The following is a 72,089-nucleotide window of genomic DNA, read 5'->3' as shown; positions in this document are numbered from 1 at the left end:
TTCTTTACCAATCTGGATTCCTTGTATTTCTTTGTTTTGTCTGATTACCGTGGCTAGGACCTCCAGTACTATGTTAAATAACAGTGGGGAGAGTGGGCATCCCTGTCTGGTTCCCGATCTCAGAGGAAATGCTTTCAGCTTCTTGCTGTTCAGTATAATGCTGGGTGTGGGTTTATCATATATGGCCTTTAATATGTTGAGGTACTTGCCCTCTATTCCCATTTTGCTGAGAGTTTTTATCATGAATGAATGTTGAATTATGTCAAATGCTTTTTCAGCATCTATGGAGGTGATCATGTGGTTTTTGTCTTTCTTTTTGTTGATGTGGTGGATGATGTTGATGGATTTTCAAATGTTGTACCATCCTTGCATCCATGGGATGAATCCCACTTGGTCATGGTGTATGATCCTTTTGATATACTGTTGAATTCTGTTTGCTAATATTTTATTGAGTATTTTTGCATCTACATTCATCAGGGATATTGGTCTGTAATTTTCTTTTTTGGTGGGGTCTTTGTCTGGTTTTGGTATTAGGGTGATGTTGGCCTCATAGAATGAGTTTGGGAGTATTCCCTCTTCTTCTATTTTGTGGAACACTTTAAGGAGAATGGGTATTATGTCTTCTCTGTGTGTCTGATAAAATTCCGAGGTAAATCCGTCTGACCCCGGGGTTTTGTCCTTGGGTAGTTTTTTGATTACTGTTTCAATTTCTTTGCTTGTAATTGTTTTGTTTAACTTTTGTGTTTCTTTCTTTGTCATTCTTGTGAGGTTGTATTTTTCTAGGAAGTTGTCCATTTCTTCTAGGTTTTCCAGCTTGTTGACATATAGGTTTTCATAGTAGTCTTTAATAATTCTTTGTATTTCTGTGGACTCTGTCATAATTTTTCCGTTCTCATTTCTGATTCTGTTGATTTGTGTTGATTCTCTTTTTCTCTTAATAAGTTGTGCTAGAGGCTTATCTATTTTGTTTATTTTCTCAAAGAACCAGCTCTTGGTTTCGTTGATTTTTGCTATTGTTTTATTCTTCTCAATTTTGTTTATTTCTTCTCTGATCTTTATTATGTCCCTCCTTCTGCTGACTTTAGGCCTCCTTTGTTCTTCTTTTTCCAGTTTTAATAATTGTGATGTTAGACTATTCATTTTGGATTGTTCTTCCTTCTTCAAGTGTGCCTGGATTGCTATATACTTTCCTCTTAAGACTGCTTTCGCTGCATCCCACAGAAGTTGGGGCTTAGTGCTGTTATTGTCATTTGTTTCTATATATTCCTTGATCTCTATTTTGATCTGTTCATTGATCCATTGATTATTTAGTAGCATGTTGTTAAGCCTCCATGTGTTTGTGAGCCTTTTTGTTTTCTTTGTAGAATTCATTTCTACTTTCATACCTTTGTGGTCTGAAAAATTGGTTGGTAGAATTTCAATATTTTGGAATTTACTGAGGCTCTTTTTGTGAGCTAGTATGTGGTCTATTCTGGAGAATGTTCCATGTGCACTTGAGAAGAATGTATATCCTGTTGCTTTTGGATGCAGAGTTCTATAGATGTCTATTAGGTCCATTAGTGCCTGTGTGTCCTTTCTTATTTTCTGCCCGGTGGATCTATCCTTTGGAGTGAGTGGTGTGTTGAAGTCTCCTAAAATGAATGCACTGCAGTCTATTTCCCTCTTCACTTCTTTTAGTATTTGCTTCACATATGCTGGTGCTCCTGTATTGGGTGCACATATATTTAGAATGGTTATATCCTCTTGTTGGACTGAGCCCTTTATCATTATGTAGTGTCCTTCTTTACCTCTTGTTACTTTCATTGTTTTGAAGTCAATTTTGTCTGATATTAGTACTGCAACCCCTGTTTTCTTCTCACTGTTGTTTGCCTGAAATATGTTTTTCCATCCCTTGACTTTTAGTCTATGTTTATCTTTGGGTTTAAGGTGAGTTTCTTGTAAGCAGCATATAGATGGTTCTTGCTTTTTTATCCATTCTATTACTCTATGTCTTTTGATTGGTGCATTAAGTCCATTTACATTTAGGACGACTATTGAGAGATATGTACTTATTGCCATTGCAGGCTTTAGATTCGTGGTTACCAAAAGTTCAAGGTTAGCTTCTTTAGTATCTTACTGCCTAACTTAGCTTGCTTATTGAGCTGTTATATACACTGTCTGGAGAGTCTTTTCTTCTCTCCCTTCTTATTCCTCCTCCTCCATTCTTCATATGTTGTGTGTTTTGTTCTGTGCTCTTTTTAGGGGTGATCCCATCTAGAGCAGTCCCTGTAGGATGCCCTGTAGAGGTGGTTTGTGGGAGGCAAATTCCCTCAGCTTTTGCTTGTCTGGGAATTGTTTAATCCTACCATCATATTTAAATGATAGTTGTGCAGGATACAGTATCCTTGGTTCAAGGCCCTTCTGTTTCATTGCATTAAATATATCATGCCATTCTCTTCTGGCCTGTAAGGTTTCTGTCGAGAAGTCTGATGTTAGCCTGATGGGTTTTCCTTTATAGGTGACCTTTTTCTCTCTAGCTGCCTTTAAAACTCTTTCCTTGTCCTTGATCCTTGCCATTTTAATTACTATGTGTCTTGGTGTTGTCCTCCTTGGATCCTTTCTGTTGGGGGTTCTGTGTAATTCCATGGTCTGTTCGATTATTTCTTCTCCCAGTTTGGGGAAGTTTTCAGCATTTATTTCTTCAAAGACACTTTCTATCCCTTTTCCTCTTTCTTCCTCTTCTGGTATCCCTATAATACGAATGTTATTCCTTTTGGCTTGTTCACATAGTTCTCTTAGTGTTGTTTCATTCCTGGAGATCCTATTATCTCTCTCTATGTCAGCTTCTATACGTTCCTGTTCTCTGGCTTCTATTCCTTCAATGGCCTCTTGCATCTTATCCATTCTGCTTATAAATCCTTCCAGGGATTGTTTCACTTCTGTGATCTCTTTCCTGACATCTGTGATCTCCTTCCGGACTTCATCCCACTGCTCTTGCATTTTTCTCTGCATCTCATCCCTTTGCTCTTGCATTTTTCTCTGCATCTCATCCCATTGCTCTTGCATTTTTCTCTGCATCTCTGTCAGCATGTTCATGATATTTATTTTGAATTCTTTTTCAAGAGGACTAGTTAGGTCTGTCTCCCTCTCAGGTGTTGTCTCTGTGATCTTTGTCTGCCTGTAGTTTTGCCTCTTCATGGTGATAGGGAGAGTTTGCAGAGCTGGTACAAGAGACCGCTGGAAGAGCTTCCCTTCTTGTTGGTTTGTGGCCTTTTCCTGGGAGAATAGCGACCTCTCGTGGTTTGTGCTGGGCAGCTGTGCGCAGACAGGGCTTCTGCTTCCTGCCCAGTTGCTTTGGGGTTTATCTCCACTGTTGCTGTGGGCTTGGCCTGGCTGGGGGTGTTCCTCCAAAATGGTGGAGCCCCGTTGGAGGGGGAGCGGCTGGGTGGCTATTTATCTCCATAAGGGGCCTCTGTGCTCCCTGCTTCCCATGGGGTTACAGTACCCAGAGATCCCCAGATTCCCTGCCTCTGTTCTAAGTGACCTGTCCTGCCCCTTTACGACTTCCAAAAAGCACTCTCCAAACCAAAACAACAGCAACAATGAGGGAGGGAACAGAAAGAAAAAAATGGGTAAAAACACGCGATTTTTTTTTTTTTTTTTGTCCTCAGGTGCCGGTCCCAGGCACCTGCTCACTGGTCCTGCTCCCCTGTCTCCCTAGCACCAGTGTCCCTGTCCTTTCAAGGCTTCCAAAAAGCCCCCACCCACCGGTCCCGCAGGGAAGGAACGCTCGATATTCTTTGTCCTCAGGCGCTGGTCCCAGGCACCCGCTCACCAGTCCCGCCGCCCTGCCTCCCCAGCACCGGGGTCCCTGTCCCTTTAAGGCTTCCAAAAAGCACTCGCCAAAAAGAGAGAAAAAAAGGGGAAAAACGTGCGATTTCCTCCGTCCTCAGGTGCCCGTCTCAGGCACCCGCCCACCGGTCCGGCAGGGAGAAACGCGGGATACTCTTTGTCCTCAGGCACCGGTCCCAGACACCTGCTCACCGGTCCCGCCACCCTGCCTCCCCATCAACGGGGGCCCTTCCCTTTAAGGCTTCCAAAAAGCACTCACCAAAAAAAAACCACTCGGGTTCCTTTCCACCTGCTGGGAGCCGGGGGGAGGGGCGCTCAGGTCCCGCTGGGCCGGGGCTTATATCTTATCCCCTTTGCAAGGCGCTGGGTTCTTGCAGGTGTGAATGTGGTCTGGATGTTGTCCTGTGTCCTGTGGTCTCTATTTTAGGAAGATTTTTCTTTGTTATATTTCCATAGCTCTATGTGTTTTTGGGAGGAGATTTCCACTGCTCTACTCACGCCGCCATCCTGGCTCCGCCCCTTGTTTCTTTTTATTAAGGTATCATTGATATGCAATCTTATGAAGGCTTCACATGAGCAATTTTGTGGTTTCTATATTCACCCATATTATCAAGTCCAGCCACATATCCCAGTACAGTCACTGTCCATCAGTGTAGTAAGATGCTACAGAGTCACTGTTTTCTCTGTGCTATATTGCCTTCCCCATGCCCCCCTTCATTATGTGTGCTACTCATAATACCCTTTAGTCCCAGTCTCTCTCCCTTCCCACCCACCCTCCCCACCCCCTTTACCGTTGATAACCGTTAGTTCCTTCTTAGATTCTGTGAGACTGTTCCTGTTTTGTTCCTTCAGTTTTTGCTTTGTTGTTATACTCCATAAATGAGTGAAATCATTTGACTTTCTCAGCTTAACTTATTTATTTCACTGAGCATAATACTCTCCAGATCCATCAATGTTGTTGCAAATGGTAGGATTTGTTTTCTTCTTATGGCTGAATAATATTCCATTGTGTATATGTACCACGTTTATCCATTGATCTACTGATAAACACTTAGCTTGCTTCCATGTCTTGGCTATTGTAAATAGTGCCGCTGTAAACATAGGAGTGTATATGTCTTTTTGAATCTGGGGTCTGTTTTCCTTGGGTAAATTTCTAGGAGTGGAATTCATGGGTCAAATGGTATTTCTATTTGTAGTTTTTTGAGGAACCTCCATACTGCTTTTCACAATGGTTGAACTAATTTACATTCCCATGAACAGTGTAGGAGGGTTCCCCTTTCTCCACATCCTCTCCAGCATTTGCTGTTGCTTGTCTTTTGGATGTTGGCCATCCTAACTGGTATGAGGTGATATTTCATTGTGGCTCCACTTTGCATTTCCCTGATAATTAGCAAGTGGAGCATATTTTCATGTGCCTATTGGCCAATTGAGTTTCTTCCTTGGAGAAGTGTCTGTTCAGATCCTCTGCTCATCTATTAATTGGGTTATTTGCTTTTTGAGTTTTGAGGTGTGTGAACTCTATGTATTTTGGATATTAACCCCTTATCAGATATGTCATTTCCCAATATATTCTCTCATGCTGTAGGATGCCTTTTTGTTCTGCTGATGATGTCCTTTGCTGTACATAAGCTTTTTAGTTTGATGTAGTCCCATTTGTACATTTTTGCTTTTGTTTTCCTTACCTGAGGAAATCTGTTCAGGAAAAAGTTGCTCATGTTTCTGTTCAAGAGATTTTTGCCTATGTTTTCTTCTAAGAGTTTTATGGTTTCAAGACTTACATTTTTATCTTTGATCCAATTCAAGTTTGTTTCTGTGAATGGTGTTAGACATTAATCCAGTTTCATTCTCTTACATGTAGTGGTCCAGTTTACCAACACCAATTGTTGCAGAGTCATTTCCTCCTTGTATATCCATGGGTCATTTATCCTATATTTACTGGTCATATATGTGTGGGTTTATATCTTGACTTTCTTTTCTATTTCATGATCTTTGGGTCTCTTCTTGTGCCCGTACTGAACTGTCTTGATTACTGTGGCTTTCTAGTAGAGCTTGAAGTCAGGGAGCATAATCCTCCCAGCTTTATTCTTCCTTCTCAGGATTGCTTGGCTATTTGGGATTTTCTTTGGTTCCATATGAATTTGAGAACTATTTGTTCCAGTTCATTGAAGAATGCTGTTGGTATTTTGATAGGGAGTGCATTGAATCTGTAGATCTTGACAGATTTGGCCATTTTGACAATACTTTTCTGTTTTCACTAATTCTTTCTACTGTTTTATTCTTCTTGATTTTATTATTTCTTCTCTGATCTTTATTATGTTCTCCTTCTACTGACTTTTGTTTCGTTTGTTATTCTTTCCTAGTTTTATTAATTGTGAATTTAGATGGTTCTTTTGGAATTGTTCTTCCTTCTTGAGATAGGCCTGAATAGCTATATATTGTCCTCTTAGAACTGCCTGAATTGCTATGCACCTGTCTTCTTAGAGCTGCCTTCGCTGCATCCCACAGAAGTTGGGGCATTGAGCTGTTGTTTTATTTGTCTACATATATTGCTTGATCTCTGTTTTTATTTGGTCATTGATCCACTGATTTTTTAGGGGCATGTTGTTAAGCCTCCATGTGTTTGTGGGCCTTTTTGTTTTCTTTGCACAATTTATTTCTAGTTTCATACCTTTGTGGTCTGAGGAGTTGCTTGATACAATTTCAATATTTTTGAATTTACTGAGGCTATTTTTGTGGCCTAGTATGTGATCTATTCTAGAAAATGTTCCTTGTGCACTTGAAAAGAATGTGTATCCTGATGCTTTTGGGTGGAGTGCTCTGTAGATGTCTGTTAAGTACATCTCTTCTAATATGTTGTTCAGTCTCTTTGTCTCCTTACTTATTTTCTGACTGGTTGATCTGTGTTTTGCAGTGAGTTGTGTGTTGAAGTTTCCTAAAATGAATGCACTGCATTCTATTTCCCCCTTTAATTCTGTTAGTATTTGTTGCACATATTTGGTTCCTCCTATGTTGGGTGCATAGATATTTATAATGGTTATATCCTCTTGTTGGACTAACCCCTTTATCATTATACAATGTCCTATCATTATATAATGTCTCTTGTTACTTTGTTTTGAAGTCTATTTTATCTGATACAACTATGCAACTCCTACTTTTTCCCATTATTTGCATGAAATATCTTTTTTCATCCCTTCACTTTTAGTCTACGTATGTCTTTGGCTTTGAAGCAAGTCTCTTGTAGGCAGCATATAGATGGGTTTTGCTTTTTCATCTATTCTGTAACTCTACATCTTTTAATTGGTGCATTCATTCCATTTACATTTAGGGTGTTTATCAATAGATATGTACTTATTGCCATTGCAGGCTTTGGATCTGTCATTATCAAAGGTTCGAGGGAAGCTTCTTTACTATTTACCAGTGTAATTTTACTCCCTTATTACACAATCATAAACACAATCTGAAGATTTTTTTCTCCCCCTCTTTTTCTGCCTCCTCCATTCTTTATATGTTAGGTGTCATATTCTGTACTCTTTGTGTATACCTTGACTAATGTTGTGGGTACCTGATTTAATTTTGCATTCAGTTAGGAATTAACTGGTCTCCTTCCTTGACTGTATTATTTTCTTCACTGATGACAGCTACTTAGCCTTAGGAGTACTTCCATCCAGAGCAGTCCCTCTAAAATACACTGTAGTGACCATTTGTGAGAGGTAAATTCCCTCAACTATTGCTTCTCTGGAAATTGTTTAATCCCTCCTACAAATTTACATGGTAATATTTCTGGGTGAAGTGTTCTTGGTTTGAGGCTCTTCGGTTTCATTTCATTAAATATATCATGTATTCCCTTCTTTCCTGTAAGTTTTCTGCTAAAATTCTGATGATACCCTGATGGGTTTTCCTTTGTAGGTGATCTTTTATCTCTCTCTGGCTGCTTTTAATACTCTGTCCTTATCCTTGATCTTTGTCATTTTAATTGTTATATGTTTTGGTGTTGTCTCCCTAGGGTCCCTTGTGTTGGGAGATCTGTGCACCTCTATGGCCTGAGATACTATTTCCTTCCCCAGATTGGGGAAATTTTAGCTATTATTTCTCTAAAAGTACTTTCCCTTTTACTCTCTCTTCTTCTTTTGGTACCCCTGTAATGCAAATATTGTTCCATTTGGAATGGTTACAGAGTTGTTTTATTATTCTTTCATTTCTAGAGATCCCTTTTTCTCTCTCTGCCTCAGCTTCTTTGTATTCCTGTTCTCTAATGTCTGTTCCTCTACCTCTTCTAGTCTGCCTTTAAGTCCCTCTATTTCATGTTTCATTTCAGATCTGTATTTTCAGTTTCTATCTCTTTCTTTAATTTGTCCCTGACATCCTTAATATTTCTCTGTAGCTCCGTTATCATGTTTATGATTTTTATTTTGAAATCTGCATCAAGAATATTGATGAGTTCAGTTTCAGAATGTTTGATGGATTTGGGATTGAACAAGGTTATTCTGCCTTTCTATAAACCCACTGAATGATGACAAATATTAGTTTTGTGTAAGCATCTGTCTAGTGCCCAGAAACACTGTTCTTCAGAGCTGCCCAGCACCTGGAGCAATGGTTGTGGTCACAGGCATGTGGTTCCAGTGCCTACCCTAAAGAGAGAGCTCTTTCCTGCTTCCCAGCTGCAGTGACTGACTCTGCTCTCAGGGCCAGTGAGTCATGCATGCAATGATCAGCCTCTGCATTAAGACCCTAAGCTGTTGTAGGAAGGCCTGCCCTCTTGCTGGCTTGGAGCAATAGTGGGGTCACAGGTGAGCCATGCCAGTGCCTGCTGGGAGGACAGAGCTCTTTCCTGCTTACTGCAGCAGTGCCTGCCTCTGCTATCAGGGCCAGTTACCACACACAGGGAGTAGCCTCTGTGTTAAGCCTGTGTAGTTGCCATAGGTGGGGCTGCACTCTGGCTGGTCTGGGGTGATGGTCGGTGCAGCAGGCTTGCATGCAGTTGCCTGCAGGGAGGAAGGAGTTGCAGGCTGCTTATTGTGGTGGGGTCCTTTGGGGCTGCATTACCTGCCAAGGGGGATGGAGCACCTGAAATTCCTGAAATTCCAAACTTGCTGGGCTAAGTGTACCAGGACAATTTTGTCCACCTGTTAGTTCTCCTGAGCAGCAAGCTCTGTGTACTCCTTGCTCCCTTAGCAGCCCTCTCACTATTGGAAAGTCTTTCAAAGTGCCCACCTTTCTTTTGTCTCAGAGCTGCTCATTGAGGGAACCTATTCTCCACAAGTGGCTGAAATCTTAGTCTTTGACCTTGCTTTTGAACCGCTCTAATTCCATAGCACTATGCAGTGTGAGCTTGTGCTCCCAGAGTATATTTCTAGGGCTGGGTATTTAGCAGTCCTGGGCTTCTACTCCCTTCCTGAACTGTTTCTCTTCCTCCTGCGGGTGAGCTTCAGTGGAAATAGTGCTTGGGTCATGCCAGGTCATGGTTTTGTTACTTTACCCTTTTCCATGATGCAGATTTTCTGTAATGTAGATTTTCTTTTCTCTTTTCCCATATGCAAACTGCCTGATACAATCTTATTTCTGGTCACTCTTTTAGGAATAGTTTTACTTGCTGTATTTTCATACTATATGTGATTTTGGGAGGAGATTTATACCTCACTTCTAATGCCACCATCATTTTTCCTCCACTTGTTCATTTTTTAGTTTGTTTCCCTTGCCCAGGAGGATGTCTACAGAAAAAAATTATTTGTGCTGATATTTGAGAGTCTTGCATATGTTTCCTTCAAAGAGCTTTATCGTTTCATGTCTTATATTTAGTATTTTAATCCATTTCAAGTTTACCTTTCAGTATGGTGTTAGAAAGTGATCCAGTTTTATTCTCCTGCATATAGCTGTCCAGTTTGCCCAACACCATTTATTGAAGAGACCATCTTTTACCTATTGCGTATTCTTGACTCCTGTGTCATATAATAATTGTCTACCTATGCATGACTTTATTTCTGGGCTCTCTGTTTTATTCCAGTAATCTACAAGTCTGTTTTTGTGCCAGTACCATACTATTTAAATCACTGTAGCTTTGTAGTATAGCATGAATTCTGGAATTGAGATACCCCAGCTATGTTCTTCTTTCTCAAGGTTTCTCTGGCTATTGGGGTCTTTCGTGGTTCCATATGAATTTTAGGATTATTTTCTCTAGTTCATTAAAAATTCCATTGGTGTTTCAATAGGGGTTACATTGAAACTGTAAATTGCTTTGGGCAGGATGCCTTTTTAAAAAATAATTCTTATTATCCATGAGCATGAGAGTATACTCTTTAGAGTATAAGACACTCATGAAAGAATTGATTTTGTATTCTGCAACTTTACTGCATTCAGCTCTAATTGTTTTTGTTGAAGTCTTTAGGGTTTTCTACATATGGTATGTCATATGCAACAGTGACAGTTTTAATTCTTACCAATTTGTTTGCCTCTTATCTCTTTTTCTTGTCTGATTTCTGTGACTAGGGATTCCAGGACTATGTTGAATAAAAGTGGTGAGAGTGGGCATCCTTCTCTTGCTCCCGATCTTAGAGGAAAAGCTTCCAGCTTTTACCATTGCATATACTGTTAACTCTAGTTTTGTCATAAATGGCCTTTTTATGTAGAGGTGTTTTCCATCTATACCCACATTGTTGAGAGCTTTTATCATGAATGAATGTTGAATTTTGTCAAATTATTTTCACCTTCTACTGAGGTGATCATATGGTTTTCGGCCTCCCTTTTTTTTCATTTGGTGTAGCACATTGATTTATTAATATTGTACCATCTTGAATCCCTGGAATAAATCCCACTAGGTAGTGGTGGATGATCCTTTTGATGTATTCTTCAATTTGGTCTTCTAATATTTTGTTGAGTTTTGCATTTATGTTCATCATTGATATTGGTCTATAATTTTCTTTTATTATAGTGTTGTTGTCTGGTTTAGCTAGTAGAGTAGTACTAGCCTCAGAGAATGCATTTGGAAGTATTCCCTTCTCTTCTATATTTTAGAGTACCTCAAGAAGGATAGATACTTTTCTTCTTCATGATAGAATTCACCCACAAAGCCACTTGGTCTTGACTTTTGTTTGTTGGGAGTTTTTTTATTACCAGTTCAGTTTCATTACTAGTAGTCTGTTTGTTCATATTTAATGTTTCCTCCTACGTCTGTCTTAGAAAATTGTATGTTTCTAGGAATTTTTCCATTTCTTCCAGGTTATCCAATTTATTGGCATAAAAATTTTTCTAGAGTTCTCTTATGATTCTTTGAATTTCTGTGTTGTCAGTTTTGACTTCTCCTTTGTCATTTTTTATTTATTTGTTTCATCTCTTTTCTCTTGCTAAGTCTGGCTAGTGGTTTGTCTATTTTCCTTATATTCTTAAAGAGCCAGCTTTTAGTTTCATTGATTTTCTTCTATTGTTTTCTCTCTACTATATTTATTTCTCCTCATATCTTTCTTATGTGTTTACTTCTACTAATTTTGAGCTTTGTTGTAAGTTTAGGTTGTTTATTTGAGATTGTTCTTGTTTCTTGAGGTAGGCCTGTACTTCTATAAAATTCCTCCCTCTTAGAACCACTTTTGCTACATCCCACATTTTTTTAATGGTTTTGTTTTTTTCATTTCTCTCCATTTATTGTTTATCTCTTTGATTTGAATATTGATTCATTTATTATTTAGAAGCATGTTGTTTAGCCTCCATGTGTTGGTATTTTTTGTTTTTTTCATATATTAATTTTTAGTTTCATACCAAAATGGTCTGAATATTCTTAATACAATTTCAATCTTCTTAAATTTATGGAGATATTTTTGTCTCCTAATATGTGATCTATTCTGGAGCAGGGTCCATGTGCATTTGAGAAGTATGTTCATTCTTCTATTTTTGGGTGTAGTGTTCTGTATATATCTGTTAGGTCCAATTAGTCTAATATTCTCCTCAATGCCGTTATTTACTTATTGATATATTGTCTGGATGATCTATCCATTGATGTAAGTGGGGTGTTAAAATTTCCTACTGCAATTGTCAATTTTTCTCTCTAGGTATGTTAGTATTTCCTTTATATATTTAGGTACTCCTATGTTGGATGCCTAGATATTAACAATTGTTATAACTTTCTTTTTGACTGATCCCTTCAACATTATGTAATGTCCTTGTTTCTTGTTACTTCCTTTGTTTTGAAGTCTATTTTGTCTAAGTACTACTACTCATGCTTTTTCTTCTCGTGTGTGTGTGTGTGTGTGTGTGTGTGTGTGAGAGAGAGAGAGAGAAACAACTTTTTCCATCCCTTCACTCTCAGTCTATGCATGTCTTAAGATCTGAAATAGACTCCTTTTAGACAGTATACAGTGGGATCTTGTTTCTTTATCCATTCACCCTATGTCTTTTGGTTTGTGCATTTAGTCCCTTTACACTTACATAATTTAAGTAATTACATTTAAGGTAATTATTAATAGGTATCTAATTATTTACATTTTTTAAAGTGTTTTCTGGTTGTTTTGAACTTCCTCTCTGTTCCTTTCTTCTTCTCCTATACTCTTTTCTTGTGATTTGATTTTTTTTTTATTAATTGTTATGCTTGAATTGCTTTCTTTTTGTTTTTTGTGTATCTATTGTAGGATTTAGGTTTGTGGTTACTATGAGGTTCATATATAACTCCCTAAATATGTAACAGTCTATATTAAGTTGATGAATGGCACTTGACTTTGAACACATTCTAAAAGTATTACTTTTTATTCTTCCTCCTTCACATTTTATGTATGTCATAATTTACGATTTTTGTATCTCTTGAATAATTTTGTATGTAGTTGACTTTATTACTTTTGTTTTATAAGCTTTATACTTGCCTTGTAGGATATTGGTCTACTACCTTTACCATAGATTTATTTTAAGTGATGAAACTATTTAGACTTAAGAACATTTCCAGCTAAAGATATCCCTTGAACATATCCTATAGGCTGGTTTAGTGGTGGTGAATTTCTTGAACATTCATTTATCTGGAATACTTTTAATTTCTCCTTTAATTCTGAATGATAACCTTGCTGGGTAGAGTATTTTGGGTTGTAGCTTTTCCTTTTCAGTACTTTGAACATTTCATGCCATTCCCCTTCTGGCCTGGAATGCTTGTGCTGAGAAGTCTGCTGATACACTTATGGAGTTACTCTTGTAGATAACTGTCTGCCTTTCTCTTGCTGCTTTTAGGATTCTTTCTTCATTTTTAATTTTTGACATTTTAATTATTGTGTGCCTTGGTGTTGCCCTCCTTGAGCTCATCTTTTCAGGAGCTCTCTGTGCCTCTGGGACCTGGATGTCTATTTCCTTCTTCAGATTGGGAATGTTTTCAGCTATTAATTGTCCAACAAGACTTTCTACACCTTAGCCTCTGTCTTCCTCTTCTGGGGCCCCTACTATGTGAATGCTGTTTAGTTTGGAGCTATTATTAAGCTCTCTTAGCATATTCTCATTTTTAGAAATTCTTTTTTTCCCCTTCATCAGCTTTGTTGCTCTGCAGTTCTCTGTCTCCCGTCTTGTTGATTCGTTCCTCTGCCTCCTGCAGTCTGCTATTCATTCCCTCTATTGTACTTTTTCATTTCAGTTATTGTATTTTTCAGCTGTGAATGGCTTTTTATATTTTCTGTGTATTTGTTGAAATTCTTTTTGAACACATGAATTGTTTTCCAGATCTCCATTGAGCATCATAATGACCATTATTTTCAATTCTTTATCAGGAAGATGCTCATCTCCATTTCAGTTACATTTTTCCTGTTGTTTAATCTTGTTCTTTTGTTTGTAACATATTCTTCTGCCTCCTCATTTTGTCCAGATCTGTTTTTTCCTCTGTATAATATGGTTCAGCTTTGTCTCCCGGTCTGGAAGGTAGTGGCTTTATCTACAGGAATCCTGTGGTGCTCAGCAGCACGAAGCTCTCTGTCCACCTGAGCCCATTTCTCTGTTGCATCTGAGCCATGGCTCTGCTGCTGGACTGTTGATGGGGCCTGACTTTCTGCCTAGTAGAAAAGGAAGAAGTACATTGGCTCCCACATGTCTGGCTGGTCTTCGCGGTAGTAAGAATCAGCAAGTTACCTGCTAACGTCCCAATAGAAAAGCAAGAAAATGACAAACACTATTTTCTTCCTATCAGTATCCTGGGTCAACCCAAGTAGAATGAACTCAGTCACATTATTATTCAGCTGAATGATTTCATGAACGAAGAAAGCAATAAGTATAGAAAAGATTTTCTGCAAAAAATAAAAGAATTAATTTGTGGTTTTTTATGTAATATTATGGAATTATTGAAGTAAAATTAAGTATTGCTTATTTATAATATTGTAGCTATACTTTCTTAATAATTCACTTCAACACATTTTTCCTCAATTTGTAATGACCATTTCATAGGATCAGTATGAATCTCATATAAGCTTGAGAGTGTGACACTTTCCTACAGCACTCTTCAAATAAAATCTCTTGTTAACTTTTACATGATTATGATTATTTTATGAATGCACAATTAAGAGGTATGGCTCCATTTTATTATTTCCTCTCTTTTTGGTTATATTTAATAAACATTGGATGTCATGTTTGCATTGTGTATCACTCAGCATTTAGGATACGCTGACTGCCCTTGGAGCCTTTTGTTTATGATATAAATATAAAGTAATACAGCACTTTTATTTCCTTAAAGAAAATCTTATCTGTACATATATCTATATATTTCATATTTGATATAAATATTTATACAAGTGTATGTCTTTCATGAAACATATATGCTTCATTTATTCACTGCAGACTCTCTTCCAGATACTGCAGTTTGAACTAAGTAAACCCTTCAAATCATCTGCTACAAACTACAAGTATGTTTATGATATTTATTCCTTCTATATACTGATGAACAGAATGCGTGTTCTTTGGTATTTGATAATATTTCTAATAACTCCATTACTATATCTTTCTCCAACCTGAAAAAACACCACTTAGATCTGAGTTCATGAAATTGTATTTCTAAATTAAACATCAATGGGGGAAGTTTATTACTCAATAGTTCATGTTTCACAATTCAAGTTTTTACCTAACCATCATAAATCTGGGGTAGATTTACTGGGGGCATGAATGTCACCAGGCAGTTGATGTATGACCTGATCTTGGCTGCATTCTCAAAAGAGTTTGTATTGTTTAGCTGTATGAAAACCCCACATTCTTGCAACATAGCAGTGAAGCAGAGAAAGAGGGAGATGAAATTTTAAACAGACAAAGCCCTCTGCCCACCAGTAAATATTAACTGACTTATCATTCAGTTTGTTTTTGTCCTGGTAAAATCAATAATTATTCTACTTTGAAATGTCTCTTCTTTCAGTGAACATTTTTCACATTAGGAAAGAAATATTACTATGGGTCATGTCCAAGAGCAAATATCTTCTCTAGATCTTTCTTATGAAGATGATGATGGCAGTGACAATATATGAAAGTAAAAATAGACATATGATCCACTTAAATGTAATCTGGAAAACTTACTTATGCCATTGTGTTCATCTACAGTACCACCCAACCTTCAATATGGTTTCCTAAAACTTGTGAGCAGCAAAAGCAGGCTACAATAGGCTGAATAAACATAGGATTTCCTTTGTGTGTGTGTATATATATATATATAACTTTTTCCCTCCCTTGGTGATTTTTCTTCTCAATAGAGATGAAATATCCTTCTTGCAGATCAAAACCAATTCTTCAAAAGTGTGTGATAAAATGCTCTGTATTCATGGTATGGTCCTAAATGCAAGAATTGATGTATTTTAAACTTATCAAACAAAAAATTTTTAATGTTTTAAAAACAAATATAAAAGTCCTCTGCAAATTACAGCTCACTGTTATTTTGCTGATGTGGTTCTCATCATGGAGGGAGACATTGGGAGAATGGCTATCCCCAAGGTCATTAACATTTTGCATCATTCTCTTTAAATAGGCCTTACTACTTAGACATAGAGAAAAAAGCATTTGTTATTACCAAAGACACTATGAAATGGCAGATTTCAGCAGGTGAGAGACGGAGCCAGGAACAACAGAGCCTGGACCAGTATGGGCCTTTGAGTTTTGGGTGCCAGGGCTTCTCCTATGCAAAAAACAATTCCTAAAGCATCAGTCTACATTTTGGAATGCTGTACCCACGTAATGAGAAGAGATAGAAAAATAAAGCAAAACTCAAGTCCTGGACAATAGGGGTGAGATTTTTTTCTCCTAAAATTTATATAAGAAGTTTGTTGAAAAACTGAATTCATCAACTTCCTGTGTTTTAAATGCCTATAATATGGTTACAAGACACAGTTTTCAGAAATAAGGTGATGAGATGATGTTATTCATATGATGTTAAGAAAATAAAGTGCATCTATACATGGTCATGAGATAAGGTAACATGACTGTGAAAAAGAAAGTATCAATGATTTCCAAAGAAACTGAGGAATTATCATGTGTGAAATAGTCAGAGTGGAAGAAGGAATTCTTGATTTAAGAAGAGCCCCTCTACGAGTTTATGGTGTGGACAATAGAGGTGCAGTTTCTTCTAGAGAACCAAGCAACATAATTCACAATTGTCAAAAACTGCGATGATTAGGCTCTCTTGAAATGAAGAGCTCACGCAGTGGAGAACAGTAAACTTTTCAAAATTCAGAAATAAAAACAGAGAGAATGAACAAGTAAGAAGCACAGGAGGATGCGCTTGAGGATGAAATGAAGTTATTGTTATTACTACTTGAACACTACTATTTATCATCTGATTTTGTGCTTTATAAGGGAAGGAACACCGGTATTGCTGCTCTCTCAACTCTAACACACAGATCTGGGGAAACCCAGCCCTGCAGTTTCCCAAAAGCTGGAGAGCCAGGCCCAGTGCAGAGCAAAGGGACAGAGGAGAGCACACACCTGGTTCGGCAGGAGGTGCGAGCACTACACTTGACAGACCTGGAGGGGATGTGGCCTCAGATGGACAGAATTCCTAAGAATCACCTATGATACTGTGTAATCCTATGCTGAGCTATAATAATCCAAGGAATTGCATACATCTGTGGCATGGTTTGAAGAATAACCTAGAAACCCCAGATTTTTCAGATCAAAACTATTCCTTATAAATGACCTACTGAATTTCACCACTTAACACTCCTCCATTTAAATTAACTATTGTCTTCTTCCTTAGCCCATTTAAAGTATCTTTCAGGAATGACTTACTCCAGGAATATTTAGTGCATCCTAAGTGGAAGAATTAATATGAAGAAGCAAGATATTAAAACATTAAAACAATGAATGAAGCAATGGTGGGATTAAGGGCAGAGTCCTTCCTATTCTTTTTTCTTTATTTTGTTTGTTTGCTTGCTTGCCTTTTTCATTTTCGTTTCCTTTTTTTAGTTAACAACCAAATGTTTAAAATACTAATTAAAGTATTTCTTGGTTTACACTCAACACTGAGTTTGAATGTGGAGAAAGTAATAGAGATTTCATTTCGCCTCCGTTCTGATCTAACAGGTCCTGATGTATCCCCAGCAGTTTCTCTTAAGTTTATCTTTTTCTTATCTCTTTATCAGGCTCCATTATCTCAGAATCAGATTTGTGTGATTTTCATCCTCTCTCTACTAAATGACACCACCTCCTGACTAAGAGTTTGAACACTCAGGGATTATTCAGAAGGGAAAATGAGGGCACATATGGACTTCTGTGCCAAAAATAGGACAGATATTTCCTAAAAGGTGATTAATTGTTACTATGTTACAAAAAATAGAAGTTGTTTCAAAATTGGGCACAATGCCTTAAACAGAACAGGAACTAGTAAATTTTTAGAACAAACAAGAGAAACCCTCAGTAAAAGGTGAGGGAAGCGAGAATCCTGCTTAACGTGTGACATACAGTTTGCTTTCTCTCTCTGGTCTTTGTTTCCTCATCTCAAGTGAACAAATGGACTATGACACTGAGGGGATGAGGGGGACATGCGCACGTCATTATTTTCAAGTATGCATGCTAAGCGTCTGTAAGCACCCAGTTTCTGTTTTCAGCTATTGTGGGCATGCATGTGTTTTGAGTTAGAAGTAAATGTTGTTGGTCCTTGTTATGTTTTTCTTTCAGATTATCAAACCGTCTCCTGGAACATTGGGCTGCTAATTCTATGGAAAAACTAAACAACGTAACTGAATTCATTTTCTTGGGTCTTTCTCAGAACCCAGTGGCTGAAGAAGTTTGTTCTGTGGTGTTTTCTTTCTTCTACACAATCATTCTCCTGGGAAACCTCCTCATCATTCTGACAGTGCATGCGGGTGACCTTCACAAGTTTCCAATGTATTTCTTTCTCAGCTACTTGTCTTTTGTGGATATTTGTTACTCTTCCATCATAGCTCCTAAGATGATTGTTGACCTACTAGCCAAGAGAAAAACTATCTCTTATGTGGGGTGCATGTTGCAACTCTTTGGGGCCCATTTCTTAGGTTGCACTGAGATCTTCATCCTCACTGTAATGGCTTATGATCGTTATGTGGCTATCTGTAAACCCCTGCACTACACGGCCATCATGGACCGTGACAGATGCACTAAGATGTTGCTGGGGATCTGGGCAGGTGGGTTCCTACACTCTGCTGTCCAGGTGGCTCTGGTAGTCCAGCTGCCCTTCTGTGGGCCCAGAGAGATCGATCACTACTTTTGTGATGTGCACCCTCTGCTGAAACTTGCCTGCGCAGACACATACCTTGTGGGTGCTGTTGTGACAGCCAACAGTGGTACCATCGCCCTGGGGAGCTTTGTTATTCTGCTGATCTCCTACACCATCATCCTGGTGTCCCTGAGAAAGCAGTCAGCAGAAGGCAGGTGCAAAGCTCTCTCCACCTGCGGCTCCCACATCTCTGTGGTTGTAATCTTCTTTGGTCCCTGTACTTTCATGTATATGCGCCCTGATACTACCTTTAAAGAAGATAAGATGGTGGCTGTATTTTACACAATTATCACCCCCATGTTAAATCCCCTGATTTATACACTGAGAAACGCAGAAGTAAAGAATGCAATGAAGAAACTGTGGGACAGGAAGGTTTTCTGTGAGCCTAATGGAAAATAGTTGTAAAAGTAACAATTTAAGCTAGATGCTCTTAAAAGTCCCCATCTGTACAACGAAGGAAGTAATAGCAACCGTGTAGGGTTTCCTTGGAGGAACATACAAAAGAATAACACATTCTACAGAAAGAAGGTATTATGTATCTAATTATAATTATTTATTATAAAACATGTGATAATAATTGATTATACTGGTTCTAATGTGTCATATTCAACTCAGAAATTCAGCATGATCATAGTTGCATTCAATACGTATATACTGAGTGAACAGAAAAAGCATTTAGGGAATATAACTGCTCTTGGAGCTAAAGCATTCTGATGTCAGTCTTCCAAAACACAGTGAAACCTGAGCCCAGTAGGTTGGAATGGCAAGAAGGTGAGTGCAGGATGTGAAAGAGAAAAATCATAGGCTTAAAAAAATAGAAGACCTGTTCTCATCCTCTTGGGAATAGCTTTTCTTTTCTCTAAGACTTATTTTTTCTTTTTAAAAAGAAATGATAAGGAATTAGGAGAAGGATTACCTCTAAAATGCCCACTTTAATTGTAGCATCCCACTAATGTGCTCCTCCTGAGTCTAATCTCTCCTTGTAGTCTGTAGGCAACAGTCCCTGCTAGTGTAAATGACTACTAGAAAAAACTAAAGAAAATGAGTGAGAACAAAGACATCCATGATGAATAGGTCACTCTGAGTCTGTCTACATGGTAATTACAATTACCTGAAATGCATGGTAGGGAAACTATTTTCCCTAATAAGCTTAACTCAATACAGTGAGCCATTTGCTTCTTTTACTAACATGAACCTGATTTCCAGCTGTGGATTCCAGAGACACTCATTCCAAACAAGCAAATATATCTTTCCTATGTGAAATGACACTTAAACTAATGATACATTCATCCTTCACATCCAGCAAGTTGTGCTTTTCTCCCTTTAACAAATAAACACATCCCTGATCATCTCTCTGCCATTTCTTCATGGTGTTCACCACAATCTGATTATTCAAGTTACTGCCTATCCCTGGGTATGTGTTTATGACTATGGAATGTGTCTGTTTATATACACAAATTATGTTAAGGACAGCGCATACTTAGTGCTTTAAAAGAAAGACCTTTGATGTTGATTTTGATGAGGTCACATTAAAGATAAAGGTCAAAGGCAGCAAGACATCTGGACTACAAGTTACGATTAAGAAATCCTTGCCCTGGAATCACACAAATATTTGTTTATTAATCCAGCTTTGAAGCACCCTGGATCTCTATGGGGCTGCACTTGCTCAATCATAAAATGATGACTGTGTCAGTGCTGCTCAAACTTATCTCATCATGAAGGATTTTTGATACACAACAGTGTCTATTATGAAACCTTCTGATCTAGTAGGGCAGCATTAAAAGATATAGAAATCTCTCTGTTTTTAACAGGTTCCTCTGATAATTTTTATACCAGCAGTGGCACATCAGGGAACTCAGATCTGGGAGCACTGGGACCAGATACTTGATGTTCATGGAGTGCAAGGGGCCTATGAGTCCATGAAACCTACAGAGCCCTCCCTCTGATGTACAGCCCCATCTGTTCTGCTACCCGACACAGAGGAAAGGCACCCTGACCTGGCTTTATAAAATAATGGAATAGATGAATGTTACCCACTTGATAATCATTCTCCACAATACACTTTCTTTTATGTCTTTGCATTAAAGTCTTGACTATCAAGGGATATTAGTGATATAGAAGGTCAGCAGTTCCTAAGAAGGTAAATGCTGACAGATTCATTCATCTCAAAGAGCAAGAAGTGGAATATATGAAGTAGTACCCAAGGTTCCTCCAGGGACTGTGTAAACATATTCTTGCTCACAAAGCTCCTCAGAACAATCCCAGTCAGAGCAATAGGGGACCTCCTTCTGGTTCCTTGGCGGGAGGTGACCAAGAATCAGGAGAAGTCAAAATTCACCCAGTTCAGGACATGAATATGGGGTGACTCAGTCAACAGCACCACCTCATGTCACAGGTGTGAGATCACCAAATCGGCTGTCAGCCATGTAGTTTTATCATTTTTCACTTTTACTACCTTACTGTTACAAGATGGAAGATGTGACTTTGATTAGAGCTTCGTGGATGAAAATAAATGGCAACGCTCCTCATTTGTAGATGAATGAATTAACTTAATTCAATGTGGAAACAATGTCTCTATATTCTAACCAATGCTTTTCCTTTTGTCCCTTGAGTGGCAACTACATATTTCATACATGCTACCATGCACTGCTCAATTGAATATATAAAGATAGCTTCCACAATCCTCCATACACCACCTTTTCTCATTTAAGCATATCCAGAAGACTAAAACATTTACCACCTGTCAGAGTCTCCAGAACTTCATCATTTCTATGGGACCTGTGTGCGAACCCCTCAGTTTTACAGTGTCCTGATGTGTCCACTTCTTTCATGGGGACCAGTTGGTTCTGTTTCATTATGAGCTATGATGTAACTTCATCACTTGATTCAGATCATCAAAATACTGTTTATATTTTAGTGTAAAAACTCAATGCACAATGTAGAGAGAGAGAGATGATGCTGAGCTTGCATAACAGTCAATCTTTGGTCAAACACTACAATTTCAGCCAAGACTAAGACAACACTGCCACTTTATACAGGAGAATAATAACAGCTACATGGCATATTTCTGAGCCCACCCTGAGGTCTTGAATTAAGGCCAGTCAAGCCCAATGTATGTAGGCTGACACCAGCTGCCCATGGACACATGAGTGAGAATTAAATGCTTATTGTATGAGCCCCAAGAGGTAAGATGGCTTGTTACATGGCACTATTGATCTGGCTGACCCAAGAACAGCAAGGTCGAGTTGCAGAAGTGTGGATTCTGAGGCATATTCTTTTTTTTTTATGATGTTTTTTTTATTTTCAGTTTTAATTATTTTTATTTTGGTATAATTAATATAAAATCACCTGAGCAATATTATGGTAACTAGATTCCCCCGACCATCAAGTCCACACCACATTCCCCATTACAGTCACTGTCCATCAGCATATTAAGATGCCATAGAATCATTACTTGCCTTCTCTGAACTGTACTGCCTTCCCCTCTGAGGTACGTTCTTAAACTGATAAAACTTCTAATACCTTTAGTGCACGTTACTTGAAATGGAAGAGTGTAAAAGGCCAAGCTAGAGAGAGTGGACATGAGAGACAGCACATAACCTTCATTATGCACACAAAATTCAAAGCATCAATACCTAACTATGCAGCCATCCCGTCTCTCACTATTTTGTCCATGGAGAGCACACAGGAAGGGAGGGGCAGAATGTTACCCATGCCTGGGAGGATTCCCTTAACTTCTCCTTAATTGATAAATTATAAGAAGAGAGTTTACAGAAGATAAATGTGAGGCATGTTCAAAGAGACTTCTGAAAGACTCATCTTCTTTTGGGAGAAACCACATAGTAAACATGACGACACAATGAGAACATTTAATTCATTACCAAAAAATGTGACTTACATACACAGCAGTAACAGCACAATTAGACATCAGCCTAAGCAGCTCTAGACATTCCTGTTCAATTCCATCTTCCAGAAGTGGATAATCCTACCAGAAGGCATCGGCCACCAGGCCAACATCAAACATAACCATTACTTGATCTGTTATTGTCTTTCTTATCTCGTTTTCAGTGTACTTCATTATTTTCCTGCCTCTCCTAAGGTTCTGAGTTCCTTAATCTTCTAGGCAGTACACTATCAGGGTCATTTTGGAAGAGAAAAAATACTGCTGAAACCTTCAACAACCTTGGCTAATTTCTGTAAATGCACTGCCCACCTTAAAACTTGCATTCTTGTCACCAATAATACTCGAAGTGCACACATTTCAATTTCTTAGTGGTGCGGTCAAGGGGATGGAGCACCAGAAAAATATTGGATCTGTGTTTCTCATATGTGAAAAGTTGGTGAAAACTCTCTCTAGGCCTCAGTTCTCACTTATCCTTTTACTTAAGTATTTTTATGCAAATAAGGGAACTCCTCGATGTATCAAAGATGATCCCAGCTTATGAACCAGGTTTTAGTTTGAATGGTGGAAGAAAACCTCAAAATATGCCTTCCATATACAGTACATTGAGTATTAATTAAATGCAGCCAGAATGCCCTTGTCTTCAGCTCTGTGTTTCCATGAGCTCAGGTCCTTTCATAGGGTGGGATCTTTTCTAGGTTACCTATTAACAAAAAACATCAGTTTGTATACTCATGAAGAATTTAAAATGAAGTTATAAGTACAGTCTTTGAATCACATTTATAGGATTTAAGAGGGTGTTCATCATCCAATCTGAAACTTCTAATTCCTGGACTGTACCAGCAATAGGTTACCAGGAATTCTTTAAAACAGTTTCTCTAAGTATAGTGTGGACAGTCTAAAGACATGTGCTGCATTATTTTAGAAGCATGATTTGTTAGTGCAAGTGTTAAAATTGACAACAACAGTTGTAAATTTCTGCATTGCTTTATTTTTTAACTGCAATGGAAACCTCAGGAAAATAGAGGGCTTAGCACCTCTTTTTGTCTATGAGAGATGTCTCAGTCAAGGTATCTGTGTCCTACAGCAGGGAACAATTGCACAACTATGCAGTCTTTACAATGTCCTCTGACAAAATTACTGTAATACCCACTCTGCCTGTGATCATGAAGCACAGAATATTCCAGAATGCCAGACGTAAGTGGTAGAAGGTCAGAGCTGGAAGGGACCTGCAGGTTGTCTGGTCCCCTTCCCTTGGCTACAGGTTCAGGGCAGTAGCATAACGGGAAATGAACGACTGAGAGGGCTTGCTCTTCAAGGCTTGCAACCTTGGATGACAGCACATCACCCCTGCACTGGCTTTATTGTTCACATTGACGATTCTGAGGAAAGAACAGATCCAGCAAAGGGCTGGACCACCAGCAGTTCATTTCCCTTCAAACAGTCTGTGTCGGCACCACACTCTCATGGCATTCTTCATGTCTGTGTTTCTCAGTGTGTAGATGAGAGGGTTGAATATGGGGGCACTCATGGTGTAAAATAGGGAAAACACCTTGTCATTACTGACAGAATCAGCCATGGGAACATAGGTGAAGATGAGGGGCAGGAAGAACATGAACACGACAGTGATGTGAGACCGGCAGGTAGAGAGGGCTTTGCGGTGGCCCTCGGATGAGCGGGTCCTCAGGGTGGACAGGATGATGACGTAGGAAATTACCAAGGCAACAAAAGTCAAAATGGACAGCACCCCCGTTGTGGCGATGATCGCAATAACCAGAAGGCTAGTGTCAGTGCAGGCCAGCTTCAGCAAGGAGAATATGTCACAGAAATAGTGGTCTATCTGATTGGGGCCACAGAAGGGCACCACCGTGATGACCAATACCTGCAGGATTGAGTGGATAAATGCCGCGAGAATGGAGGCCACCACAAGGGATAGCACACCCGTCTGCTCATGCTGGCAGAATAACGGAGGGGTCTACAGATGGCTGCATAGCGGTCGTAGGCCATGGCCAGCAAGATGAAGATCTCCGCAGCACCAAAAAAGTGGGTGTAAAACATCTGGGCCATGCAGCTGTTGTAGGAGATGGTCTTCCTCTGAGCCAGTGAGTCTGTGATGAGTTTGGGGGCCACTGTGGAGGTGAAGCAGACATCCATGAAGGACAGGCAGCTGAGGAAAAAAGTACATGGGCTGCTCACTGAGACGGCTGCCCCTGATGGTGAAAAGAATGAGCAGGTTTCCTGAGAGAATTGCAGTATAGCAAAGTGAGAAAAGCACAAAGCAGGCAACCTCTGCATCCTCATCTCTAGAGAGTCCCAGGAGGATAAATTCTGTGATGTTCTCATGTCCCATTGCTTCTGCGGGCTTGATCATTTAGAAGTGGCCGTTAATATACCTGAAACATCAACATTTTAAAATTATTGTTTTTAAAGTCATTTGTTTATTCAATAAAGATGATTATTGTTTATGATACAATCAGTTAGTGCTAAGGGCACAGCAGTGTACAGAGTATGCACAGTTTCTACCCAGAAATAGAGTACAATTCATTAAAGAAGTCATATAGTCAGAAAAATAGCACAAATAACACCAGTTAATTGGAATTTTGATCAATCTCAAAGCCTCAGACTTACCATGAGCAACAGGATGAAAACTTAAAAGGTTAAACATATATTTCAGGTAATTTTGTGATACAATTTCAGTATTACACCTCGGAGTGACTTTTGATTCTTTGGCTTGTATATAACAGCAGTGCGTTTCTTTGTTCTCCAAGGCCAGGGAGATCACTATTATTCTCAGTCCTTCCAAGTGACTATATCTCAGCTGAATCCTGAAAGTCCCATAATTTCATCAGGCTTCAGTGACCTCGTAATTTTAACTACCAGATGTCTGGGTGAGCATTTTAGAAAGTGGCTTCAGATCCTTTTCATGAACAGTTTTTTTAAAACTAGTGGAGAGAAAGAGCAACAATCAGATTATTGGTGATAGGGTTGCTCCATTGTATGGGCTTCTGGGACATTTATGGTTTCCTGGAATTGATGCTACTTCCCAGTTCACTTTCCAGTCTAATCCAGGAGTTCCCCTTATTTTTGCCCTCTAATCACACTTTCTGGCACTCCTTTTCAGTACTGCATCCTTGGAGTGCAAATTGTACCTTTAGATTCTTTTTCACTTCCTCCGTTTCATCACCTTGCATCTCTTTGAATTGCACCACTTTCTTTCCTTGCCAGGCTTACTACACACTCATGAGCTTGTGTCCTGGAATATTTTACTTTAAAAGAACATGTCTCTTTGGTGCAAAATGTTACACTACATCTCTTACTTTCTTTTGGCAACTTAATAAAAAATGTTTCACAAAACTCAAGGCTCAATTTTGTAAAAAAATAAACCCTATAACCTGATGAAATTTGGCAACCTCTTTTTGAATGGTTATAATAGCCATTGAACAATGACTTTCATTTCATATTCTTTAGAATTTATCTTAGAAAAATGGCCATTTAGCATACATTTAATAGGATTTTAGGGAACTCACGGACTTTTGATATGAGTTCCATCCATGAACCTCAAGTCAACACCTTGTGGTCTAATTTCTTGCAAAATCTCTGGAAATATAAGTGTCACACAAACAAGATGTCAACTGCAATTTCTCTGAGCTTTGTTGTGATTTCTTTAAAATAAAGAGTTAAAGATATTTTTCTCTGTGCATTACCTATTCTTTCCTTAAAATAGAATTCCCTCATTGACTGTAAAATTGTATTAAAATATATAAAAAGATTGAAACAAGTAAAAAGATATACCATGTTTATGCTTAAAGAGGATCAGTATAAAAAAAGATATGTCAATTCTTCGCAAATTAATCAATACATTCAAAGGCAAAACAAATATTCAGACTAAAGTTTTCATGTATTTGAAAAACTGATTCCAAAATTCAGAAACAGTTAATACCCAGAAGAGTTAAGCCAACTATTTAAAAGAAAAAACAAAGAGGACATACAACCATTTTCAGAATTGAAAAGTATATCATGAAGTTTTGGCAATTAAAAAGTTGGTGGTAAAGAAAGATTGCTTGTCTTGAAGACAGACAATAAATAAACATAAATATATTTGAATTTATTCTATGATTAAGCTGAAATTTTAAATTGTGAAATAGTGGAGTTTGTAAGTAACTGGTATTAGGACGTGACATCTGCTTCTGGAGGAAAAGAATACTGCTCACAAAGGCACAAACATTTATATTCCACATGGTTAAAGATACAAGTGTATTAAGCAAAACTAGAAAGAAACTGAAAAATAAGTAGAATGGGTTTATATCTGAAGCCGGAGCATTTTAAAGCAAAGCACAAAAAATTAATTCATAAAAAAACACTTAAAATTACTGTTTCACAAAATTCTATAAGAACAAGTATTTTTAAAGTGAAAATTGGAGTATTTGTAAATCCTGCAAATGAATGATACAGAGATAAGTAACTCAATATTCTAAGAGCAAAATATTTGAGTAAGCAATACACAGGAAGGAAATTACAAATGGTCAAAAGCATATGTAAAAGTACTCAATCTTATTAGAATCAGGACAATAAAAATTAAACAAGAATGAAATACTATTCCCACTCATCAGTGTCATAAAAATAAAATTTGATGTGCAGTCCATATAAAATTGCAGTGAGTGCCATACCAAAACTACCGCAGAAAGCATTCAGAATGATATCACTGCAGATAGACACATTTGAATGTGGGAAATAGAAGTGATCTAAATACCTTCATGGCGATGAAAATGAGGAGTGGTATGATCTTATTATGGAAAAGCAAAACAGAAATTTAAATGTTGGCTCCATAAGCCACATTTACCATGATAAAAAAATCACTAAGATATATTTTTGCGCCAAAAATAATTAAATGCACAAAGATAGTCACAGTATAACTTGCATGTTAAAAAAAATGACACCCATAGAACACCATGTGGTTTCTATGAGAACCTCTGTGCTTGTAAATATAGGAAATGATGAGGAAGGGAAGACTGGCTTTTCAGAAATGAAGGGAGTGATGGTCAAAGGGGATTTTAGGGCTATGCAATATTTTGATTTATTTATACTAAAGAGATTACATTTCAGTATTATTTCCATAACTTAATTAATTAATAAGTTAATTCATAAATTAATAATTATTTTTTAAAAACTCTTTTTATGATATGCTTTAAGAACACAATACACAATGAATGAAATTAAGCAAAATAAAAAGTAAACCATGATCCTTTAGTGAAATTCAGTAAAGTTGACAACTTGGTCTTCACTAGTTACCACACTGTTTCCTCAATTACTACATTTAGAAAAATGTAGACACCTTTATCTGAATTTGGTTTCATATCAACATACAACATCTAGTTATACTTTTACAATCCTGAATAGATTTAAATAAATTCCAAGATGATCTGTTAAATCTAGCAGCTGCTATTACTGAGAACTCAAGTTCATAATTTGCTCTTTTTCACGGTTCCTTGTTTTGAAGAACTAACACTACTAGCTCTTATTTAATTGTAATGGAAGGAAACAATAGATTCATAACAGAGGACACCAAGTAGTCAGGGTGTGCTGCAGCAAGGTTCACAGCCTCTGACGTGCATGGACTCAATAACATGCTACCAGATGTAAAACTTCTGGTTCCCTGAAATCATCATCTCTGCTGCAAAAAGTTCATTAAGGAAATCTACATGGTTCAGCATCCTAAAGGGATGTCAGGACACTAATGTTCACCCTGCCTTACAATAACCTCTAAAAGGGGGTATAAGAGGAAAAAGCAAAAATATAATCTGTCTTTATAATTAGGAAAAATAACATATACTACATCAAGAAAATAATTATTTTATCCTTATATTTTACTTAGGTGATTTTGTAATTTTAATTTTAATAATGTGTTTGAACTAGCTTTGTTAAAGAAATATCAGTTAATTGTTTAATTTGAACTTTTCCAACTGTAGCCTTTACAATTTCCCATTATGTTACTGTTCATTTCAATTGTCAGGGATTATTGCAAAGTATTACAAACCTATGATGCAATCCAGCAAGGCATGGAGTTGCCAGTTCAGATCCGCCTGCCATTCTCTGATACTAGGTCTAGGAAAAAGTCTCTCGAATTCCAGAGGTATGTATATCCTCTTAAGAAAATGAGCAATTATAGTTTTCATGGATTCTTCTGAGCTGCCAAGAACTAATTTTTATAAAATCCAGTGATTTAATAAGTCATTTATCAGCTTATCAAAATCATCAATTAATTTTCCATCCTTTTCTAATCTTCTGCTCATTGCTTGTCTTATGTAATTGATTTTTTCAAACTTTTATAGCTTTTTAATCATTGCTTTTCTATACAAAGTAGAATACAAAAGACTCCACAATTTCTCTTAGCCTCCTGAACTAGCATCTAGCAATCCCAAGTTTGAGACCAGGATTTCAAGGTAGCATTCTCATATTCCATTTTCCTATGGAACAGACCTCTTAAAGTTGTTTTATAAACTATTAAAATGACAAATTGTGACATCAATTGAAGTCGTAAAACTTCTAAGAGAAACAGTCATCAAGCAGATGTATTTTTAGAATACATATTCATGGAAAAAATAATTACCTTGGAAAGCAAATAGGTAAAGATAAATGATTATACAGCTATTCAAGCAATGACTTTACATAGGCTCAGCATGCAAAAATAAAAAAGGAAAAAAGAAAAAGATGGAGAAAGGAAAATAAAATAGGAAGAACTCACATATTTAGTATCAATCAATTCCAGTCAGTATTTGAAGGGATATCCTTGTCTTCTTGTACTCATGACAATAAATGAAAAATAAAATAAATGACAGAATTCTCATGCTTTGTTTCTAGCTTTCAAATTATATGTAAAATAAATAGGTCATAAAATCTTACTTTAAGCATAATCCGAATGGGAACAGGGATTATATCACTAAACTGAAGGGTAAAAGTCAAAGGCACCTGAGCTTTCCTTGCTTGTCTCTTTTCCCTTCACTGCACTCGTGAGCAGCGGGGGCCAGTTCCCACAACGCACAGCGTTCCGGTCCTTGGAGAAGCTGCACTGAGTCAGGAAGAATATATAAAGGCACTGGAGGGACTGGTGCAATGCCTGTGGAAATCCCTCTGCTAATTCCTGGTCAAGGCTAGTAAAAATAAACTCTGGAGGTTTTAATTTACTCCTGCTTTGGCCTTTCAACTGTGCTTTTAAAAATATATTCTTTTACATTGCTTCAAATATATGATGTTAAATATCAAATGTAGATTTTATGGTCAGTGACCAAAAAGTTTTACAAGAATCCTTATTACTTTCTACACAGGGAATAAACCATAACACATTCATTATATGTATTAAGAGTCTTTCTCTGCTTCCATTACCAAAGCTGATTATTTATTAATATTGAAGGTATACGGCTTCTTCTTACATAACTAAGGCCAAATTTAAATGTTTCCATTTCCACAACGACTATCTTCATTATGTTATCTTTCCTGCAACCTAATTCTATACCCCAGGTCACACATTGCATTCCCAATACCTAATTTAGCCAGGTCATTTGATTTCCCTTTCATAGGCAGTCTGAGGTTCTTTTGTTTTGCTTTTTGGGAGTTTTGTGTGTGCTTTAAAAATAGTGGGGTTCTTATCTTTTCAATAGACTATTAACTCAGTGATATCAAGGTAAAATCTTTCTTGTCTTGTATCTAATAATTTCAGTTTTAATAGCAATAATTGAAAACAGTTACTACAATATGCTAGTATTTGTGGTAAGGACTTTAAAAAGATTTTTAAATCATGTGCATATAATGACCCTATAAGATGATACTATTAATATATCCACTAAGACACAAAGCAGGAATTCACAAGACTAGCCAGCTGGCAACTAATGCATTAGAATTTGACACTGGGTAAGACGCTTTACTAACCCTTCAATGACTGTGAACAGTACTACCACACTTACCACATAGTAAGCATCTAATAAATATTTCTGGATTTTCAATATAAAATGACACAATAAGATAATGTTCTGAATATTTCAAAATCACATTGAATTTTGAATCATGGACTTTTAGTCCCTGAGAGAGATCACCAGGTGACAGGCAGCAAGGAAACTGGGGCGTCCGGCCCCTGATCACAAGGGACTGCATTCTGCCAATAGCCTGAATGCACCCGGAAGCAAATCTTCCCCAGAATTGCAGGTAAAAGCCCAGCCCAACAGATCCTTGATTTTGGCCTTATCAGTGACAGAAACCAGTCACTCAATCTCCTGGCAAGAAGCACTGTGAGATAGTAAATGGTTGTTGTCTAGGTTGTTAACTCTGTTATGATTCAGTGTGCAGCACAAGAAATCTAGAGCAAACACAATAACCAGTCAGTGTCTAGGTTTACTATCAAGAAGTTTAATTTATTATCTACATCTAGTTCAGTTTAAACTTCTCTTCTAGATTTACTATCAAATTGCCTAAGCTGTAGCAAAAAATACTAGATTAAAGATGATAGATTCTGTGATAGTTTTCTTTGAAATAGATAAGAGCATATAGAACAACAGATTGTTTCCCCTGTGTAGTCTAGGCCCACACAGACACATGTGCACAAATAACTCAAGTATATCAAATACAATGGGATGGTAAAAATACAGTAGCAGGTTGACACTGGGCCTCAAATAAGCTTCCCATATATGTAAAAATTGGATGTTACCAAAGGTATAAAAACAAATAAACAGCAAGTCAAATGATTTAACAGAAAAAAGACATACCAGTTATATTTATCATTAAGTTAATATGTTATCTGTCACAACAGCATAATACATTTGTGTTTTGCAGCGATCATAGAGATTAGTAAAATAGAGACTCAACAGAGACTATTGTCTGTGCATTAGTCACTTCTTTGATGGGTGGCACTAATGTCTGCAATATCTTTCAGGATGAGTATTGCTTCTGAAGTACTACCTATGTGCTGATCAGGTGCTTCGGTCCTTCTTACACACTGGTACTATCCCCGCCCCCCGCCACCCCCACAGAACGATAAACAATAGTAATCCTGACAGCTTGGGAGCACATTAAAGATCAGGAAAATCATGTGAGTTAAACTGAAACTAAACTGAGCGGAGTCCACTAACCTATTAGGTGGACTGTCAGCTGTACTTGGGCCATATCTCTATCAGGTGGCCTCCATAATCTCTTTAAGAAGACAAAACCATAATAACATTTTGGGTCCTTAAGTGTCATTGTTAGCTCTGACCCCGTATGTGATGACCCTTGTAAAGTCATGGTGTCCTTCTTTCTCCAATTAAGATTTCATTTTTAAAATTTGGAAAGAAATAGTATCATGACCCTCATTCCGAATAACAAAACCTTTTCTCTAGGTATTTCTTGTCAAGTTGATATTGAAAGTGACACTGCATGCAAGTAAAAGCACAAGCTGAAATGGGATGCATTTAAACATAATCTGAAAGACTCACTTACCCTATTGTCTTTCTTCTCAGTCTCACCCATGCCTCCAATACATTGTCTTGCAAGTTGTGAGTTGACCAAAATTCAGCCCATGATAGACTCCAAGGACACAAAATTACCCTTATATATTTTTTCCCTCCCTTAGTAAATTTTTACCTCTTCAACAGAGTTGAAATGTCTCGTCTTCCTCTACATAAAAAACAAGTCCTTGAAAAATGCCTGATGAACATACTGACATTTTAGTACCAAAGATAAAAAAGTGTTTTTGGACTTTTTGATCTTGGACAAAGATCTGAGATGGTAAGAGGAGTGAGTCTTGGTATCTTAATCATCAGCATGAGCTTATTCTCTCCTTTACTCATTTCAGTGAGTGCTCTGTCACACAGTGTCAGCACTTGGAAACATGGCAGGCACTGGAAGCAAGAGGTTGTGGAAGTCTCTGATTCCCTCGAGTCTATGGTTTGGGCTTCCTCCTTGAAAGTGCAGGCTTTGGTTTGGATGCTACTAATTTTATTAGCCTGTCCACTTTTAAGACAAAGATATTTCTTTTTCACTTCTGGACCTATATAGTTAAAATAAATCAAGGATACTAAGAGCATATGATTTAGTTAAGTTATTTATTATTGTGGATGTTTATCAAATATTCAATCAATCGTTTCATGATGACATTGAAGGCCTACACCCCAATCTGTGCTGCATTTCTATCCATTCATATTTGAAACAATCCAGGCTATTTTATTTAATATTTATTGATTTATTTGAAAAATATTGTCTTGGGCCTCAAGTCCATTTCAGGAATTTTTTTTTCTATGTTAAACAGGAGGATTTTAAATCTGCTTTGTAGCCTCTAATTTTCATGACCTAGAAAAGGTAGAATACTGTCAAACCAATAAATATTTACTGAAATCTGTGTATAAACAGGGTGTGTTTTGATTGTAATGGGAACATACAAAGATTAGTAAGTAGGTCAGATGGGAGCTCTGCAATGGACATGATGTAGTAGCCAAGGATTAACATAAGTAAGTAGGTGTAGAGTATTCAAACTCCTCTCCACCCTCCTGTTTTCCTGAAATGCCTCCTGATTTACTGCTTCACCTTTCTGTGTACTTTAGGGCCCAACTGCTGATAAACTTCCCCTACAAGACCTTCAGTGATAGCCTGTGAAAAGGAAAATATATTCTCCTGCTCCCTGAGGCCTTTCTTACTGACTTTTTTATATTAGATAGTATTGATTATAACAAAAAATGTGCTTAATTTTGATTCCTTCCTGGATTTAACATATTGGAAAGCTCTATTCACAATTCTCATTCTCCACAGTTGCAACACAATGTTCCTCTATTCCTTCTTGCAATGATGGCTTTTCATACACCTGGTGCTCATTAAAAATTTTTTAAGTTCACAATATCATTTTTCCCTAACATATATATTCTTTCTATTTATTTCCTATATTAACAGTAAATCTTTAAAAGTTTGGGTCTTTTTGTTGTTGTTGTTAGTATCTCAGAGTGTTGGTGAACAGTTTAATCAAAAAAGATATGAACATATTTTAGAAAATTAACTTGTATTATTTTGTAATGATGCCTCTCTGGGTGAAAAGATGGAGAGAATCTGTCACTTACCTTTTAGAAGACAGAATTACTGTCAAGTCTTACAGTAATTTGATAGCTGTCTTCAGCACAGTAATTGTGATAGCTGTCTTCTCACAGAACATTGAAAAAATTGTTATCTGTTTTATAGGAGAAATATCTTATGAAATAGTGATGTAACTTTTTAGAATCCTATAAATTATTCTCTGAAGTTTTCTTTACTTTGTGTCAGAAACATCTCATATATAATAAGCTTAAAATTTGATTTCTTTTTAGCCTATGAGGACAGCAAGGTAACCCTCCTCATATTCACTAATCATATGCAAACAAGGATTTGAAGTTCTTAGGTGCTTCAGAACTGACCGGCAGTATTGGGTTAAAAAAGATCAATTGTGGGAATGGTGGTAAAGTAAAGAAGGAATAAAAATAGTGTCACTCATAAAAGCAGAAGAAGGTCATTGGAAACACCTCTGCTCCCTTCTGGAGCCCTAAGATGTTCCTTCCTGTGTTTCTTAACAGAAACCTTGATGAATAGCAGATGTGGGAAGATATATTCAAAGTACTGAATGAAAGACAATAATAATAAAAAATTCAGTACTCAGAAAAAAGTGTTTTTTAAACATGAAGAGGCTATAAAGACATTCCACACAAACAGAAACTGAGGTAGATCATCCCCTCCAGAACTGCTTCACAACTAATGCAAAAGTGGGTCCTTCAAACTGAATGGAAAGGACAATAAACAACAACATGAACATTTGTGAAAATACAAAACTTACTTTATATAATTATATATAAAGACAATTACAGAATAATGTATTACATTAATGGTAGTATGGAAATCTTAGTCTTAATATAAACATTAAAAGACAAATGTTTTAAGAAGGAGTATAACTAGAAAAGCTGACTAATTGAAACACAGTATGAATAGATGTAAAGTGTAACATCAATAACATGAAGTGTTTGACGGGAGAAGTAGAAGTATATATGTGATTGATGTTATGATGTTAGCGGACTATGATACCAAAAGTGGTTTTAGGCAAGCCTCGTAGTAACCACATATTAAAAACAACCATAGATGATTGTGTCATATTTTTACCCAGAGAGGCATCACAGAGAAAACTGCAAAGGGATCCAAGAATATCACTGCAAAAACTCAACAACAAAGGAAAACATTAAGAGAGAAAGAGAATGACAAAATAGAAATGGAAGGTCTGAACAAACCAATAACAAACTAGAAGAATGAATTAATAATAAAACATTTTCTACTAAAGAAAGGTCCAGGACCAGATCGTTTTATGGGTGAATTCCACCAGACATTCAAAGAACTACTAATACGAACCCTTTTTAAACTCTTCTGAAAAGTAGAAGAACAGAGAACACCTCCAAATGCTTTCTAAATACCATCACACCCTTATTCTAAAACCATAGACATGGAAAAAAAATGAGGCAATTTTCCTGATGAACATTGCTGCAAAAATCCTAAATAGAACACTATCTAAGTGAATTCAACAGCACATTAAAAGGATCATTCATCACAACCAACTGAGATTTATACCTGGGATGCATCTCAATAGCTGCAGAAAAAGTCTCTGATAAAATTTAGCACCCTTTTATAAAAACACTTTTAACAAATAAGAGAAATGGAACTAAATATAATGAGGCTATGCATAAAAAATTCACAGCTAATATCACAATGGTGAAAAGCTACAGATTTTCTTCTAAGATCCAAAACAAGACAAAGATGTCTCTCTTCTATTCAACATTTCTATCTGGAGCCATTAGGCAAATAAAGGGAAACCTAGTCAGAAGGGTAGAAGTAAGATTATCTCTGTTTACAGAGGACATTATACATGGAAAACCTGAAGTCTACACACACACACCCACAAACACACACGTTAGAACTAATGAATTTAGTAAAGTTGTAAGATAGATAACCAAAAAAATCCATGGTGTTACTAAGCACTTACAATGAAGTATTCAAAATGATAAGGAGAACATCATTTCATTCATATGAGCAATAAAAAGAGTAAATATTTAAGAATTAGCCTAACCAAAGTGATTAAAGTTTTGTACCCTGAAAATTATAAAACATTGATGAAAAGAATAAAAGATACAAATAAATGGAAAGACATACTCTGTCCAAGTTGTAAAAAGTGAATATTGTTGAAATATCTTTATATCCAAAGTGATCTACAGTGATCAATACCATCTCTGTAAAATCCCAATGATGTTATTTAAAAAACAGAAAAAAAATTCCTAAAACCATGTGGAACCAAAACAGACCTGTAGTAGCCAAAGCTTATTAAGCAAGAAGTAGAAAGCTGAGGCATCACAATTCTTGATCTAAAATTTGATTACAAAACTATACTAATAAAAAGAAAGGTATTGGCATAAGAAAAACAAGCATATAAAAACCAATAGAGCAGAAGAGAGAATATACAAATAAACCCACATATATATGATGTATTTGGACAACTTATCTTCTGCATGGAACAAAATAACACACACACATTTGTAAATATAGTGTGTGTGTGTGAATGTGTACATATGAAAGAAAGTCATGTATATAAATACATGCATGTGTGTGTATATATATATATATGTATATATATATATGTATGTATATTCAAAGGAATATTATTCAGCCAAGAGAAAGATGAAATCCTGCCATTTATGTCAATATGGATGGAATGATTGGACCTTGAGTGCATTATATTAAATGAAATAAGTCAGACAGAAAAATGCATTCTGAATGATGTCACCTGCATGAAGAATCTAAAATAGCTGAACTCATAGAAGCAGAAAGTAGAATGATAGTTACCATTTTCTGGGGGATAAGGCAAATGGGGAAGATTCTGGTCAAAGTGTAAAAAATTCCAGTTTTAAGACAAATAATCTCTGGGGATTTAATGTACAGCATGATGATTATATTGTATTAATAGACTTGAAATACTGTCAATAATAATATATTACATAAAGAGGAGATTTTTAATTTTCTCATCACAGAAAGGAAGTATAAATTATGTATTGTTTGAGAGGTGTTAATTAATGCTATAGTGCAATCACTGCAATATATACATGTAGCAAATCAACAGGTTTACTTCTTGAACTCATATAATGTTATATGTTAATTATATCTCTTCGAAGCTGAAAAATAATACTACCTCACACTTGTCAGGATGGCTATTACCATAAAGACTCATGGTAACAAGTATTGGTAAGAACATAGATTGAAGGAAACACATGTGCACAACCAGTAGAATGCCAATTGGTACAGCCATTATGGAAAAGAATATGAAGGTTCTTCAAAAAGTCTAAAATAGGACAACCACCCATCAATCCTGCTGCTGGGTATGTATCCAAAGGACCTGAAATCCTGTCTATGGTCACTGCCACTTTATTCACAATGGCCAAGATATGGATGTAAACTTATTGGCCTTGACAGATGAAGCAATAGACAAAATGTAATATATACACAGATTTTAAAAAGAGAGAAACCCTGTCATTTTCAACAACATGGATCGAGCTGAAGGACATTATGTTCAGTGGAATAATCAAGAAACAGAAGGAGATATACTGCATGAGCTCACTGCTTTGTGGAAATCAATTAGTCCAATTCACAGAAGCACAGAGTCTAGTGGTGGTTACCTAGGGACAGGTGTTGTGGGGAATGGAAAGATATTGGTCAAGTGTACAAGTTCTAGTTATGTAGAATGAATAAGTTCTAGAGATCTAGTATATAGCATGGTGAGTATAGTTAACAATTCCATATGATATACTTGAAATTACAAAAATGATAGATCTTAAATTCAATCTTCTAATTGAACACACACACACAAACACACACACAATTACTCCGTAGAGACAATGAAATGTTAACTAGTTTAATTGTGGTGATCTTTCACATTATATGTAAGACATGAAGTTGCGCACCCTAAATGTATATAATTTTAGTATGCCAAAAAATATCTCAATAAACCTGTTAAAAATGTGGTAGAGAGGGGAAGCCAAGAAGGTGGCGTGAGTAGAGCAGCAGAAATCTCCTTCCGAAACCACATATATTTATGAAAATATAACAAAGACAACTCTTCTTAGAATAGAGACCAGAGGACACAGGACAACATCCAGACCACATCCACACCTGGGAGAACCCAGAGCCTCACGAAGGGGGTAAGATACAAGCACAAGCCTGGGGGGACCTGAGCACCCCTCCTCCAAACTCCTGGTGGGAGGAGAGGACTCATAGCTGAGAGGGAGAAGGGAGCCTAGAACTGCTGAAAAACCAGCCCCAGCCATCCAGACAAGAGCGCAGACACAGTGCATGCATGGGGTCATGGATACTAGAGAAACAGGGTAGCAAGACCAGTGAGTGGGTACCTGAGGCCAGCGCTTGAGGACAAAGAAAAGCGAGTGGCTTTTAAAAAAAAAAATTATTTATTTAATTTTGTTTTGTTTTATTTGGTTTGTTTTGGTGAGTGCTTTTTGGAAGTCTTAAAGGGACAGGGTGGGATACTTAGTCTAGAGGGAGGGAATCTGGGGATCTCTGGGCACTCAAAACCCCTGCACAGTAGGGAGCACGGAGGCCCCTCAAAGAGATGAATACCCTCCTGGCCGATCCCCTTCCAACGCGACTCCACCATTTTGGAGCAGCAGCCCAAGACAGGTCATACCCACAGCAACAGCAGAGATAAACTCCATAGCAGCCAGGCAGGAATCAGAAGCCCTGTCTGCATGCATCTGCCCAGCACAAGCCACTAGAAGTCGCTGTTCTCCCAGGAAAGGAAGGCCATAAACCAACAAGAAGGGAAGTTCTTCCAGCCGACACTCATCCCATTTCTGCAAACTATTTCTATCACAATGAAAAGGCAAAATTACAGGCAAACCAAGATCACAGAGACAACATCGGAGAAGGAGACAGACCAAACCAAGCTTCCTGACACAGAATTCAAAACAAAAATCATAAACATGCTGACAGAGATGCAGAGAGATATGCAAGAGCAATGGGATAAAGTCCGGAGGGAGATCACAGATGCCAGGAAGGAGATTACAGAAGTGTAACAAACTCTGGAATGATTTATAAGCAGAATGGATAAGATGCAAGAGGCCAGTGATGGAATAGAAACCAGAGAACAGAAAAGCATAGAAGCTGACATAGAGTGAGATAAAAGGATCTCCAGGAATGAAACAATATTAAGAGAACTGGGTGACCAATCCAAAAGGAACAACATCTGTATTATAGGGGTACCAGAAGAAGAAGAGAGATAAAAAGGGATAGAAAGTGTCTCTGAAGAATTAATTGCTGAAAACTTACCTAAACTGTGGGAGGAAATAATCGAACAGACCACAGAAATACACAGAACTCCCAACAGAAAGGACCCAAGGAGGACAACACCAAGACACATAAGAATAATAATAATAAAAATGGCAAAGATCAAGGACAAGGAAAGAGTTGTAAAGGCAGCTAGAGAGAAAAAGGTCACCTATAAAGGAAAACGCATCAGGCTATCATCAGAATTCTCGACAGAAACCTTACAGGCCAGAAGAGAATGGCATGATATATTTAATGCAATGAAACTGAAGGGCCTTGAACCAAGGATACTGTATCCAGCACGGTTATCATTTAAATATGATGGAGGGATTAAATAATTCCCAGACAAGCAAAAGCTGAGGGAATTTGCCTCCCACAAACCATCTCTACAGGGCATGTTACAGGGACTCCTCTAGATGGGAGCACTCCTAAAAAGAGCACAGAACAAAACACCCAACATATGAAAAATGGAAGAGGAGGAATAAGACGGGAGAGAAGAAAAGAATCTCCAGACAGTGTATATAACAGTTCAGTAAGTGAGCTAAGTTAGGCAGTAATATACTACAGAGGCTAACCTTGAACATTTGGTAACCAGGAATTTAAAACCTGCAATGGCAATAAGTACATATCTTTCAATAGTAACCCTAAATGTAAATGGACTTAATGCACCAATCAAAAGACACAGAGTAGAAGAATGGATAAAAAAGCAAGACACATCTATATGCTGCTTACAAGAAACTCACCTAAAAGTGAAAGACATTCACAGACTAAAAGTCAAGGGATGGAAAAACATGTTTCAGGCAAACAACAGAGAGAAGAAAGCAGGTGTTGCAGAACTAATATCAGACAAAATAGACTTCAAAACACAGAAAGTAACAAGAGATAAAGGATGACATTACATAATAATAAAGGGCCCAGTCCAAGAAAAGGAAGCAACCATTCTAAATATATATGCACCCAAAACAGGAGCACCAGCATCTGTGAAATAAATACTAACAGAACTAAAGGGGGAAATACACTGCAATGCAGTCATTTTAGGAGATGTCAACACACCACTCACCCCAAAGGATAGATACACCGGGCAGAATATAAGTAAGGACATGGAGGCACTGAACAACTCAGTAGAACAGATGGATCTAATAGACATCTATAGAACTCTACACCCAAAAGCAACAGGATATACATTCTTCTCAAGTGCACATGGAACATTCTCCAGAATAGACCACATACTAGGTCACAAAAAAGGCCTCAGTAAATTCCAAAATCTTTAAATTCTACCAACTACCTTTTCAGACCACAAAGGTATAAAACTACAAATAAATTCTACAAAGAAAACAAAAAGGCTCACAAATACATGGAGGCTTAACAACATGCTCCTAAATAATCAATAGATCAATGAACAAATTAAAATAGAGATCAAGGAATATATGGAAACAAATGAGCACAACAGCACAAAGCCCCAACTTCTGTGGGACGTAGCAAAAGCAGTCATAAGATGAAAGTATATAGCGATCCAGGCACACTTGAAGAAGTAAGAACAATTCCAAATGAACTGTCTAACATCACAATTATCGAAACTGGAAAAAGAAGAAGAAATGAGGCCTAAAGTCAGCAGAAGGAGGGACATAATAAAGATCAGAGAAGAAATAAATAAAAGTGAGAACAATAAACTAATAGCAAAAATCAACAAAACCAAGAGATGGTTCTTTGAGAAAATAAACAAAATAGATAAGCCTCTAGCCAAACTTATTAAGAGAAAAAGACAATCAACACAAATCAACAGTATCAGAAATGAGAAAGGAAAAATCACGACAGACTGCACAGAAATACAAAGAATTATTAAAGACTACTATGAAAACCTATATGCCAACAACCAGGAAAACCTAGAAGAAATGGATAACTTCCTAGAAAATACAACCTTCCAAGTCTGACCAAGGAGGAAACACAAAAGTTAAACAACACAATTACGAGCAAAGATATTGAAACGGTAATCAAAAAACTACCCAGGAACAAAACCCCTGGGCTGGATGAATTTACCTCAGAATTTTATCAGACACACAGAAAAGACGTAATACCATTCTCCTTGAAGTTTTCCAAAAAATAGAAGAAGAGGTAGTACTCCCAAACTCATTCTATGAAGCCAACATCACCCTAATACCAAAATCAGGCAAAGACCCCACCAAAAAGAAAACTACAGACTAATATACCTGATAAACGTAGATGCAAAAATACTCAACAAAATATTAGCAAACCGAATTCAAAAATACATCAAAATGTTCATATGCCATGACCATGTGGGATTCATCGAAGGAATGCAAGGATAGTACAACATTCGAAAATCCATCAACATCATCCACCACATCAACAAAAAGAAAGACAAAAACCACATGATCATCTCCATAGATGCTGAAAAAGCATTTGACAAAATTTAACATCCATTCATGAGAAAAACTCTCAACAAAATGGGTATAGAGGGCAAGTGCCTCAACACAGTCAAGGCCATATATGAAAAATCCGCAGCCAACATTATACTGAACAGCAAGAAGCTGAAAGCTTTTCCTCTGAGATCGGGAACTAGACAGGGATGCCCACTCTCCCCACTGTTATTCAACATAGTACAGGAGGTCATAGCTATGGGAATCAGACAAAACACATAAATACAAGGAATCCAGATGGATAAAGAAGAAGTTAAACTGTCACTATTTGCAGAGGACATGATATTGTACATAAAAATCCCTAAAGAGTCCACTCCAAAACTTCTAGAACTGATATCGGAATACAGCAACGTTGCAGGATACAAAATTAACACACAGAAATCTGTGGCTTTCCTGTATACTAACAATGAACCAAAAGAAAGATAAATTGGGAAAACAGTTCCATTCACAATTGCATCAAAAAGAATGAAATACCTAGGAATAAACCTAACCAAATAAGTGAAAGACCTATACCCTGAAAACTACAAGTCACTCTTAAGAGAAATTAAAGGGGACACTAACAAATGGAAACTCATCCCATGCTCATGGCTAGGAAGAATTAATATAGTCAATATGGCTATCCTGCCTAAAGCAATATACAGAGTTGATGCAATCCCTATCAAATTACCAGCAACATTCTTCCAGGAACTGGAACACATAACTCAAAAGTTCTTATGGAAACACCAAAGACCCTGAATAGCCAAAGCAATCCTGAGAAAGAAGAATACAGTAGGGGGATCTCACTCCCCAACTTGAAGCTCTACTACAAAGCCGTAGTAAACAAGTCAATTTGGTACTGGCACAAGAACAGAGCCACAGACCCGTGGAACAGACTAGAGACTCCAGACATTAACCCAAACATATTTCATCAATTAATATTTGATAAAGGAGCCATGGACATACAATGGGGAAATGACAGTCTCTTCAACAGATGGTGCTGGCAAAACTGGACAGCAACATGTAGGAGAATGAAACTGGACCATTGTCTAACCCCATACACAAAATAAATTCAAAATGGATCAAACACCTGAATGTAAGTCAGATGAATGTATAAAGAAAAAGTGGTACATATACACAATGGAATATTACTCAGCCATAAGAAGAAAACAAATCCTACCATTTGCAACAACATGGATGGAGCTAGAGGGTATTATGCTCAGGGAAATAAGCCAAGTGGAGAAAGAGAAATACCAAATGATTTCATTCATCTGTGGAGTATAAGGACAAAGGAAAAACTGAAGGAACAAAACAGCAGCAGAATCACAGAACCCAAGAATGGACTAACATGTACCAAAGGGAAAGGGACTGGGGAGGATGGGTTGGTAGAGACGTATAAGGAGGGGGAACAAGAAAGGGGCTATTATGAATAGCATGCATAATGGGTTGGGTGGGAGAAAGGGCAGGGCTGTACAACACCTAGAAGACAAGTAGTGATTCTACAACATTTTGCTATGCTGATGGATAGTGACTGTAAAGGGGATTGTGGGGGTTCTGGTATAGGGGAGAGCCTAGTGAACATAATATTCTTCATGTAATTGTAGATAAAGGGAAACAGAAAAAAAAATGAAAGAAAAGGGGAATTACTCGCTGTTAGGATAAATCTAACTGTAAATCAACCATTAAAGCATGCTTTAAATATCCTTAATTTTGATCATTTAAAGGGTGTCAGATGATCAGCTATGGAAGTACATTTTTCTGATAATATTCCTTTGTCTTAAAAAAAAGGAAAAAAAAGCTGTTCCTGTGTGGTGATCTCCAATAAGCTCTTCACAATGATATAAAGGGCATATCAAAGGGTGGGCAAAGGGTTTGGGGTTTGTTTGTGTTTATACAGAGGATCAAAGCCTAATTTGGCTACCCAGAAAACGAATTACGATACAATATGAAGAAGAACTTCCAACATCAACATTCTCTGGAAGAGTCATTCCAGTAGATGATCATCAAAAAACTTCAACAAAGATCCTGGCGCTGTTGTAGTAGTAGCTGCATTCATCCCACCAGTTACTGGACTTGCCATTGGAATGAAGAAGGAGATATTTAAGCTGGTCTGTGCATACAGTAAAACAACAAATTTCACTGGATCTATACTGTCGGAACTCTACCAAGAATTAGGAGAAGTGCAAGTTGCAGCATTCCAAAATCTTGCGACTACAGACTATCTACTGTTAAAAGAACACATGGGATGTGAACAGTTTCCAGGAATGTGTTGTTTTAATTTGTCTGATTTTTCTCAAACTATTCAAATTCTGTTAGACAATATCCATCATATCACTGATCAGTTTTCAGAAATTCCTAGGGTGCATAACTGGTTTTCTTGGTTTCACTGGCGATGTCTGGTAATTGTAGGTCTGCTTTGGTTATGTAGCTGTATTCCTATTATGTTAATGTGTGTATGCAATTTAATTAGTAGTTTAAAACCTATACATGCTTATGTTACTCTACAAGAAGATATGTCAAAGAAATAATCAATCTTCCCATGTTTTCTTCCATCTGCTACTTCTATAGCTTTTCTTCTTCCTTCCTAATTATAACCCTTAAGTAGAATTTGTGCCTCATATCGAAATTACCGAGTATCATAATTCTTCCAAGTGTTAAACATACCTCAACACAAATGCTGGGCATAAAAGCCACAGGGCAGAAATCTGCAAAGAAGTAAAAAGCTAACCTTTTCAAACAATATTGTTTCTCTCTCACCTCCCAACTTTACATTTACCTGTATGGCCCTGGAAGATGACTGCTTAGCCAGAGACGGGTAAGATTCCTCAAGCGAGGTACAACCTAAGACTGGCACAGGCACAGGGGGGCCATCAGGTGAGAAATTGGGGATCAACATAGGTGAGGCTTTGAACCTCACCCCCCTAGTTTTGAGAGAAATCTTCTGCATCCGTGGATGTTTTGTTGCCCTTGTCTAGCTTGGATTAATACTTATTCTATAGGCACGCACCTGATCATCTACATTTGCCCTTTTACAGCACTAAACTATGTTTTTTACCTTTATCTTGCATCTACCTACCACTTCAGCATTTTTTAAACATAATAATAATAATAATAATAATAATAATAATAATAATAATAATAAGGGAGAATTGAGGGATTCACATATAAATCAAGTATAAAAATCAAACGAATATTCATATTTGACCTGATTGCTTATAGTTCATAATGCGTGATCAAAAGTGAAAGTTTCTGTGATAACTGCCCTTGCACTGTTCACCAGGTAAGAACTTATTCGTTATGCTTCAGAAGATTGGAGACTGTTGAGAATTAGGCTTGGGGTTGATTAATGATTGTGCATTTATCTCCTATACAGAATTTTATTGTTGTTAACAACCATTTGATGAATAAATATGAGAGATGCCCTCTCAAAAAAATAAATAAAATAAAAATTTGGTAGAGTCTCAGTTTGGATGCAATGACCCCAGGGGTCATACTATTTGTCATTATATTATGATGACTGAATCAACTTCTTAATGTCTACAGTGTTTTCAGCTATTTAATAAGATCTTTTAAATAAGGCATAATGTAGCATACAGCTATTTGTTACTGACTTGGGAGACACAGAAAAGTGGTTTGAAACCTTACTTCTGGTATTTCTTAGCAGAACAAACTCAATATATTGCTGTACTTTTCTGAAATTCAGATTTTTCATCTAGAAAGTTTAAATAGGAGTATATAACTTTGTACCATTTTAATGAGACACAAATATGGTAAAAACAAAAAAAGCATTGAACACATATCAGACACTACTTGTTCCTTTCATCTTAGAAGAGTCACTTTTGAGACTTGGTCTTCACTTCCATTGCATGGATATAGCATCCCAGAAATTTTAAAACTTTTATTTCATTATCACAGTTATAGTTTGACTCCAAGTACTTTTGACCCACATAAAACCTAAGTTTTGTTCTAATTCTATTATCTTAACAATATTTTTTAACTTACATATAGGCTTTCTTTAATTTCTCTTAGATGTCTTACCTTCATTCATCTGAAAACCAAATTACCATGAACACCTATAGTGTGTGTGTACATGTACTGGTGTGATAGAGATGTAGATTAGACAAATTTGTGATGGATCCTGACATTTTCATTCTGTGGTAATTATATATTCCTCCTCATGAATGACATGCTGGGACACCAGGACAGACACTAAGATTCATACTGTCCCAGTAAACGAAAATAAGTTAAAACACAGTATATGTGTTATTCTACTGAATTTATTTTAAAAGATTCTTTATTAGGAGGACAACATTGGTAGTGACAAGGTTTTGCAATTAAAAAAGGAACAACAACATTAAAAATAAAATGTAATCTTACAACAATTACTAAGGAGGTGGCACATTTTAATACACTGAAATAGATGAATATTAAACGTTCATGATGTAACTCCCAGCATGCACATCCAAGGTACAGCTGTAAATCTGCTCTGCTGGCCCTGGGCATCAAAGTTCTATTGGAAGTTCTAACATGTCAAAATTCTATCAGGAATTCTAACAATTCTCACAAAGTCTTAATTAGGAAAGCACAGATAGAGAAAGAAAGTGGCAATCATGGACTTAAATAGTGGATTCTCTCTAACACCACTAACTAAAGGCAAGTGTAGTGAATACTACCTGACTTTCCTTTGTTTCACTGACATACTCCAACTTCACATAAAGTAACACCATCTTTTTTTTCATCAAACCAGGTTGTTTCCAAGTACCTTTGTGTGCTTCAATCCCAAAAATGAAAGTTGTATTTCTGGTGTATTTTTAATTTTTATTTCATTTTGAAAACACAATTTTTTTTACTTTCTTGCTTCTTGGGGTTATAGAATTCTATTATCATAGTCCCTATTCACCAATCACACAGTAGCTGAATATTTCAAGGCCTGTGTAACACTATGTCTTAAAAATCCCATATATCATGTCTCAGTTATCTAATAGCCAAATAAAACAATAAGTAATATTTTATTAGAATATAATTACATTAAATATACACATATAAAATTTTTTTTGATTTACATATGGAACTTTTCAAAGCTAAACTAATGATGTAATAAAGCTAACTTCCTGATACACAAAATTAGTTCCTTTGCTTTGAAATGTTCAAGAGAAAGCAGGATACCTAATTTGAAATATGCTCTGGAGGACTTACCAATCATAGTGAACAAGCTACATGCTGTTTAAGGATCCTCACATGTTTGAACAGATGTGACTATACATATATATGTCTTTCTTTTTATCAAATTAGACTGCCTACTGTGTTGTGAGATTATTTCACAATTAGCAATGCCAGAATTGAATGCTCAGAAAAAGAAAGAGTCAAGATGAGGTTGTTTGGAAAGTTACTAGTTTGTGGACAGAACAAAGAAAGGTAAGGAAATCACACTTATTATATTTGAGTGCATGGAGGAGTCAGACTACACACTATGACACTGATATCTGTAGAGACCCAGTTAAACCGCGACACAAAAAGTATTCATCCAAGGCCCTCAATTCATCTTTTGCTTTCAGAAGTAATTTGGATATACCACAGCTTTCTCATGGCATTTTTCACTTCTGCATTCCTCAGTGTGTAGATCAGGGGGTTGAGGAGGGGTGTCCCAATAGTATCAAATATGGACACCATCTTGTCCATGGGGAAAGTGGTTGGGGGACGTGTATAGATGAATATACACGGACCAAAGAGTAGGACGACTATAGTGATGTGGGAAGTGCAAGTGGAGAGAGCCTTTTTCCTCCCTTCTGTACTGTGGTTGTGCAGAGAATGTAAGATGACAATGTATGAGATCATCAGAATCACAAAACTGAATGAGCAAAGGGCCCCACTATTAGACACCAACAGTAGGTTGGTCACATATATGTCCATGCATGCAAGCTTCAACAAGGGCTGCATATCACAAAAATAATGATCAATCAAATTGGGTCCTCAGAAAGGCAACTTCAAGGCCAACATAATCTGAGCCATAGAATGTATAAAAGACCCAGTCCATGCAAGAACAATCAGAATGATGTAGACCTGCTGACTCATGATGGTTGGGTACGGCAAGGGCTTGCAGATGGCCACATAGCAGTCAACGGCCATGAGGATGAGGACAAAGATTTCCATGGAACCAAATAAATGTAGTGCAAAGATTTGTGTCATGCAGCCATTATAAGGTATGATTTTCTTTGCAGAGAGAGCATCCACAATGAGTCTAGGGGCTGTGGAAGTTGAAAAGCAGGTATCAACTAGGGACAAATAAAAGAGGAAGAAGTACATGGGGCTCCCAAGTGTTCGGCTGGACTTGATGGTCATGATAATGAGTAAATTCCCCACTGCAGTTCCCACATAGAAAATAAAGATGATTACAGAGACCGTTTTCTGCGTCATAGGATCCTGTGTCAATCCTAAGAGTATGAATTCAGTTACGCTGTTATTTTGCTGCATTGTTTAGCCCACGTAGTGAAAGCACAGATTAGAAATAATCTGCAAAGGAGAAATTTTAAAAATTATAAAATCAATAAAACATTTGGAAGTCAAATACATGTGCTTGGTTTCTTATAAAAGCGTAATCACTTACAGGCTGTGTACTGTTTTTATCTGAATAAAATGCAATCCATAATACTTACTTGATCCTTTTACCTGATTCTTTATGAAAATATTGAAGTAGAAATGGACAAATAATGAAAAAAATAATGATGGTTCACATATAATAATCACTAACTGAGATTATTTGGCGTAAGTGAATAACTTCTTCAACTGAATGCTGTCTTCAGTTTTCGTCACGGACTTATCGATATTCAGAGCGGCATATGCTGTAGAAGCAGAGGAAAGTTTTGCATGATTTACTCAGTGTGCTTTTCACATTCCTTGAACCAAGTCCAGTTATAAAATACTCTTAAAATATGTAAATATAAAAGAATGATTATCTAAATTCAGAGTGTCTTTCTTAATAAACCTAAACACATTCACACACACACGTGATGGGGGTAGGTGTAGAGAAAGAGACAATAAAAATGAAATTTTTGCAACGAACACCCAAGCAGTTGGCCCAGTTCATCATGAAACTAAAATGTGTTGTTTTGAGTAAGCATGTTTCTTTCGTTTTTATCTCTCATACCTTTCTAGTTGTTTAGGCTTAAATTAAACTGAATTAATCTTTGCACTTTTTTACTCTACTATGTTGTCTAAAGTTAAATCCTTCCCCTAGTCATTGTTTTTCTGAGTCTTTCAACATGTATTATTTAGTCAATGAGACTAAAAGGAAGGAAAGAAAAGGAGAAAATTTGCTGTAAATCAAAATATTCTTTAAAATTTCTGGTTTACTGTTAAGGACCAGGAACTGAGTAATGAGCTCTGGAAGCTCTGAATCACCGCCGAAACTTCGAGTAGAATTTTTGTGATATGTATCTTGAACATTCTATAGTCTGATTTCAAGTAAGAAGTGATAGAAATAAAAAGGGAATTAATATTTATTAATGTCTAACTATGTGTCAACTGGTGGACATATTGTATATGTAACTTTCTATTCCCCAAATAGTAGAACAGTCCATGACAAATTGTTAAGTGCCAAATTGGTAAAATATATTTACAAATCACATTCCAGATAAAAGCATAATTTTGAAGTCTCAATGGATTTCACTCTTCAATCTTACATGCACACACAAAAAAATGAATAATCAGCAAAAAAACAATTATAAATTACCTGCTCCTTATTAAATATAATTGAACATATACAAAGATGTTCAATTTCATTCCTAGTTAAATAGATTCAAATTAAATTTCCAATAATATGATCATTTTCACCTATGTTGAATAGAGTAATCTTTACAATAAAAGATTGTCGGCATATAGCGCTGACAGATTGTGGCAATAGTCAATTCCACACATTATTGGTAACAGTTTAAGTGGGTGCAATTTCTTAGGGAGTGATTTTCAACACATATAAGGTCATAACTGCATAGATGTTGATCCAGTGATTCCATTTTCTACAGATAAACTCGCTACAAGGACAGAGAAAATTATTACAATTCTTTCCATGATAGCAAAGATGGAAAAGAACTTAAAACCCATCTGAAGGGTGCTGAATGACTCAGGCATTGTACTGCCATTCATACCACCCACTGATAAAGTTACTGAGGAAAACATAGCAGACATATATGAAATGGTCCTGAAAATGTATTCTAAAATGAAAAATAAAAGAACAGAATGTCTGCTTAGGATGGTAAGCTTTAATTAAAAGCAGGATAATACACACACAATTATATAAATGAAATGTATTTAGAAAAGTACCAAAAAAGCATATATTTGCACTGTGTGAAGAAGCTGCATTCTTTGCATTAGAGATGTGAGCAATAATTAATTGTCGAAATGTGTGCGGATATCACGTTTCATAATACATGACTATCATGGTGATCAGTGCTGCACTGGAAAGCACAGCATTTAACATCTTATCCTAAGAGACGGTTTATTATTCGCACTGCCATCAAACTTCCTTGTGGTATAAGCAGGAAGAGCAGAAATATTTTTAAGGCAGTAATAAGACCCAAATGTTCAAAACAGTAAGTCAACTCTAGAGGTAGTTCTGGAACTCAGTGCTTTTCAATCACATCATACACCAACCACCACACTACCTTTAACCACACATTTGCTGGCTCTTGGATGTTTCCAAATGTGTTCTTGTTAGAGCTGTTCAACAGACAAATGAAAATTTATTGGTTAGTTATAGCAATTAAGAATATTATATAAAAAATAATCTAAACCTGCATGTGTATGTCTAGATATATAGATATATAGAGGGATATGTACATATGTACAATTCACATACATAAGTATATATTATGTGCATTATATGTATCTCTTTATATATAGATACATAGAGATGCACATATAAATATACACATATTTTAGAATTACACAAAATGTCTTGTTTTAGAAAGAAGCAAGATAAAGATGAGAATTTTTGCCAATAAATAATGAATTTCATCAACTAGGTGAAAGTAGGTGGTTAAGAAATATTTGTTGAACGAAGAAAAGAATTAAGAAAACATCCCATAGGTACAATGAGATTGTGTTCCACACTATTCCACATTCAGTTGCCATTGAGAAAAAGGGTATCCTGCATTCTGCTGTATCCACATCAAAATCATCATCTCCAGGGAGCATTTACAGGAACACCCAAACTTGTATTATTTCTGAATGCTCGACTCCAATAGTCCTTACCTAGTAGTTCCCATTTCCATCAGGAGCTGCTGTGCACACCTTTTATTTCCCTCATCTCACTGTAGAATGTAAGGCACTCCTAGAAATGTCCTAAACATTCCATCCTTCCACCGATACGTTGTGTGTATGAGATACTTACAGTGGCCTTGATCAGACTCATCTTCCAAGTAAGAAATACAACTAGCTTAATCTCCAATTCAAATCTTACCAGATTTGGTAAGAGTTTAGGCAGAGATGAGGGTATTCATTTCCCCTCATTTCTTCCCAAGATATTGTAGACACCTTCTGCTCAAATTACATAAAGAGGTGCTTCTAAAATTCCACCTGATAATCTGGAACCAGGGTATACCTTTGGTTCCACTAAGAGACCAGGTTCTCTCCTACACGCCAGATTCCAGGCTAAGCTGTTCCGATTCACCTTAGACTTCCTGAAATCCACTCTCCAACAGCATTTTGACTGGGAAATGCTTCACTTTTGCTTTCCCTGGAGGAATATTTAAATATGAATGATGCAAAATAACAGAGTCTGGGGAAGTCATTCCCTAGCATCTCTTCCCTTCCTAATTAAGAAACATGAACCTGATGTGATAAAGAATTTAATTTCCAATATGTGTTATGACATCATGGAAGAAAGATGGCCTATTCTTTCAATTACACAAATGTTCATATGGGCCATAAATGACATCTTTTGACTTAAAAAAAACTAATGATCACCTAGTGCCCAGGACTTGATTTCCCATGCTTTCTCCAATAAAACGAGATAGGGTTTCTTGAAGAAATGGCTGATTCTAGGTTTGGGACAGGGAATGTACCAGAGGAACTAGAGCATATTGTAATGCTAGACAGTAAGGAAGTGCTAACACGCACACACTCATGCACAAACACGTACTCACACCATGATGAGGACATGTCAAAGGGACACAAAAGCCTGTAAAAGAGGCCCTACTGCCCAAAGCTGAAAAAAAATTGAGCATCAAAATAAATAACACAAAATTTAAACATAACCCAAAGTATAAAATAAGTACTTATGAGTTAAAATGATATAAATATTTCAATAAATAACTAGGTAGAGAAGGATAGGCAAAATAATTCCAAATGATTATGTAGAAATTCTGCCCTCAAAGTCTCCAACTCTGTTAAGTGTGGGTTATACATAGTGAATTCCTTCCAAAAGGCACATGTGGAGTGGGGAGGGCGGGACTTCAGAAAGGGGACATGTGACAAATACTGCTTCAGCCAGGTGATCAAGTTTAACAGCAACAGTGATAAATCACATTGAGATTATATTCCCTCGATATGATGTGATGAAACTAGCCTTTTACCGCTGTAATCTTCCAATAATTACTTCCAATAATCCACAACCCGTAATCTTGAGTAAAATATCAGACAAACTCAACTGAGGGCCTTTGTACAAAATGTCTATTTTTCCTCAAAATGCGAAGTTCATCACTAATAAGGAAAGTTAGAAACTGTCACTGTCTACATTTTTTGGATGTAAACGGATTTATTTTGTCTTTGGTGTTTTTTTTTTTTTTAACTGTTTACTCACTTTCATAGCAAATGAAAAAAAGAAGACAACAAAACCGAACAACTCAAAGAAACTTTCACCAAGTTGGGGCGTCTAATGCGCAGAGCGCTCAGCAGGAGCAGGCATGGGAGTGCGGGGTGCCCGCGGGAGGCCGGGGGCGGAAAGGGGGACTGCAGGGGCCTGCACGCAGGCCTCCACGCCCTTCTCTGGCCTGGTCCAAAGAGCCACCGGGCTTTGAAAAAGATTCCACAAACAAAACGAAACACAATTTCAATTGAAATAAAGAAACTTTCTTCACCCGCCCCCATGCTAGGTGGTTCAGGCCAAAACCTCCTCCTAAAAAAAGTGTTTTTTTCCACTAGAAATGCTGTGTATTACTTTTTTTTCCCCTTGCTCTTCTTTTGAAGGTTAAAAGAAGATATATTTCCCCAGGAGACATAAATAAGTCTAGTGCATAAAGAAATAGCAGCACTGGAGTCCGGGCCAGCCCCCTCCCCCATAGGGAACAGCGCGGCACCGGGACTGGACACCTGTTATCTACCATAACATGACAACTTCACTAATGTGGTATCCTGGACCAGGAGAAAAGAAAATTAGTCAAGACTAATTTGTTAGCAGTCTGGTTAAATATGGATTTTAGTTAAAAGTAATTTATTAAAAAATAATTTACTAACACTTACTGATTTATTTTGACAAATGCTAATACATTTTGACAACATGCTAATATATGATGATAAGGGAAACTGAGTGTGGAGTTTATGGAAACTGTATTAGTTTTACAACTTTCTGTAAATATAAACCTGTTATCTACCATAAACTTTATTAAAAATGAACGGCATGTTTCATTTAACACATTCTCAAATTGAATCTGTCTTGTAGCAGGTGAGAAACTCCTTCCTTTTCCGCACTGAGTGATGCTCCCTCTGCCGGCCACATTCTCTTTATCCACTTATGTGCTGATGGACACTAGGCTTGCTTCGCATTTTGGCAGTTGTGAATAATGTGCCAGAAACGTGAATGTACAAGTATGTCTTCTTTCCCTGTTCTCAGTTCTTTTGATATATACAGAAATCTTTCTTGCTGGATCTAATGGTCATTTTATTTCTAACTTTTTGGGGAATGGCATACTGTCTTCCAAACAGGCTGCCCCATTTTACATTTTCATGGACATAGCACAAGTGTGTATAGTTTTGTTGGGCATCTTTTCAAATTTTCATTTCCATTTATATATATTCTCTGCCTACTTTTTATTCATGTTGTCGCTGACTTGTAGGAATTCCTCGTATGTTCTGGATAATGGCTTCTTATCAGATAAACATTTACAAGTGTTTCTTGTACAACATGAATCATTTTTTTCCCTCTCTTAATTGTGGTCTTTGATTCATAGGTTTTAATTTCAATGTAGTCCAATTTATCTATTTTTTTCTTCTGTAGCCTGTGTCTTTGATGCCATATTCAAGAAATTATCTAATGTCTTGAAGGTTCCCATTTTCTCCTATTTTATAATTTTAGTTGTTATATTAAGGCATTCTATTCATTTTGAGTTATTTTGTATGTACTGTAAGTTAAGGTCAACCTTCATTCTTTTACATGGGAATATCAAATTTTGCCATCACCATTTATTGAAAAAAAACTGTCCTTTCCTGACTGGATATTCTTGGTACCCCTGTAGAAAGTCATTTGTCCAAAAATAATAGTATATTTCTTGGCTTTCTGAAATATTCCAGTCACCTAGATGCTTGTCTTTATGCCAGTATCACACTGTTTTTAAAATGGTAGCTTCACAGTAAGTTTTGAAATCAGGAACTATGGCCCCTCTACTTAGCTATTCTCAAGACTTTTTTGTCTATAGGGTCCCTTGGGATTCCACATGAAATTTTTAGATTCCTCTGTATCTTCAAAAACCACCATGGAGTTTAGGTAAGGAATGTATTGAATCTGTATTAGGTATTGAATCTCTATTTTAGTATTATTGATATCTAAACAATATGTCTTCTAATCCACAAAAACGTGATATATTTAAGAACATACATACGTTTGTACGTGTATATTTATACATGTATATGAAGAGATTTATTATAAGTGGTAGACTCTTGTGTTTATGTCAGTTGACAAGTGCAAAATCTGTACAGCCAATGTCTCATTTTGACTTGAAAGACCAGGAACTGCTGTAAACCATAGCATCCACTGTCCCGATTCAGGTCCATAGGCAGAAAGCTGCTGGAGAATCCAGAAGAGTTCACGTGCCTGTGTGCAAATGGTGAGACAGGAAGAGCTGGTGTTTCAGCCCTCAGGCTCCCAGGCAGGAGAATTCCCTCTTACTCAGAGGAGTCAGCCTTTTGTAATTTTCAGGCCTTCAGTTGATTAGATGAGGACACCTACATAAGTGAGGGCAATCTGCCTTGCAGTGCACCAGTTCAGATGCTGATACCATGTAGGCAAACCTCACAGTCACAACCCCAAACATGCAAGCAAATATGTGTGCACACTCCGGCCCAGTTAAATGAACACATAAAATTAGCCATCATAAGTCCATTGCTTCAACTTAGCATGTAGATACATCTCCTTAAAGTGTACTTAATCTCCAAATAAAGCCATTACTGAGGTCATAATTTGAGCTAACATCATACAACTGGCCTGTGTACAACTGAAAATTCATGAACCCTGCCCAGAAGGGAAGGTGTTGTCTTTGGGTTGTTTGCTCTTCTTCTTAATATCCTGTAACTTAAATACTGTGTTAGTAAATTGAAAATACTAAAATACTGTGGTGGAAAGTCAAGATTCTTACATTAAATAATAAGGTAATAAGAGAGGAAAGAAAATAAAGATATTGGCTTTATGTATATATTCAGATATATAAATATACAATAGAAGGAGGACAAATAACAATTATGGACTTGGTTTTGTAAGTGGTCACATGGTTACAAATGTTTTTTCTGTTACTAGTTTGTGTTCAGTGAGCGCTCAGCAAACTCCAAAGCTGGTCATGGCTCTTCACCTAGTGGGATGGCACAGACCTTCACTGCTGAAGGGTCTGGGCCATTAGTGGCTCTGACTGTTTTGACTTGTTGTGGTTTTCCATTGACCTTAATCACCAGTAAGACTTGAGTATGTTTCCAGTACCAGTACAGATGCTGACACCATCTAAGCAAACCTCACAGTCACAACCCCAAACATATGCAAGCAAATATTTGTGTACACTGTGGCCCAGTGAAATGAACATGTAAAATTAGCCATCATAAGTCCATTGCTTCAACTTAGCATCTAGATACATCTCCTTAAAGTGTACTTCATTTTTCTGTCTATTTCTCTTCTAAGAGCACCATGATAAACTAGCAACACTGTTAGTCCACTGCTGTTGATTATTCTGATGGCTGCTTTCATTCCACTGCCCCTATGGTAGCCATGCCCCACCTTGCCTTGGAGGGTTGAGTGGCACCACTGGGCCACTGCTACTTGGGATCAAATGACTGGCATCTCTTTTAGATTTCCCAGTCTAGTGACCATACATCCCATCAGAGAGGTCTGGCCTACAGAAAACAGTGATCACAGAGGTTTTCAAGTATTCTGGGGCTCCCCCTACATATTCATTTCTTACCATAATGATGAATGGGATGCCTCTGGACCTCCCTGTGTGGTTAAGCAGATCTTAAATGGCAAACCCATTCTCACTTTCCACTCTCCCTAGGCCTTTGAACCTCTTCCTCTACATTATACCAAGGGAGGTCTGGCATTTCCAATTTGCTTATTGTCGGCCACCTTTTGGTTCATGTTTTAGCCACCAACCAGACAAGCTGTTAGACCTTTCTGGACTTCCCTGCTGCATAATTAAGTAAAGACAAATACCATATGACTTTACTTATTTGTGGAATATAAAGACAAAGCAAAACAGAATGAACAAAGCAGCAGTAGATTCAGAGCCACTGAGAAGACTACTGGTTACCAAGGGGGAAGTTAGGAGTAGGTTGGGGGAGGGACTGTGATGGGAATAAAGGGACACAAAAATTCTCAGTCATAATATATATTGGTCAGGGGATGGTAGAAGAAAGGATACAGTCCTGACTGGAGCCTGGAGTCTGGCTTCTGCCTGGAGCTAGGGAAGCTCTGGGCTACTCACTGTACTTGAGACCTGGTTCCACCTTGAGGCAAAGGGACCAGCCCGCTTTAACTCCCATTCCATTCATTCATTAGTCAGCGGTGAGTTCTGTGATAATAGGCATCCCCCCCAGGTGAGGCAGCTCCAGCTTTCTCTAGTGCATGTGGGCAGGGAAGGATGGGGCTCTGGCTCTCATCAGCCCAGCACAGCGGTTGGAGCGCAGGTGCACTGGCCTGTGACGGGGCCCGGGGCTGGGAGCAGCAGGGTCCACCAAACACTGCCTCTTCACGGGCACCACTGGAGTCCAGACCTCCATCCTTTCACACCCATAGCATTGCAATAACCTCCTAACTGCCCTCCATTTCCCAGTCTTGGCCCCTTCAGCCCTTTTCCACTCTAATAACCCGTAAATTATTGTTCTAAACTCAAACCACATGCACTACTCACTTGCTTAAAAGACTTTGCCATGTTTTCCCCAGGGTGCTTAGCATTGGCCTTAACACAACCATGAGACCTTTCTTGATCTTCCTATTCTGTCTCTCCAGCTTTATGTCTTGCTATTTGCCCTTTATAAGCTTATTGTGCAGAATGGTGCCCAGCACACAGCAGGTGTTCAACCAATAATTGTTGAATGAATAGATGAATAGCAACCACAGTTATGTTGAATTGATTTTATTTCTTGCATAGCTACTTTCTTCTTCTGGACTTTGTTATGCATTCTTTCTCCTAGGAATGTTCTCAATCCAACTGATGCCTATTGCTCTGCTGAGTCTTTTTCATGGTTTGGATCCCATCATTATGTCCTTTAGCCTGGGACCCCTACTGGTCCCCTATGTCTTTGTTGTGCGTCCCCCAATCATGCCTTCATACTACCTGTGCTTCCACTGTCTTACCATTCATAACATCCTATTGGAACTTCAAGATCCCTTTGGGATGCCTCTCAATGAATTGTAAGCTGTGTGATGGTGACACCTGCATTTTTCTTTTTTTACCACTGTGGCATCAGGAACTATTAAGATGCCTGATACTTTCTTTAAGCTCAAGTATATTTGTTGGCTACTAAATAAAGGATGGAAAGAATGAATGGGACATATTTAACCTGGAATTGCTTTGTTTATAGATGAAGCTACATATTTTTAAAAGCAGCTTTTCATAATGAAATGTTCCCCCAAAGAAAAGTGAAGTAGCAGAGAAAAATAACAAACAGCCTACATTCAAGAGACAATGAGAAAAAGCTGAGAGCAGGGAGAATATCTAGACATACTATGTGCTCATTTACTGAGAATCTCAGTTTCAATATCTTTATCATTTTTTCCAAAGTTGAAACAGTTTGATTCCCATTAGAAAGCTAGTTAGAATCCTCCTTAGAGTCTACATCAAAGTAGGAAAAAAAATCCCTATACTCTAGTGTCACTTTTGTGCTATATTTTATTGAACTTATTCATCTTCCTTTATACTTACATTTATTCATTCACTATTTATCATGCACCAGAAATTGTTTTACTTACAAATACAATCGTTAGGTACCAGGCAAATTCTTTTATAGAGTATGAATGTATATTTAATAAATAGAAATTCCTTTTGACATTAAAATATTCTTTTAATTTAAAATATAAAAATCAGTTCATCACACTATGTAAAGGGTCATTAGCATAAGATGATGAAATTAGCAAAACAATGTGATTTGGAAGCCTACAAGGAAATTTGAAAATACCGTATAATATTCATCACTTACGCCTTAGATGTCAAATGACCCATAGCTTTTATATTCCTAAAATAGTTACATATCACAATATTACAGATTATAACCAACATATTATCATCACCTGTGCTACTATATAAGAATGAGCTGAGTTATCAATGAAAAATTAGAATTTAGTTATAGGTTACAAACTAATATACAAATAATATATATATATATATATTATATTTGGATACTTTCCTCTGTAAATGAGGATGAGAAGTGCTTATCACTGTGTTTTTATGATACCAATACCAATAATTTTTATTTATTTATTTATTTTTGTATTACAATGAAAGCTGACAAATCCATACATGTGAATGAAGTCATAAAACTAATTTTGTAGAATGTACCAAATATGTTAAGATTTGCTTTATATTAGGTTTTTATTCATTGCTTGCATTTATGTTCCTTTCAATGCAAAATCTATTATTTTCTTTATACCATAGGTATTTCTCGCTGATATTCTCCAAAATGTTCTTCTGGCTTTGTCTCAATTAAATCAATATGGGGCTTCAGGAACATTTATTTGTCAGCCAAAATAGATTTCCTACTACACAGTTTTTTAACGGCAACTTTCATCTGCATATTTCTCAAGGTATAGATTAATGGGTTTAACATAGGGGCTATCATAGCGTAGAATACAGAAACTGCTTTATCAATTGATAAAGCAGCTGCAGGTCTCATGTACACAAATATGCAGGGAGCAAAGAATAAGACCACAGCTGTGGTGTGGGAGACACAGGTGGAGAGGGCTTTTCGCCTCGCCTCCAAGCTACGGTTCTGTAGAGAGCGCAGTATGACCACGTAGGAGCCCATCAAGAGAAGGAAGTTTAACAGACAGATGAAGCCACTATTGGCAGCAATGAAGAGCCCCAGAGTGTGGGTATCAGTGCAGGCAAGATTGAGCAAAGGAATCAGGTCACACATGAAGTGATCTATGATGTCAGGGCCACTGAAGGGTAATCGGAAGATGAACAGGATCTGTATGGTTGCATGAAAAAGGCCTCCCACCCACACCACGCCCACTAGCAGGCCACACACCCGCCGATTCATGATGGTTGTGTAGTGCAAGGGCTTGCAGATGGCCACATAGCGGTCATAGGCCATCACGGTCAGCAGGATGGCATCAGCACCTCCAAAGAAATGTTCCGCAAAGATCTGTGTCATGCATCCATTGAATAAGATGGTTTTCTTCTCATGAAGTGAATCTACTATCAGTTTAGGGGCACTTGCAGAGGAATAGCAGGCATCAATAAAGGAGAGATACACCAGAGAGAAGTACATGGGGGTTTCCAGTAATGGGCTCGCAGTGATGGTGACCAAGATGAGCATATTTCCTACCATAGAAATGATGTAGATGAGAAAAAACACAGTAAATATGGTTCTCTGCATCTTTGGATTCTCTGTGAGCCCCAGTAGAACAAAGTCTGTCACATTGTTCTTATTCTCCATGTATTTCGTATTTGTTAATTACGTTGCCTGAAAAAAAAACCACTGCTTATAACACAACCTTGAGTTAATTAAGCTTCTCCATTTAACATATAATAACTACCTAGATTCTATTGAAAATTGAAATTGTATGAGGTTTTTTGAGACTATAAGTAGGTTCTGATTTCCTGAATACTACTTAAATGATCTCCTCAGTAAAGGTTCTGTTAAGAGTATGGACATGAGAACACAGAAGCAGTGGATCATTTGTGAATGCTTACTCATCAGAGATGTCTAAGAACCTAACTTGAAGTAGTAGGTTGCACATATCCTGACTGCTAAGTAAGGAAAGTGAGGTAGAATATGGATCTATAGGCTCTGAATGTAAAGCTGAGTATTTTTCATGTGTTTCTTGGAAATGGGGAACCATGGAAGGTAATTAAAAATACGAGTGGGAAGATGAAGAGGAATGAGAGGATGGGAGAATCTTGGATATAACTCTCCTAAAGATCTTTGTATGTCTTCGATGAACTGCGCTGAGTTTCAGAAAAAGGATGGAAATCAGGGACAGAAAACCTATTATCAGTTAGACTATAATCCACATGAAATCTAGCAATATATTGGTAATAAGGATTAAATGGAAAGATACAGGAGCTACTGTGAATAATTTATAATGCATGCAGTCTAATTCTGATGAAAAATCTAATCAATATACTGTTATTAATAGATTGTGATGTGCATGGCATGGTAGCCATGTAAGTTGGTATTATTTCATCCATTTGGCAAATGTGAAAACAATCTCAGAGACTATGTTAATAATAATAATAATGACAAAATTAAATCATACTGAACACTCACAGAGCTTTAATTAGTTTTCCCGACATTTGGTTATGGAATTCTCACTACAAACCTGAGAAATGATTACTGCTATCATTTTTATTCTTATTTTAAAGAGTAGGAAATAAAGACATAGAACAGTTAAGTGTTCTTCTCAAGATCAAGCAGGTAATGAAAGGCAGAGCCAAGATTAGATCAGATTATACTTGTTAACATATTTTTCCTCCAAATACTTAATCTATGCTCTCCACTGTTATGTTATAAGGAACAATGTCGAACTAGAAAACTCCTTTTGATATGACCATAATAAGTATTATTACCTTACTACCATTTCAGAAGCAAGTGTACATGAAGCAATTTCTTAAAGATGCACACACACACACACACACACACACACACACACACACACATATATTAGAATCCCCAAACATTAATAAACATGTGCTCTGCTTTCATTGAAGGTCACTTTTATCTTGGCCTCTCCCTCAGCCCCATTTCCCTCTTCCCCAGTTGTCCTCCATGGCCTGGACCCCAGACACCTCTGCAAGTTGTTGAAAATGACAACCGTAGTGGTTGTGTATTAGTTTACTGGAAACTGCATTTTCCACTTGTAGCTTGTTTTTCTGGGGGTGCATTTCATGGCACACTTAAAACGTCTTTCCTCACCTATAAAATGAGAATAAAATATCTACATGAGAGGCTGTATGATAATTAATAAAGGAAAGATATATGTGAACATATTCTCCACACTGCTGTGGACACATATTCTCCACAATGCTGTGAACACTAAAGACTTTCATCTATTATTAAGTTAGTGTATGCACCTAGCAGATGGGAAGAAATGACATTTCGAGTGATGATACACAGATACATTTAACCATGTCATAAGTTCAGGAAGATTCATCTCCAATTTTACTTTTAAAGGAGCCACAGAGACGCATATTTTGCAAAGCACTTGATCCTAGAAAGGGTGCTCTATGTTCATGCTCAGACTAAACAATTCATTATTTGTGTCATTTGATATTCATATATGTGTCTTTTTTGTGTGTGCAATTTATTTCTATTTTGTTCTCAGTCTCATTATTAGTCTTGAATATTTTAAAGCGGATGCCTCACTTGGGCAAAAGGATGGTGTCTAGTATCTCCAAGTTCTCCAAGTTAATCTCTGTGAGTGTCAAATTGTTTATCTCTCAAATTAGGTTAATCATATTTCCAAACTATCTTTTGAAGAATTAAGGTGAGGATGAAATGTGCTATTACTATAATTTAAAAGTGTTGAAACACAAATACTATGCATATAAATATATATATTCATGTATATATATAAAGTAAAAATCGTTGAGGTTCATCTGTCCCATTAAAACACTTACCTTGAAGACTTAGATGAATTTAATGAATTTCAGCATTGGTCACAAACATCTTCACACTAACTTCTTAAAATAAGTCATTTTCAATATGAAAGATATGACATACTCAGAAATAAACTGCTCAAATTATTCAATATCAACAGTTGTTAGGCGTATTTTCCATCTAGCCTACAGCCTCAGAATATTTTCATGGAAAACCTGGCATTGAATTTAGAATGGATGTACTTGAAACACTGTGGATACGCGATCTCCTGTGGATGGCTGTTTTCCCACAGGCAAGAGGAAGAAAGTGCGGAGGAGACACAGTCAGGCGGGGCATTTCCCCTGTGATGAATCTTGCTCTGCAGATGTGGTCAACAAAAATCATTTCACCTTGCACTTAATGGGTATTTAAGGAGGTTTTCAGTAAGGACCTTGTCTTGTAGCTGCTACTTTCCCTCCCAGGAATTAATTAGCTCCTCTGATGGAAAGTCTTTGTCTTAGAAACGGGTATTCTGGAGACACACGTTTGAAAAACTCCCATTTTTTGAATTTGAATGGGGAATTGTGTTCCCTGCACTTGGAACCTAAACTTCTGTAAGTCCCCTTTCTCTGTCTAAACCTGAGCTTCTAAGAAAGCCGAAAGTCATGTGAATAGCAAGGTGGCACACCTCTAGTGAGGGGTCCTGTGTTGGGTGCAGCTGAAATTTTGAAGATCTTGATGCCAAAAGCTGTTTTGCACATTCATCACAGGGTTATGAAAGAAAACCGAAACTAAATTATCTTTGGGACCCATGCTATGGTCAGTATGGAAAAGCAGACAACGTTAAAAATGGGGAAAGATGTCATAGCACAAGAGTTCTAATTTCAAACATGAGAATTGTTCTACATTCTTGTTCCTTGGTACTGTTAGTTATTTGCCTTTTAGTATTTCTCCTAGGTATTCGTCAGAAATTACTGTGGTTTCAGTTTGCTTTCCCTGATGACTAATGATGTTGATCACTTTTCATGTTATTATTGCCCAGTTGTGGATCTTTATAAAAATAAGTTTCAGAAGTTTCTCTTAATGTCCTTTGTCCACAGTTTAAAAATAGCAGTTCTGGGTTTCCTTTTACTAACTTGTAAGCATTCATTAAATACTCTATATACATATCTTCCATTACATATATGCCTTCTATAAGCTTAGTGTGCAGGATGGTGCCCAGCACACAGCAGGTGTTCAACCAATAATTGTCGAATGAATAGATGAATAACAACCGCACTTATATTGAACTGATTTGGTTTCTTGCATAGCTATTTTCTTCTTCCGGACTTCGTTATACATTTAACCTGGAATTTCTTTGTTTATAGATGAGGCTACATATTTTTAAAAGCAGCCTTTCATAATGCAATGTTCCCCCAAAGAAATCTTAGTAGCAGAGAAAAATGACAAACAGCCACCATTCAAGAGACAGGAAAAAGAATGCTGAGAGCAGGGAGAATATCTAGACATCTATTTGCTCATTTACTGAGAAGCTCAGTTTCAATATCTTTCTCACTTTTCTGAAGTTGAAAAAGTTTGGTTCCCATAAGAAAGCTAGTTAGAATCCTCCTTAGAGTCTACATCAAAGTAGGAAAAAAAAATTACTATACTCTAGTATCACTTTTTTTGCTATATTTTACTGAACTTGTTCATTTTCTTTTATCCTTACATTTATTGATTCACTATATATCAAGCACCAGACATTGCTCTACTTGCAGACACAATCATTAAGCACCAGGCCAGTAGTTTCGTAGAGTATGAATGTATGTTTAATATATAGAAATTCTTTCTGACATTAAAATATTCTTTTAATTTAAAACATAAAAACCAAATCATCACACTATGTAAAGGGTCTTTAGCATAAGATTATGATATTAGCAAAGCAATGTGATTCTCAAGCCTACAAGGAAATTTGAAAATATGTTGTAATATTCATCACTTCCCCCTTAGATGTCAGACGACCTGTTGCTTTTATATTCTTGAAATAGTTACATATCTCAGTGTTAAAGATTATAACTAACATATTATCATCACCCATGGTACTATATAAGAATGAGCAGAGTTATTAATGAAAAATTAAAATTTAGTTATAGGTAATGAACTAATATACAAATAATATATATGTATTATATTTTGATATTTTCCTCAGTAAATGGGGATAATAGAAGTGCTTATCCCTGTGTTATTATTGTATCATTACCAATACATTTTTATTTATTTGTTTTTATATTAGAGTGAAATCTTTCAAATCCATTACATGGATGAAGTCATAAAACTAATTTGGTAGAATGTTCCAGATATGTACAGATTTGTCTTATGTTAGGTTTTTATTCCATTGCTTGCATTCATTTCTGTTCCTTTCAATATAAAAATCTATGATTCATAGCAGTTCCCGTTTTCTTTATCCTATAGGTATTTCTTGCTGAGATCTTCCAAAATGTTCTTCTGTCTTTTGCCTCAAATGAATCAATATGGGGCTTCAGGAACATTTATTGGTCAGCTGAAATAGATTTCCCACTACATAATTTTTTAATGGCAACTTTCATCTGGGCATTTCTCAAGGTATAGATTAATGGGTTTAACATAGGGGTTATCATAGTGTAGAAAACAGAAACTGCTTTATCAATTGATAAAGTAGCTGTAGGTCTCAGGTACACAAATATGCAGGGAACAAAGAATAAGACCACAGCTGTGATGTGGGAGACACAGGTGGAGAGGGCTTTTCGCCTCGCCTCCAAGCTACGGTTCTGTAGAGAGCGCAGTATGACCACATAAGAGCCCATCAAGAGGAGGAAGTTTAACAGACAGATGAAGCCACTGTTGGCAGCAACGAAGAGCCCCAGAGTGTGGGTATCAGTGCAGGCAAGATTGAGCAAAGGAATCAGGTCACACATGAAGTGATCTATGATGTCAGGGCCACTGAAGGGTAATCGGAAGGTGAAGAGGATCTGTGTGGTTGCATGAAGAAAGCCTCCCAGCCACACAACTCCCACTAGCAGGCCACACACCCGCCGATTCATGATGGTTGTATAGTGCAAGGGCTTGCAGATGGCCACATAGCGGTCATAGGCCATCACGGTCAGCAGGATGATATCAGCACCTCCAAAGAAATGTTCCGCAAAGATCTGGGTCATGCATCCATTGAATAAGATGGTTTTCTTCTCATGGAGTGAATCCACAATCAGTTTAGGGGCACTTACACAGGAATAGCAGGCATCAATAAAGGAGAGATAGGCCAGGAAGAAGTACATGGGGGTTTCCAATAATGGGCTGGCAGTGATGGTGACCAAGATGAGCACATTTCCTACCATAGAAATGATGTAGATGAGAAAAAACACAACAAATACGATTCTCTGCATCTTTGGATTCTCTGTGAGCCCCAGTAGAATAAACTGTGTCACATTGTTCTTATTCTCCATGTATTTCATATCTGTTAATTATGGTACCTGAAAAAATATCACTGCTTATTAACACAACCTTGAGTTTATTAAGCTTCCTCATCTAACATATAATATCTACCTAGATGCTATTGAAAAGTGAATTTGTATGAGGTTTTTTGAGATCATGAGTAGGTTCCAAGTTCCTGAATACTACTTAAATTATATCCTCAGTAAAGGTTCTCTTAAGCGTATGGACATGAGAATCTAAGAGCCTAACTTGAAGTAGTAGGTTGCACGTATCCCAGCTGCTAAATAAGAAAAGTGAGGTAGAATACAGATGCGTAGGTTCTGAATGCAAAGCTAGGTATTTTTCCATGTATTTCTTGGAAATGGGGAACCATGGAAGGGAATTAAAAATGTGAGTGGAAAGATGAAGAGGAATGAGAGGAAGGGAGAATCTTGGATATAACTCTCCTAAAGATCTTTGTATGTCTTGGATGAACAAGGCTGAGGTTCAGTAAAAGGATGGAAATCAGGGACAGAAAACCTAGTATCAGTTAGACTATAATCCACATGAAGTCTAACAATGTATTGGTAATAAGGATTAAATGGAAAGATACAGGAGCTACTGTGTATAATTTATAGTGCATGCAGTCTAAATCTGTTGAAAAATCTAATCAATATATTGTTATTAATAGATTGTGATGTGCATGGCATGGTAGCCACGTTAGGTGGTATTTTTTCATCCATTTGGCAAATGTGAAAACAATCTCAGAGACTATGTTAATAATAATAATAATAATGAGTACTTTAACTAAATCGTACTGAACACTCACAGAGCTTTAATTAGTTTTGCAGACATTTGGTTATGGAATTCTCACTACAAACCTGATAAATGATTACTGCTATCATTTTTATTCTTATTTTAAAGAGTAGGAAATAGACATAGAACAGTTAAGTGTCCTACTCAAGACCAAGCATGTAATAAAAGGCAGAGCAAGATTAGATCAGATTATACTTGTTGACCATTTTTTCCTCCAAATTCTTAATCTATGCCCTCCACTGTTATCTTATAATGAACAATGTTGAACTAGTAATCTCCTTTTGATATGACCATAATAATTATTTTTGACTTCCTCCCATTTCAGAGGCAAGTGTACATGAAGCAATTTCTTCAAGATGCACACACAAACACACACACCTACATACACACACTAGAATCCCCAAACATTAATAAACATGTGCTGCTGCTTTCATTGAAGGTCACTTTTATCTTGACCTCTCCCTCAGCCCCATTTACCCCTGCCCCAGTTGTCCTCCATGTCCTGGGCCCCAGACACCACTGCAAGATATTAAAATTGACAACCGTAGTGGTTGTGTATTTGTTTCCTGGAAACTGCCTTTTCCACCTGTAACTTGTTTTTCTGGGGGTGCATTTCATGGCACCCTTAAAACTTCTTTCCTCACCTATCAAATGAGGATAAAATATCTACCTGACAGGTTGTATGGAATTAATAGAGGAAAGATATGTGTGAACAAATTCTCCACACTGCAGTGGACACTGAAGTCTTTCATCTATTATTATGATTGTGTATGCACCTAGCAGACAGGAAGAACTGACATTTTGAGTGATAATATAGAGATGCATTTAACCATGTCAAAAGTTCAGGAAGATTCATCTCCAATTTTGCTTTTAAAGAAGCCACAGAGATGCATATTTTGCAAAGCTCTTGATCCTAGGAAGAGTGGTCTATGTTCATGCTTAGACTAAATAATTGATTATTTTTGTCATTTGATATTCATATACATGTCTATTCTGTGTGTGACATGCATTTATATTTTGATCTCAGTCTTGTTATTAGTCTTGAATGTATTAAAGCGGATGCCTGATTTGGGAAAAGAATGGTGTCCAGTATCACCAAGTCCTCCAAGTTACTTAATCTCTGTGAGTCTCAAATACTTTATCTCTCAAAATAGGTTAATCATATTTCCAAACTATCTTTTGAAGAGTTAAGGTGAGGATGAAATGTGGTATTACCATATTTTAAAATTGCTGAAACATAATATTATATGTATATATTCATATATATTTATTCATCTATATATATAATGTAAAAATCTTTGAGGTTCATCTGCCCCATTAAAAAACTTACCTTATAGACTTAGATGAACTTAAAGGAGTTCAAGGTTGTTCACAAACATCTTCAGACTAACCTCTTTTTAAAATAAGTTACTTTCAGTATGAAAGATATGACATACTCAGAAATAAACTGCTCAAATTATTCAATATCAACAGTTGTTAGGCGTATGTTCCATCTACCCTACAGCCTCAGAATATTTTCACAGAAAACCTGGCATTGAATTCAGAATGGATGTACTTGAAACACTATGGATACGCGATCTCCTGTGGATGGCTGTTTTCCCACAGGCAAGAGGAAGAAAGTGCGGAGGAGACACAGTCAGGAGGGGCATTTCCCCCGTGATGAATCTTGCTCTGCAGATGTGGTCAACAAAAATCATCTCACCTTGCACTTAATGGGTATTTAAGGAGACTTTCATTAAGGACCTTGCTTGAAGCTGTTACTTTCCCTCCCAGGAATTAATTATCTCCTCTGATGGAAAGTCTTTGTCTTAGAAACGGGTATTCTGGAGACACATGTTTGATAAACTCCCATTTTTTAATTTGAATGGGGAATTGTGTTCCCTGCACTTGGAACCTAAACTTCTGTAAGTCCCCTTTCTCTGTCTAAACCTGGGCTTCTAAGAAAGCTGCAAGTCATGTGAACAGCAGGTGGCACACTGCCAGTGAGGGTTCCCGTGGTCGGTGCAGCTGAAATTTTGAAGATCTTGATGCCAAAACTGTTTTTTTACATCCATCAGAGGGTTATGAAAGAAAACACCGACTAAGTTATCTTTGGGACCCATGGTATGGTCAGTATGAAAAAACAGACAACGTAAAAAATGGGGAAAGATGTCCACACACAAGATTCTTATTTCAAACATAAGAATTATTCCACATTCTTGTTTCTTGGTACTGTTAGTTATTCCCCTTTTAGTATTTCTACTAGGTATTTGTCAGAATTACTGTGGTTTTAGTTTGCTTTCCCTGATGACTAATGATGTTGAGCACTTTTTCATGTTATTATTGCCCAGTTGTGGATCTTTTTAAAAATAAGTTTCAGAAGTTTCTCTTAATGTCCTTTGCCCACAATTTTAAAAAAGCAGTTCTGGGTTTCCTTTTACTAAGTTGTAAGCATTCATTAAATACTCTAGATACATGTCTTCTGTTACATAAATGTCTTATCTATATAAGTACATAGACATTATATATATTTATATGTAATATAAAGGCATAAATTATATACAATACTTTTTAAATATAAATTTGTATTGAGGGACATAGAAAAAAGACAGCAGTGTGAGAAGTGAGGAAGAAACCTCCTCCAAAATCTACATAGAACATGAAAGACGGAAAATACACTTATCCTGAAAGAGCAACCAGAGGACTGCAGAACAGATTGTCTACACCTGGGGAAAATAGAAGACCTCCCAGAAAAGGGTAAAGTAGCAGAGCCATGATCTGGTGGGATCCAAGCCCTCACCCCGAACCTCAGCCTACAGGCGGTAGGAAGAGAAACAGAGCAGAGGAGTAGAAGCCCAGGATCGCTGAACACCCAGGCCTGGAGATCTGCTCCAGAAGCATGAGTGCACATTACATGGTGCTCTGGAGATCAGAGGAGTTGGGATACAAAGACTAGTGGAATACTGGGAGAGACTGAGATTCCAGCTGTTTGTGGAGAACAGGTATGCACAACCAACCTCCCTGGGGCAAAAGAATATTGGGCACTTGAAAGACTTCCCAGTAGTGAGAGGGATGCATAAGGGGCCAAGATTTTCCAGAAGTTGCTGCTCAGGAGAGGTGGCAGGTGGACAAAATTGTCCTGGCACCCTCAGCCCAGCAGGTTGGGAACTCTCAGGAGCTTCAGACACTCCATCCCCATGGCTAGCAATGCAGAGCCCAGCTCCCACACTGCGGTAAACAGCCTGCCACTCCTTCCTCCTGACAGGCAGAAGTCCTACCCACTTGCTGCACCTAATATCATGCCAGGCAGCTGAATAGTGGCTCCACCTTCAGAAGCTATAGGGGATAACACAGTGTCACCTCCCCAAGTGCATGGACCACTGTACCTGGCAGTGGATTCAGGTACTACAAGTGGGAAGGCAAGAGAGCTCTTTCCTTCTGGCAGGCACCTGTCCTACTCACCTGAGACCCCTGATGCTGCTACAGATGCCTAGCAGTTCCAGAAAATAGAGCTTCTGGGCACTAGAGAGCACCTCCTACACAAATCTATTATCATAAAAGAAATGCTAAAAAATAAAATAAAATAAAGAGACAGGGGAATTTTGTCCAAACAAGTTCAAGAAAAATCTCCAGGAAGAGGCTTTAGTAAAACAGAAATTCCAAATTCTCTTGATTATGATTTCAAAATAGAAATGATAAACATGCTCACGGAACTACAGAAAAATATTCAAAATGTTAAGGAGGAGTTCAAGAAAGAGAAAAACTTTGAAAAATACAGTATATGAAATGAAACATACTATGGAGGGATTTAAAAGTAGATTACATGAAGTATAGGAGAGAGTCAATAAAACATAGAGAACAGGAAAACAAAGAAGCTGAGGCACAGAGAGAAAAAAGGATCTCTGGAATCAAAGAATAAGAGAACTGTGTGACCAATCCAAATTGAACAATATTTGCATTATAGGGGTATCCTGAAGAAGAAGAAGAGAGAAAAGGGGATAGAAAGACTCTTTGTGAAAATAATTGCTGAAAACTTCCCCAGACCAGGAAAGGAAATAGTTTCTCTGGTCATGGAAGTGCAGAGATCTCCCAGTACAAGGAACCCTACGAGGACAACACCAAGACATGCAATAAATAAAATGGCAAAGATCAAGGATAAGGAGAGTGCTGAAAGAAGCCAGAGAGAGAAAAAAGATCACTTCTAAAGGTAACCAAAACTGGCTATCATCAGACTTCTCAGAAGAAACCTTACAGGCCAGAAGGGTTTGGCATGGTGTATTTACTGCAATGAAACAGAAGGGCATCCAACTAAGAATACTCTGCTCAGCAAGATTATCATTTAAATGGGAAGCAAGTGTCAAACAATTTCCACATAAACAAAAGTTGAGTGAATATACCACCCACAGTCCACCTCTTCAGTGTCTCTTAAAGGGACTGCTCTAGAAGCCAGTTCTAAGGCTAAACAGCTGTCACCAGAGAAAGTAAAACCAAGAAACAACAAATATGAGTGAGGACGCAGAGAAAGGGCAACACTTCCACACTGTTGGTGGGTATGTAAACTAATTCAACCATTGTGGAACACAATATGGAGGTTCCTCAAAAAACTAAAAATAGAAACACAATGTGACCCAGGAATTCCACTCCTAGGAATTCACCCAAAGGAAACAACATCCCTGATTCAAAAAGACATATGCACCCCTATGTTTATCACAGCACTATTTACAATAGCCAAGATATGGAATCAACCTAAGTGTCCATCAGTAGATGAATGGATAAGGGAGATGTGATACATATACACAATGGAATATTATTCATCCATTAAAAGAAAAGAAATCCTATCATTTGCAACAACATGGATGGAGCTATAGGGTATTATGCTCAGTGAAATAAGCCAGGTGTAGAAAGACAAGTAGCAAATGATTTCACTCATCTGAGAAGTATAACAACAAAGCAAAACTGGAGGAACAAAAAATAGAAGCAGACTCACAGACTCCAAAAAGGGACTAGAAGTTACCAAAGGGGAGGGATTGGGGAAGGTGGGTGAGGAGGGAGGAATAAGGGTATTAAGGGGCACTATACTTACCACACACAATATAGGTAGGTAACCTGTACAGTACAGCATGGAGAAAACAAGTAATGACTCTATAGCATCTTACTACAATGATAGTGTCTGTAATGGTGGGGGTTTGAACTTGGTAGTGTGGTTGAATGTTGAAACCACAATGCTGTTCATGTGAAACCTTCATAAGATTGTATATCAATATATCAATGATACCTTAATTTAAGAGAATGTTGACCAAGGAAGATATATTAGTAACAAATCATCGTATGGAAAATAAGCTCATATTCAGTGGTAATGTACATTAAAACAACAATGATATCCCACCCATTTCCTATTAGTGAGGCTAAAATGATAAAGACAGACAATACTAAATGCTGGTGAAGATGGTGAGCAACTGGAATTCTCATACACTGCCCGTGGGAATATAAAAGGGTACAGACACTTTGGTAAACAGATTGGTTGTTTCCTATAAAGTTAAAAATACATTTATAATGTGTTCCACCAAATCTACTCCTAGGAATTTATCCAAGAGAAATGAAAAACATGTTCAGAAGGACTTGTTCGTGAATGTTACATCTTAATTTGAAAATAGCCACAAAATGTAAATTGTCCCCAAATCCAATTGTTTGGGAATGGATAAACAAACTGTAGTATATCCATACAATGGAGAGAAAAAAAATGACTTACTGATACAATAACATTGAAGAAACTCAAAAGCATTATGTTAAGTGAAAGAATCCAGAAACAAAAACACACATACTATATTATTGCACTTATATAAAATTCAAGAAGAGGCAAAACTCTAGGAATCAAAAAACAAATTAGTAGTTGCCAGATACTAGGGACTGGGAGAGACTGACTGTAAAGAGACATAAGGTAATTATGCAAAGAGACATTTTTGGAGTGATGGAAATATTCTATGTTATGATCATGATGGTACTTACAAAATGGTATATGTGGATTAGGTACATAGAACACTGTGAATTCTATAAATAAAGCTGGATCTAAAGGAAGCAAGCCCGGTTGAAAAAAGTTTATATTGAAATAAAATTTTTAAATTTAAATTTAAACAATAATAATAAATAATGATAATTTAAAATTTCATTAAAATAAAATTGTGGTTTATATAGAGTTTTCTTCTAGGCTGTGGATTGCCTTTTTCTTTTTTTTTAAATTTTTAAATTTTAGTATCATTAATCTACAATTACATGAAGAACATTATGTTTACTGGGCTCCCCCCTTCACTAACACCCCCCCACATACCCCTTCACAGTCCCTGTTCATCAGCATAGTAAGATGCTGTAAAATCACTACTTGTCTGCTCTGTGTTGCACTGCCCTCCCCGTACCCCCCAACACTATACATGTTAATTGAAATGTCCCCTTTCTTTTTCCCCACCCTTGTCCCTCCCTTCACATCCATCCTCTCCAGTCCCTTTCCCTT

The 72,089-nt window shown here is 37.2% G+C and overlaps 3 protein-coding genes and 2 pseudogenes across 3 annotated transcripts; 1 reads left to right on the top strand and 4 right to left on the bottom strand.

Annotated features, from left to right (window-relative positions):
- The first annotated feature begins 17,962 nt into the window (after window positions 1-17,962).
- LOC140850142 (olfactory receptor 4S2-like) lies at window positions 17,963-18,898 on the top strand. Its single transcript, XM_073239916.1, has one exon. It carries the CDS (start codon window positions 17,963-17,965, stop codon window positions 18,896-18,898), a length of 936 nt encoding a protein of 311 aa, XP_073096017.1.
- A 4,928-nt stretch (window positions 18,899-23,826) lies between these two features.
- LOC140850141 (olfactory receptor 4P4-like) lies at window positions 23,827-24,750 on the bottom strand (annotated as a pseudogene).
- A 21,943-nt stretch (window positions 24,751-46,693) lies between these two features.
- Window positions 46,694-47,626, bottom strand: LOC140850140 (olfactory receptor 4C11-like; annotated as a pseudogene).
- Window positions 47,627-58,291: 10,665 nt separating this feature from the next.
- On the bottom strand, window positions 58,292-59,233 carry LOC108385388 (olfactory receptor 4C46-like). Its single transcript, XM_017642796.3, has one exon. It carries the CDS (start codon window positions 59,219-59,221, stop codon window positions 58,292-58,294), a length of 930 nt encoding a protein of 309 aa, XP_017498285.3. The 5' UTR covers window positions 59,222-59,233.
- A 4,658-nt stretch (window positions 59,234-63,891) lies between these two features.
- LOC140850139 (olfactory receptor 4C46-like) lies at window positions 63,892-64,833 on the bottom strand. The gene has a single exon (XM_073239915.1). The coding sequence runs from the start codon at window positions 64,828-64,830 to the stop codon at window positions 63,892-63,894; it is 939 nt and encodes a 312-aa protein (XP_073096016.1). The 5' UTR covers window positions 64,831-64,833.
- Between the last annotated feature and the right edge of the window lie 7,256 nt (window positions 64,834-72,089).

This window comes from Manis javanica, chromosome 6, assembly GCF_040802235.1.
Source record: "Manis javanica isolate MJ-LG chromosome 6, MJ_LKY, whole genome shotgun sequence".
Taxonomy (NCBI): Eukaryota; Metazoa; Chordata; class Mammalia; order Pholidota; family Manidae; genus Manis; species Manis javanica.
The sequence above is the reverse complement of the archived record's forward strand: the minus strand, read 5'-3'. Positions and strand labels throughout refer to the sequence as shown.

What these genes read in the sequence shown, in the direction of transcription:
- LOC108385388 (XM_017642796.3), bottom strand. Translation starts at nt 59,221, where the DNA reads ATGGAGAATAAGAACAATGTGACAGACTTTGTTCTACTGGGGCTCACA.
- LOC140850142 (XM_073239916.1), top strand. Translation starts at nt 17,963, where the DNA reads ATGGAAAAACTAAACAACGTAACTGAATTCATTTTCTTGGGTCTTTCT.
- LOC140850139 (XM_073239915.1), bottom strand. Translation starts at nt 64,830, where the DNA reads ATGAAATACATGGAGAATAAGAACAATGTGACACAGTTTATTCTACTG.